This window comes from Protomyctophum parallelum, assembly GCF_964188405.1.
Source record: "Protomyctophum parallelum genome assembly, chromosome: 6".
Lineage (NCBI taxonomy): Eukaryota > Metazoa > Chordata > Actinopteri > Myctophiformes > Myctophidae > Protomyctophum > Protomyctophum parallelum.
The window spans coordinates 20,540,576-20,609,443 of record NC_139701.1 but is presented as its reverse complement, the minus strand read 5'-3'; the positions used below and the strand labels follow the sequence as shown (position 1 = coordinate 20,609,443).

The window sequence follows — 68,868 nt, the reverse complement described above, 5'->3', positions numbered from 1 at the left end:
GGAAAAAGGTTTACTAAGTATTGACGTTTAAGTGGTTACAGGTCTGAAAATACAAATTAACATGTTACAAATTACATTTATAGAATATATAGTGGAGGCCCCTGCTTGATCTCAACAAGGGGAACAAACGTTGAAGACGCCTGGATTAGATTAGACAGGTGAACTGACTTATTCCATGTGAAGGGGCAGGGACAAGGCCGACAGGTCCTCCGAGCCGCATTGCCATGGTGTCCTTCTTTACATCGCTCACATCGATCTCCTGCAGTATTATACTGACACTTCTGGAAGCCAACCAGACCACACACTTCAGTTAAACATTAGCCATTACATTTTGGGCTATTTTCCACTACAAAGAACCTTACATTACTTGAAACCGTGAAGTTCTGTTCTGTGACGTGTGTGTGCGTGCGTGTGATGACTGATGAGGACTCACCATACAGTTCCCTGTATGTTCATCACATTCCGTGGACAGGCCATTACAGCTACAAGGCACACACTGACCCTTATGAGGACCACTCCACTGTCTGTAGAACCCAGCACCACACCTCTGTATGGACGCACACACAACGTTTATCAGACTCAGTGGTGGACAAAGTACTCAACCCCAGTACGTGAGTCAAATAGATACACCTTGTGTGCAGTTTGGATTGTGTCTGCTCATTTGTCATCACTTGCCAATTTCACTGGTTTAATTATCCTGTATCCTGTGTGAGTTCTCTCTAGGATTGGATGACATAGTAATATACTGTACTGTAATATAGTAAATGACAATAGTCTAAAGGTATATTTTTATGCTCTTTAGTTTAAACTCAACTCAAGTTAAACTCAGCAGAGGTGCAGAAACGCCTGGGGGAGCTATACATTCTGAAGAGCTGCATTACCTGAGTGATGTCGCCTGCTGTGTGATTGTTGACTGAAGGATCGCAGTATGTTTTATGGATGTGTGGTTTCTGGTGCCAGGGACCGCCGCCTCTCTCATGGTTCCGTGGAAGATGATAACCGTGCCAAGATCTGGATGGTTTCTGTGGCGAGCTTTGCCCAGTAACGCTATAGCAAAACAAAGCCCAGTAGAGCAGAAACCACCACTGCACTCCCCAGAACCAGGTCATAATATTCCTCTGCACTGTCAGCCTCTTAATGAGCTTGCAGCTCAATTCACCCCTCATCTCCCTGTAAGCTGGTGTGAGGGTGTGTTCTTTTTCCTATTGACTGACAGACATCCAGACCGACCGACTGGGCGGTGAGAAGTGAAAGGTATGCACAAAGGTCACTAATGCTTAACTTATACTACTGGAAATAGCAGAAAGCAGATCTACAAGCTCACAACGTGACACAGTGCAACGCTTTGTGAGCTTGTAGCTCGGCTATTTGCGGCACACCTGAAGTAAGCTATAAATGAAGGTGCGGTTGTACATGCAGCATTGATAGCGTGAACTGTGTGTACCACAATGAAGTGAGAGGCTGTAAACCTCGATTTGTTATGACACATACTGTAGGCCGAGTGTATGACAAAAACAATACCTTTATTAGTTTTATTGTCCCCTTCAGAGTCTGGAACGGCAGACTCTCTTATCTACAGTGACTTACAAAGTGCAAGATCAGAGTAAATGGCATTAACCCTCGGCAACATATGACCTTGTATGAAGTAAATGGTCACGTAAAAAAGTGTAAAGAATCAATTAGTTCAAGCAGTATCTTTTTTTAATGGAATGTGCATAGAATGTGCATTGCAATAATGTCTCCCAGACAAAACTTTGAAAGAAACTTCCCAAATATTAACCTGCATCCACTCCTTATACAAATGTTTCATGTTTCCATCATTATTCAATAGTGATAGGCTACTTTGCTTTAATATAAAAAAATTATAAAATGTTAAGATTTTACCCATGCCATGTACGTTCATAAACAGTCACATGCCGCTTTTGGGAACTCCTGGCATTTCATTGTCACTGTTGAAACAACTTTAAAAAGTGATAGGCTACATAATCTATGACAATAATCTAATAATCTATAATACATTCCAGATAAGTATTACTGTAATAAAACAAGACAGTATCTTTCACAGCCTTGACATATTTTAGATACTGTATCATGAAGATATGATAAGCAACTATCTTTCATTGACAATGATGAATTTGTTAAACTTTCAAATCAACAGAGGGGAAACACTGAATGCCATGTTTGGCATTTACTCATAAATCAAAGGTGCATGGTTTCATTTGATTATTTCCGCATACAGTGAAAAGAAACAAATCTCTGAAAGTGCTTTGCAGTTTTACATTTTTGGGGCAAAGAATGGCATAACATAGTTGTTATTCTTCAAATCCTGGAGAGTGGATTTTGTTCCTGCAGAACACAATTTTTCAAATTCACAAAAAATAAAACTAGTGAACTAGTATGATATCCTTTCTGGTGACCTATTAACCACTTTCAAATTGCTCCCCTACTTTGGGCATGTCATATAAAACATTTCATACATTATAGCTGTACTATGTAACTTTCCTCTTACCATTGAGCTAATAGAGACCACCTGCTTGCTCAGGGTATATTTATTTGAAATTTTGTTGGATGATGAGCTTGATGAGCTTGAGATGCATCATCTCGTTTTCCACAGGGTCCTATACTATTGTGTCTAGGTGGGACCTTTGACATGATCTAAATGTCTCAATGGAAAAGCAGATACAAAATACAACCAAACTAAATGTAAAAGTTGTATCAACATTCTCTACCATACAGATTGGACAAAATTAAAATGTATTCATTTAAAAAATACGTTATATAGTGCTGCTTTAAACAAAATAGCGAGAAATGCTGATTTGCAAATTCACAACACGATACAATGCGATGCAGTGTGAACTTGTAGATCATCTATTTTAGATTTCTTTTTAAAAATAGGGCTAAAAGTGGTTAAAGAAAATCACGACTAGCCAGTGTTGTTTTCGTTGACTAAAACTAAGACGAAAAATGTTCGTCGACTACCTTTTTTCACGGACAAAAACTAAATAGAAACTAAATGAAAACTAAGCTATGATGACTAAAACTAAGACTAAATATACTGACAATTTCGTCAAGAAATAAAAACTAGACTAAAATGGACTAGTAGACAAGAGATCCAGTATAAGTGAATTTACACTTGGTTTCATGCTGAAAATAGTCGATCTACAAGCCCACAACGTGTCGCGCTGCGACGCGTTGTGAGCTTGTAGATCGGCTATTTTCAGCAAGTGTAAAAACAGTCATTACGCCGGCATCAAGGCCCCGCCAAAATACATTTTAGTCGACTAAATCACCTGTAGATTTAGTCGACTAAAAAACTATTCAAAAGACAAAGACTAAAACTAAAATAGAAATTTGATGCCAAAAACAACACTGCGACTAGCCGAAGCCCAACTTGATTGTAATGTATGTGGTCAGGCTCACAGAATAGGGTATAACGCGTAGCTTGCGATGCCACAGTGGTTGCTTCCATCCCGGATCATTCGCATGTAGCCACCCTCACCCCAGCCAGAACCCCAACTATGAAGAGGGAAAATACACATTCATGGGAAAATGGTAATAATGAAAATAATTAATAAAATACAAAAAACATACATGCAATTCCATAATTTAGAATATTGTTATGTTCCCTAGGAGCTAACTCATACTTTGTAAGAAATACATTCTGTGAAATCATAAAGTATCCCAGCCACAAGTAATGTGGTTGTCCTGAATGACTCCTACCTGTTCTTAATTATCCAGTAGTCCTGGCCTCCCTCGGAGCCGTAGCCAACCAACAGGACTGCATGACTTAAATTGTTGGGGTTACAGGTGGGTTCCTCAAATATTCCTGTTAGAGAATGGTACAATATCTTAAAAACTCATTGTTCTGTGTTCAAAACAGAAAGAATGTTTGCATGTTTTAAGCGTCCTGGTGACAGATGCGGGGTGGCTGCCTAATGTGCTCAAGTGCATGTTGTCTGCACTAGTACTATAGTAGGCTGTGGCTGTGCTACCTTTGTGAAAGATATTTTGGGGGCTGGACGGAAATCAAACCCGGAACACGCTTTAACCATTCGGCCATCAGTGACCCCAAATGTAGGTGAAACATTTCGGTCACAGACCTTCATCATGCAATATCTGTTCCTTGAAGGTCTTGCGACCAAAACTGTACAAGTGAAGATGTATGTGTGCGTGCGTGCGTGTGTGCGTGCGTGCGTGCGACGTGCGTGTGTGTCGGAAAACAAACCTGAGCTGTAGAACAGGAAGCTTGAATGATCTGCGTCTACGGCCACTGTGATTGGACCGATTGTGGCCACGGCGTCGGCCAGGGCCTGCTCGTCCCCTTTGGGGATGAACCTGTAGTCTGAGACATGAGCCACTGACATCCTGTTGTCATAGAAACATGGCTGGGTGTCCTGTGTAGAGACAAATACAGAGGAACTTTAACCATTGAACCCAAAGTATGCCTATATTCTAGGGGGAACATACCTCCCCAAAAATGTTGAGCGGTGCCTAACTGCTCCAATAATGACTGGCCGCATGTGTATGTCTGAGTCTAAGGGCTCCAATTTCGTCTCATCTTTCTAAATATACTGTTTTGGGATTTAGCAGTGGGGAAGGGGTGTTCCCCCACTAAAGTTGGTATTTTGGTTACCTGTCTAAATCCCTAAAACATGCACCTCCGTTACCCGTTATATTATGCATAGGTGTGGTTTGGGCGTTACAATAATTAAACCAAATTTAACCAATCACCAGTCCACGTGCCATTGCCTTTAAGAGATCCCTCATCCGTTGCCCGTTAGTGCAGTCTATAGCCCATGGAAGTGTTGCGTTGCCCCCCCTCTTTTTTTTCTCCACCCCGCACAGAGCCAAGAACACTCGTCTTTTCATTGAGTCACAACTCGCTCAAATCTTGCTCATTTAAAAAGAATTGTATGCCTTCTCTACGAAACGGTATCAAGCGGAAAGGAAAGATTGGTCAATTGGATTAAACGCCATTTGCTGCGCTATGGAATGATGAAACTGAATGAACAAATGTGTGGAATCGCGCATAGTCTTTGACTATACAATTATAAACACAATGGACACAAAGAAGGCACTCACTTCTGCTGATTATAGGAAAATTACAAAGAGATGCGTATAGGAGAATAAGGAGAGACGCCTTACTCCAAGGACATCTCCATGAAGGCGCGCAGCCCGCACCGCTCTACCAAACTAATTTGGCAATGCTTACGGGTATAAGTGACGGGTGTTTTTAAACTGTCGCTTTCCCAAATGTGTGTGTGACCAAAATAGCAATTTAGGGGAAAGCGTGCCAACACGCCCATGACGACACCGGTGTCGGCAGAAAAGATAGCGGGTGATGCTGGACGAAAATATCACTAAGGGACAGAGAAAGCTCCAATATTCGTAATTTTCGGGCAGCGGCTGAATTGCGGGCCGCGTTGCGGGTGGTTAAAGTCGGAGACGAAATTGGAGCCCTAAGTGTCTGTCTGTCTGTCTGTCTGTCTGAGTACGAGGCCTCAACAGTGCAATACCGCTGGGTGACCCAAAGTGACACTGTTGAGCAGCCTAAAGGGCCATTCACACTGAGCAACTACTGCAGCCAGCCAGCGGTGTTGTTGAGCGGCCTGCACCGCTCAGTGCACACTTCACACAGGTGTGATTTTTCTTACCACAGATGTGTAGGGGTAGGTGAGCGTGGACTGCAGGCCGTTACTGATCACATAGTCGTAGGCATTGGCCATCCAGGCGCCACTGCAGCCGTAGGTACCGTATGATCTGGAACAGTCCACCAGGTTCTGCTCGCTCAAAGACACCAGCTCTCCCGTCATCTTGTACATCTGGGCCTCGATGGCTCCCGTAGTGCTGAAGGCCCAACACGAGCCACAATAGCCCTTTGAGAGAAGACAATCAATCGATCAATCAAACATTCAAACAACCAATCAATCAATCAGTCAGCGAATAAATAATTAAATTAATTAATTAATATACAATGCATGCTTGGGGAATTGGGACGCCAAATACAATGCTGACTGTTTTACTAAGTATATACAGTGTATATGGTTTGGTTGAATATGTCCTTACCTGGTCTTTGACCTCAGTGACGTAACCCATAGCCCTGTAGTCCACCGTCATGCCTCCCATGCCGAGCCTCTCTGCGTTGTAGCGCAGTTTACGCGCTGACACTTTCTTCCCTCTCTTTACAAATTGAGCGTCTATTGCAGCTCCTTGTAAAACCTGGTACTCTTGTCTTGTCTGAATATTGAGAAAAGAAAGAGAGTATGTCAGACATTGGTATCTGTTATGTTATTGGCTGTACTGTTTAAATGGAATTGGAGAAACCTGCATTGTGCCCAACATTGTTGATCAAAACAACTTGTTTAATTTATTTCAGACAACTAATAGAAAGTAGAAACGCTCCCTATGCATGACATTAAAACATTTATTTTTTATTTTTGGTAGAATAACTCATTGAAATTTACACACATAAACAAAACACAGTTTAAGCAACTTTAGACCGTGAAAGACACAATTATTTAGATCAGTGTTTCTGGGGTGGGGTCCAGGGACTCTCAGTTTTCCTTGAGGGGGTTCCAAATGGACCCTTAAAGGTCTGTAATTTGTAACTAGCACTAGCAGCATAGTAGCAAATTTGCTTCCATTAGTAGTAGTACACTCTCAAAGTTATGGGTGTGTCTTAATTTGAAATTAAAAGGTTTGAGAACCACTGATTTAGATTATTTAATATTTAGATTTAGATTTAGATTAAGCTTAACTCAATAAGCGTACAATTGTAATAATTCTTACCAAGTCTCCGTATTTATTCATGGCCATGGTGAACATCTTTGTTCCAGTGTAAAGGCCTGCATTGTGCTCTTCGATCTCCCGCTTGTTCTGCTGCCAGACGACTCTCCTGTGCATTTCGCTGCGCTGTGTGAGCCAACACACCAAACAGGCTGCTTGGTTATCAATGTAAAAGTGGCATAATAATGATAACATTACAAAGTGGCAAATAGTAATGCAACTTCTAAGTGCCGTATATCATATCATACACATAGTCATATAATTGATATATTAAACAAAACAACAGTATATCATTTATTAATTAACATAAGTTTAGGCCTAATAATAGTAGTTATTGAGTTAAAACTTTACTCTACCACGGATTTGAACATGGTTTCCTATGCAAGTGCCAACTTAGATACATTCAATCTTGACCATCAGGTCAAACTTTGTCAGATCCTGCGTCTAGAGGTGAGACATGACCTTTGACACAATCTAAAGCTCTCTGCAATGTAGGCATAGAACTGTGTTTGTATCGACGCTCTGCCAAGCCGGACGCACTGTGGCGGTGGATACAAACACCTAGAAGCAGGAGAAGGTCAATCTAACCGTGTCATCGTAGCTGACGCCATTGGAGAGCTTCCACATGTCCCAGTCTGACAGCACTCCTCCGCGTCCTGCCGCCGCCGCCACCTCCTCTTCCTCCTCGGTCTCTGTGGCTTGCAGCGGTCCCCACAGCAGAGCACAGAGGAGCGCCGCTCGCAACATGCAGCTGCTCCACTGGACTGGAGGCACAGTGCGGACACACAGTGGTGGAAACAAACACTTGAGTATCCTCACATTTTAGTATGAATACAGCAATGTATGAATACTGCAATGAAGAAAATAATAAGTAAAAGTCTGGAATTCAAAGTTTACTTGAGTAACAGTACAATGGTTTTGGTATTAAATATACTTAAAAGTACCAAAAGTAGAAAGAACTCATTAGGTAGAATGTCTCCATTTCACTTTTGAAAATAGCAGATCTGCAAAGTCACAATGCACATTGTCCACACTGTATCCAAGCTGTATTAAACTTTAATAGAAAACATGGGATGCAAAACACAAAGGTTGCTGCTTCTGGGTGGGTTCCATGTAGTCCAATTTAAAGCAGAAGAAGACGAAGAAAAATACTGTACATTATGTGATGCTATTACTGAAATGACCCTGCAGTAAGTGGTGGGAGAGGAAAGGTTTGGGGTTGTGGCTTGGTTATTGAATATTAAATAAGTTATGTAGCCCCAAGCCCACACAGAAGCAATGTGTTGCAATTACACTCTTTACAAATTAAATCTCATAAAGCCTAGTGAAATAACAGAGGGAATAACAGCTATTTTGATAGCTATAGCTACAGTCTAGTCTACTCTAGACTATAGGATATAGTTTTGTTAATTTCCCCAAAACTTCTTGAGCACAAGGTGCATTAATTCATAAACAATAGCTGATTCTGCAAAGAAAAGAAAATCAGATTTCCCATGCAGACTCTAATTAACTAATCTAACTGTAGTTTAAATGTAAACATGTAGTTGTAGTTACAATCAACTTACCCGCCTGGCTGTGAAGCAGATTCGTTCCCATGTTGTCCTGAGTGACTCTGTACTGTGATGCAGCCATGCCACTGTACATTTTCTTATATAGATTTGCTAGAAGTGCATGTTTCCACTATACTTGTCCTAATCCCTGCACCAACAGTTATGACACAACACCTGAGAGGAACATTTAGTCAACAAAAACAAGACACTTTCCTCTGCTCCTCCCAGGTAATACCTCTATGATTATTGACAGTGTGCCCAAAGAACTGCTATATGTCAAATCCCTCAATTACCATAACTGTGCATAATGATACCTGACACCAACTCAGTTCCCATCCACAAGGTTCCCGACATGTAGTAGGCCTATACATACTGTATGATGTCATCTAACCTCAGTGGTGACTCGTGAGTGACTCAACCCTGCAGGTCGGCCGGGACCCCCAACGTCTTTTTCAGTTTGCTGAAAAGCCTATCAAAGTCAATACAAATAACATAATAACAAATAACTTTAAGGACACTTGGCGGATGCTTTTAAAATGCATGCAGGATTTAGGATGAATTCAAGGCCAGAAGAAATAGACTGAACAGCGCCGCCCAGTGGTCAGTGATTTGCGTTGCATGCGGTGCTGCAGAGTGACCGTGTGTTGTGTTGTCATTATGTCGGCGGGCAGACGCCGCCAACACCCAAACACAGTGCGGCAAAATAGACGTGTGGCGCTCATCAGCTGCGTGTGGCCCCTATCATCTTCATCTTTAATGAATGACTACGCAAGAAGAAGCATGAGTCACGAATGAAGTCTGCACAATGTCTTTCAAGGTAAATTACCATATTGCTTTTTCCCTGCAAACAACATCGCAGGGCTAAATAAAATCAGATCACCCTCTCTGTCTGTATAGGCTAAGTGTACACTATACTTTCCAAAAATATGTCTGTTGTTTTCATAACCTGGTGGATCTATATTTAAATCTCTCTGAGGATACGAGTATAAACTGGAATTAGATGGTTGCATGATGTGATCTTCACTTCATTGACTATCATCATAGTTATGCATGCAGACAGTAGCAAGTCCTTTGAGTAGTTGTGATGCGTCTGTGTCGTGTCACTCGTGTGTGTGTGTGTGTGTGTGTGTGTGTGTGTGTGTGTGTGTGTGTGTGTGTGTGTGTGTTTGTGCGCGCGTGTGCGTGCGTGTGTGTGTGTGTTTTACTAATATATTTGTATATTATATTATTTTTATGTTTAAGCCAACGAGTAGGCTATATAAGTCAATAAATCCAAGAAATTGAACGAAAAGTATTTTTTTTTCCCTGGTTAAGAGAGATTTTGTCAGGATTGGAAACATAACAGGCTGTGATGGTTTATGGAGCGTAGGGATTAGATTTATATGTTCAGGGTTGAGGTGAGAGGTTAGGGCTAATTTAGGGGTAGGGGGGCTGTGCCAGCAGATCATGTAAAAGATGTATGTTTTACATGAAAAAAAAACACCCCCACAACAATGATAAGACAAATATAAGACAAATATGTTTGTGCATACATGTGTGCGTACAGCCGTCCACTGCGTGCCATGCGCGCGTGCATTTGGGAGGATGTAGGCTATTGATGATTATTTGGCTACTGAAGTTTCCTGCAACCTCCGGTTATTTAGCTGACAATGTCATTTATGCCATAATTCCAAAATGACGTTGAGGTGAGGCCTTGCTGTTGTTTGCGCACACTGGTGTAAATGCTGCCTGTAATGCTTTATAATAGCGGTGCGCCGGTGCCCGTGGGCCCATGGCTGTTGTTGCTGTGTATTTATTTACCCCAACAGAAGGAAACGCCTCTGGCTAACGCTGTGTTCTGGGCCGCTGGGAAGGGGAACCTGGCTCTGCTTCAGCTGCTCCTCAACAGTGGCCGCGTGGACGCAGACTGCAGAGACAGTGTACGGACACTGCATGCCTCCCCCCGGCTCCTCCGCTGCACGCTCTAAGCACTAAGTCTTAAAAACACTCTATACTTAGTAAAACGGACCTGAGTTGCAACTGTACTTGGTACGCTCTTCTTTTTTGCACTCTACACCAAAGCTCTCGTCACCAACAATTGCTGATCTATAAGCACACAAAGCATCACATTCACAATGTGACACTTTGTGTGATTGTAGATCAGCAATGTTTCATTGGCTAATATTCCCCCCAGAATATGGATGCTGGGTTGCCGGGTTTCAAGTGTGTTTCATAAAACACCTGGTAGGCCTACTGGTAGGAGAGGATGACAGCTTGTCAGCTTCAACCCCTTTACTTGTCTTTGCATGTGTGTGTGACTGTGTGTGTGTGTGTGTGTGTGTGTGTGTGTGTGTGTGTGTGTGTGTGTGTGTGTGTGTGTGTGTGTGTGTGTGTGTGTGTGTGTGTGTGTGTGTGTGTTCAAGACGTTTCAACAACATAAAAAAGTATATTAGCAGCAGCAAGTTACAGTGTAAAGTACCGGTAATGTACAACATTAAAAGCACATATACAAAACATGCAATATGTTATGGAAGCAGTTGCAATTTCCAATAGTCGTGTGCACCCTCAAACCCACAATGGATGTGCTTTTTTGTTTCTCTCATAAAGTATGAGAGCATATTCATCTCTGTGTCATTTAAGTGTTGGTTGAACTGAAGTCATCATCATTTCATGAGAGATTTGCTAAATACTGAGGCGTCTCTTCATCGCGGTAATGTGCAGTAAAGCTGTCATTATCAAGGATCCGGCTGGACAAAGCATAGTTTGTCAGTGAGTCAACCTTCAAATGAAAAATGTGATTCAGTGCGTCTCATTTTTTAAAATTTGAAGATGTGTGTGTTTATTTTTGGTTGAGTGATAAGTATATATTAAGCTTTACTGTTTATGCTGTTTATTGTTTTTCTTTCCAGTCTGGAACCACGGCATTGATGGTGGCTTCGTACAATGGCCATAGCGACTGTGTTAAGGATCTGATCATGCAAGGAGCAGACATCAACTACCAGAGAGAGGTAGGAATGTTACCAAACAATTCACAGCAGCAATACAGGGCATTGCATATTTCTGTCTTTACTGGATAACAAACGGAAGGTTCACAGCAGACACTGCACTGTGTCTTTAAAAAGTGAACGAGATAGAGCCACTTTCTCTAAATAGATATTTGACACACCATGGCTTGTGGCCAGGTATAGGTATACGTTGACAAAGATCTTGAAAATGTGTGTGTGGAGGTGTGTGTATGTGTACCCTATATATAATATGCAGTATATTTGTTTTCTCAGACAGGCTCTACTGCCCTGTTCTTTGCCTCCCAGGCAGGTCATAGGGACATTGTGAAGCTCCTTTTCGAATTTGGTGCCTCGACTGAATTCCAGACAAAGGTACTAATGGGAAACAGGACAAGGAGCTCTAGTATTTAGACTGTGGATCTGAATAACAATATTTCTGTATGTTCTGCTGATATTAGTTCCCTATATTTCTTATCATATACCAGTGGTTCTCAAACCTTTTTATCATAACTTATTAATATACTCTAGAAGTCTGAGAGTGTCCAAATGTTTAAACAGAATCGTGAGCTCTTCCCTGTAATGCTACTATTAGTTACACTGTCACCTAAAACCTTAACGTGTTTTTGGCAGGACGGCGGCACGGCTCTCACCGTTGCTTGCCAGCACGGCCACTCCAAAGTGGTGGAAACTCTGTTGAAGAACGGGGCCAATGTACATGACCAGCTGCATGTGAGCCCCTTATGCATCTACACACCCTTCACACGTAACGTTATAGAGTCACATTTGTCTTTATGTGTATGTCTCTGCAAACCTGACAGTTGGGAATATGGCGGTCAGTTGTACATGCAGTCCCAATTGCTAGAATTCAACCACTCAGGTTTCTGTTTCTTTCACCTGCTGAATCAGACAATGATGACATTTTGACACAGACATGTCCCGAGTACACAGGACAGTGATAGGCAGTTTGTGTCAGAGACAAAAGTCTATCTTGTTTGTGTTCCCTTAGCTTTTACTTTTCTGTTAAGCATAGGGAGGCTATGATTGACTTAAATACAATCTGAAGCTGGGCTCCGCTGACAATTGTATTGAGCCATCTGCTCAACATTACCTGCGTCAAATGCCAGCACTGCTTTGCAGGAGTGAGATTCTCGTGTTCTGTTTCAGGATGGTGCCACCCCTCTTTTTCTTGCGGCCCAGGAGGGCCATGTGAATGTCATACGTCAATTGTTGTCATCTGGTGCCAAAGTGAATCAACAAAGGGAGGTGAGGTAACTTATAGTCTGTATAACGTATACGTTAATGTATACGTTTGTCATCATCCATAAATCCACACTGAATCATATGGGGCATCAGCTGTCTGAGTGCATTGGGGCTTCCGACCCAGGCAGGCATTGATGTACCAGCTGGGCAGAGTTTGCACTTTATTTAAAATGGGACCCTGCCTGCTCTGAATCCATGGCCTTCGCAATCAAAGACAAAAGCATCTATCAGATGGGTAGTCATGTGTGTGGACTGTGGAGGTGGGTTTGAATTTCCACGGCTAAAGACTGTTTATACACTTATTGCATTGCACTCGTGAAATTCCCCACCGGCATGAATACATGTTTATCTACGAGTGAGTGTGTCATAAAATACATAGATCGTACATAATTGTGTCATATGTCGTTGTACCTTATATTATGTAATACTAGGAAGATAAATGTTTTGGTATGAAAACACATTTTTTATTTAACACAATATATGGCTAGGGTCATAACTACATATTCGGCATTACCGCTTGAAAGTTCCGCAAATTATGAACAAATTTCATTGTGGAGAGACCTGCTTCAATAGAGCATGTCAGCTTGTCCTGACCAATGTGGTCGCTGTGTTGGCCATCACTCCAATGAACAGATATATTTCTCTTCTCCTTCTCTTTACTGTCCAGGATGGCACTGCCCCCCTGTGGATGGCAGCCCAGATGGGCCAGAGTGAGGTAGTCAAGGTCCTGCTTTTACGCGGTGCTGATCGGGATGCTGACAGACAAGTAATTTGTAATTACTTGGCCGTATACTTGCTACGAATAGTGAAAATTGTTGATCTACAAGCTCACAACACGCCAAAGCGTGACGCAATGTGAGATTGTACTGTAGATCTGTTATTTGCATTATTAAAAAAATTATAATAAAGAAATATACAACTTTCTCCTATTATGAGTAATGACATGCCCAAAATAGGGAAGCTGAAAGGGGTTAATGAAGCTTTGCAGTGTCAGAGTCAGTCAGTTGTGAAGAGCACTAATGACATCAAATCAGAGAGCCACCATCGTTGCTTATCTGGTCAATCCTTAGTCATAAATTACAATCTCTGTGTTCCCAGATTACATTAAGAGTAATGTCTGAGGAACAAGTTAGATTGGAAGCATATCGACAGGCAAAGCACATTAACAGCATTCTGGGCAGCTTCTTGTCTCCGGTTGTGCTCTTGTTATCAGGGATCAGGAACTTATGTGATAATTTGAAAGGTTTGTAAACTACAGTACCGGTATGTGTTAACAGTTTGACTGTTTTTTACGATTAACCCGCATTTTAATCAACCCCCCTTCACTGCCGAGATTGTTGTATTACCTTTAGAGCACACGCTGAATTATTTGGGCTTTTAATCCGCGAAAATCGAGCGAAAATAGCTCCCCCGTTTGTTATGAACGATCGAACCACCCGCCATCTTGCTACACCGAGAAGAGGCAGCACAGGACCCGCCTCCATGAGGCGTTGAACCCAATGCGTTTGCATTGGCCTCAATTTCCCAGAAGCCCTAGCAGCTCACAGCATGTGACGATTTCCGGTTCATTGTCAACACGAAATGCACCTCCTCTCTTCCTAAGCGGCGAAAAAGAATTTTCTTTTTTTTGTTTACATTACGGCGGATTAAACACATAAGCTGCTGTCTCTTCGTAGGATGGATCAACAGCATTATTCAAGGCAGCCTTCAAGGGCCATAATGACGTCATTGAGGAACTCCTAAAGTTTTCTCCCACATTGGGCCTTCTCAAGGTAGGAGATGCTACCATGTGTGTTGACTTTCTTCCTAATACAATTCCTTCAAATATTGTCTACTGTAAAGGTTCATATTGTTGCTTCGTATTTCAAAATGTTTAGCTTTTTCGTTAATGAATGCCCTACTCCATCATACAAGAGTGTCACACAAAACTAGTGAAAATAGCAGATATACAAGCTCCCAGCGCCTCGCAATGCAAGGTGTTGTGAGCTTGTAGATCAGCTATTTTCAGTATTACATTGTTTTAAAAATAATAATAACCAAATATTTTTGGGGGGTTTCTACCCGAAAGTGACAATATGGTTTTGTTTTTTATGGTCATTTTTGCTGTTTCCAGAATGGCTCTACTGTACTCCATGCTGCTGTTATGGGTGGAAATCTTAAAACTGTTTCATTGCTGCTTGGGGCCAATGCAGACCCCACACTTCCCAACAAGGTACTGTAGACTGCAGAGCAGTGGTTCTCAACTTTCTCAGGCCGTGACCTCCAAAAATAATAACTTTTCTGGGGACGCCCTCTAAGAGGGCGCCCTACTCTGACAAGTACCTGATGTAGGAGTTGAAGCAAATTGTACTTAAATACAGTACGCTACAATTTGGCGATTGGTTTTTATCAAATCTGAAGACTCTGAACAGCAAAACTCCACATGGAAATTCATTTTTGCTATCTAGATTTGAACCACATTCCTATGTGCTCTGAAAAGCGATTCAAATTTTCTATAGATCAATCTGGTCTGGACACTCACAAAATAGCCATTACATAAAACTACATTTTGATCATTCTTGTGGAAATTGTAAAAATAAAATGCAAAGTCTTGTTGTAAGCTTGTAGATTGACAATTTTCAAATTTCTTGTCTGACATAAATCCGACCTGGTCACTTGCAAATAACGTATTTCAGAAACAAATCAGATTTGACTGCAGTCTGAACAAAGCCTTAGATTTGAAGTAGGGCATGATACATAGCGCAGATATATTGCAACACTCAGGTGTGTGATGCCTTAAGTTAACTGGTGTTGTTGTATCTTTTTTACAGAGCAATGAACTGCCTGCCGATCTTACACAGAGTGGTCGCATCCTACAGGCTCTACATCCAAAACTCTGGAATGCAAATAGTTTATGACAACCCCAGACTTCCGCTGTTTGGCTGCACTTTTGCTGTGGAGAAACACACTGACAGCGCTGATTACAGACAGCAACTAAACATTACAAACCTGTTAAAAGATCTATATGTGGTGCCTGCTTTTGATTGCAGCTGAGATGCAGTTGGACATACACTGTAGATGTGAATGTGAACATGAGAGAAAGGCATTTGTTTGTTAGATTTCGATAGATGTAAATTTGCAAAGTACATCATTTTCTGTGTCCTTTGATATGCATTTATTTTTATTTTAATATTTTCCCCCTGGTGTTGTAACATTCTAAATATTTTGCAATGTTTTATTTGCTTTTTTAATGGGTGTAATAAAACTGTACATTTTGTTAATTCATGTGGAAATTGTAAAAAGAATTGTCTGGTCCCCTGAGAATTTATTTACTCTGAAATAGGTAAAACACTGACTAGTAGAGGTCACTAGAACCCCAAAACGGTCACCTTATGCATTGAAAAGAATTTTGCATACCTAAAATATAATGCATATTAATTTTTATTATGCCAATGTGCCCAATGTGAGCTTGTAGATCTTCTATTTTCAATAGCCTGTATATATAGAACTGAAGTGGTTAATGTATATTTTGTAATAAATCAAAATCTACAAAGTGACTGTGATTGTAGTGGAGTAGAAGTATAAAGTAGACCTAGTCTACTGGGAGCCTCCATAGGTCCCATGTTAGACCCAGAAATGTTGGTTAGTATACATTTTTATGATTCAAATGTCATCTATAGACTAAGCAGATGACATTAAGCTTTGTTGCTAAAAGCACGTTGAGCAATTTGAGTAATTAGCATATGTGACCATACCATTAACAATCTATATAAGGCAAAAAAAAACCTTCATTCTTTAAGTAGCATGTGACGACGTGTCAAGGGGGTTTTCATGATTCTGAATCCATTCCAAGCTTTAGTTTTGCACAAAGAATACCATCATCACAATTAAATGTGATGAGGTCAGCACATTTGAGCAAGTACGTGGCTATGTGGGCAAGTGGCACATGATGACATTTTGAATATTTTGCCTGGGAATATTGGGAATTAGCAAATATGTAAATAGTATGACTTTGTACTTCTGTTATAACATGCATGTTCTGGGTGGGTTTGTTGAAAACATAAATTACAGGACACATTTGTGACTTTGGGAACATAATTTAGTAGTTAAAATACATGTCATTTTTATGTCATTCATAATTGTATTATTACATATGAGCAGATACATATAATGGCTTTTAAATTCACTCAATATATTAATATTTACACTTAAGACATGGGAAATGTTTTTTTTAATGAAAACCTTGTGCAATAAGTGGAGCTGAAAACCTTAACATCTTGTCATTAATGGAAATTTGCTTAAAAAGCACACTTTGTCCTCTGTCTTTTCTACAGAGCAGAACATTACCAAATTGGTGAACATTTAAGCACAATAAATTCTAATATTTAATCTCAGAATGAGAAAATATAAATATTCAAGTGTAAATATAAGTGTTCAAGGGAGTGTGGAAGTCATCACTAGTGTTTGTGCATGCCCTTCTGTCAACCATAAACCCTTATCTATCCATGTGTAAGTGAAATGATTCAAGAGGAATGATTCAACAGCTGCCAGAAAATGAAAAGGGCAAAGAAATACAGTATGACATAAATATTATGGTTTACAAATTATGGCAAGTCCCTTTTTGATGTCCAGACGTTCTTAACTGTACATAGCGTTTCCCCATTCAGATTTAGTTGTTGTGACAATATGACACAAGGCCCAAAAGATGCTGACATAAAATGTAATATTAAATTGATCCTTGTGGTCCTTGTGCACAATTCCATTCACTGCACTGCATGTCTCTGGTCCCATCACCACCTCACATAAACCAGGAGCATGGGGAAACGTTATTTACTGGATGGTCACAGTAGAGCCACAAGCAATTTGGGACGTGTTGAGTTTATAATCTTGTTCAGAAATAGGCTTTCTATTAGCTCACAATATGTTTGCGGCACATTGTACGTTTGTAGATCATCGATTTTCATTGCGTGACCCAGACAAAGTATAAAATAGGGCATAAGTGGTTAAAAAGAACAAAAAGGCAGAACATGTGGTGAAAGAATTGTGCAAAACAAATGAGACAAACAAACAATGAAGGATGAATTTGCTGGAAACAACATACTCAGTCTTGACAAAGTAAATAATAAATAATCAATGGGACAGACCTGAAATGTGCTTAACCTGAAACAAATAACACTTTCCCCACTTCATAAGTACATTCATATTCATACAAAACAATGGGAGAGGAAAACTGCAGCAACCAGGAGGGGGCTATTACAAAGTGCTAACAGTTAATAGAAGCCTTTGGTAAAGACACAAGGATTAACTCACTGGTACAACACAGCCGTGATTCATATGTGACAATAGCCTGACCTACTGTATCTATCCTCGCACTCACATCTCCGTTGAGATAAAGCTACAATGCTGTGAACGTGAAATATGGTGTTCTGCTAGATATGCATTTTAAAGCAAGTTATGGCTCCTACAGAGACACTAGAAGACAGAAAAGAGAGAGCCCAGAGCCAATCCTGTCGCAGCTCCAGCGAGCATGCCCAGAGCCACGTCTCCGCCATCCTCACGCTGGCGCTCTCGGACGATGACATGGTTCACGCCCGGAGCAGGGTACGCTCCTGAAACTGATGTCACACAGTCAGTTTCAATTCCAGTTTGTTATATTGACACATAAACCTGAAATGAATCAAGTGAGACAACAGCTTTAACTTAAACTTGACTGCGTTTCAACGATGAGCTCTGGATAAGAGTGTCTGCTAAATCAGTGGTTCCCAAACTTTTTCATGTCAAGGACCCCCAAATTGACACAAATTAACCTGTGGAACCCCATAAGATTTTTACGGCTCTAGCAGTGATTCTCAACCCGTTTAATTTCAAGGACCCCCAGTTTGACATGCATAAAGTCTACTGGCCCCCATTTAATGGCATTTCTATCTCTGGGAGCCCAATTTATTTTGCAAATTTTTAGTTAAGTTAATTTAACTCTTCAGAGTTACAGTCCCATAAGGGTCCATTTGCTTCCAAACTATCATTTAGCTGGGGATCACCTGGAACTCCCTCAAGGACCCCTGGGGTCTCCGGACCCCACTTTGGGAACCACTCTGCTAAATGACTAAATTGCCATTGGCCCATCGTTTTCCCCCGTAGGAGACTCCGGTCAACAAAGTATATAGGGTGCAAGTGGTCAAATTATTTTACATACAGCCTATTGTCACAAACCATCTGGACTACTGCAATTCTCTTTTTTCTGGACTCCCAAAAAAAATCCATCAATCGCCTTCAACTAGTTCTAAACACAGCAGCCAGAGAGATATGACCATATTAGTCCTGTTCTCGCCTCATTGCATTGGTTACCAGTCATGTACAGAATTGATTAAAAAATTAACTTGTTTGTTTTTAAATCACTAAATGGACTAGCACCTACATACATTTCCGACCTCTTGTCCCCGCACATACCTTCCCGTAACCTCAGATCAGCAGACAAAGTTTTACTCAACCCCCCCAACACAAAGCTGGTGAGGCAAGGTGGCAGAGCCTTTGCTGCTAGGGCTCCACTGCTGTGGAACCAACTACCTCTGGAACTCAGACAGACCACTTCAGTGTCCACTTTTAAAAACCCACTATTATTTAAAGGCTTTTAATGAGTTTGAATGAACAGTTCCAGTTTCTGCTTTTTTTCTTGCTAGTCCATACCTTGGTACTGATATGGGTAAGCTACGGCATAGGGCTGCCCGTCAGCTGCATACACAATCTGGGTTCCATGTGGCTGTTGGGGAACATAGTTTCCATATTGGTCGTGTGCATAAACCTAATGAAAAATAAATCAAAGATCAAACAAAACAACAGGTAAAAACATGCAGTTGAAGTTCTGTTTCAGCAAGTAGCTGAAGTTACAGTACTACGCTTTAATCGAGATGTTTTGAATGTCTTCAGAACATAATGCCTTGCATGTATGAAAGTAAAAGTTGTATGTGTGCTTTACCTGAGGTTGGGGGGCATATTCATATTCTGTGTAGGGAGGAGGAGCGGATGCAATCACCTCCTGTGCAAATCCAATCTGATGAGTGACCATCTGCAAGAAGATAATTAAAAGAGGGTAACATTTTTATACAATATTAATATTTAGAATTTTGTAAGGATACATACATGTATTTGTACATACAGTATGTATGTTGTTCTGGCCATACAATACTTTCCTCAAGATATCGCAAAAACTATAATGTACAGTATAATAAACATTAATAAATGCGTGTCCTGGACCTGGTTCAAAGAAATCAATATCAGACTCATACAAATAGAGAAACACTTTAAGTGTAATAATTAATAATTAACAATACAATACAATTATCTTGCCCCACAGCATAAAACAACAACTCACTGTGTTAAGTCTAGCATCTTGAAGAGCCATGGTCCATGCCCTGAAATAAAGGGTGCAAAATAAGCTATTTTACTATGAATTGCATAGACGTCAAAGAAAATATACAAATGATGGTACCAGTATCCTTGATCAACCTAACTGACAATATGGGTGAATAAGAACATTAAAGACAACTGGTAAGGTCTCTTACAAAGAATCATCTGCACCGTCAGCACAGAGGCTGATGACCCGTCCGTCACGGCAAACGATCTGAAGCAAGGCATCACGACCCTTTCCCTCTGGTGGGTTCAGCTCTGGGGAGGAGCACAGCACAGGTGATAAAGCACTAGCACAGCACAGGACCCATTCCCAAGCCCACGGTGAGTAGAGCACAAAAGTAGTTTTGTTCACCGGGGTTCCCCAGGGGTCTATACTTAGCCCGTACGTTTTCCCCTCTAGTCTACACCATCTCCTTGCCACAAAATAGCAGCTCTACAATCTCACAACACGTCTCGTTGCTATGTGTTGTGAGCTTGTAGATCTCACTGGATGTTTGCCTATTGTTACACACCCAGAATAGGGACACCAGGGTTCACGTGGTTAACATATGAGAAGTAGAGGTCACCATGACAAAGTACCTTGACATGCAGCAGAACTGCGGATGTTAATGCAGTCCACCTTCATGTGGATGTCGTCCTCCATGTCTCGCCGCTGTTGGTCATCATAGAACACCAGTCGTCCATCAGCCGACAAGTCAAACCAGTTTTTCTTCCAACGACGTAATATTGTGCCTTAGACAGTCAAATTGAATTACACCAGAAGTTATTAAATGTATATTCCCCACATATACTATGCAGTAGTATGCCCAAAGATGATAATACACCATCATACATTGAACACATCATACATTGGAAACGGCTGGGGCCCAAATGTTGGAATTACTCACTCTGTCGGTGAAGCCAACCGCTTTTCACAATGGACATTCTGGAGGAAACACCTGCAAGAATTTTGACCACAACACTGTACTTTAAAACATTCAACAGTGTGAAGACCAGAATGAGATTAGTTTACTAGAATCATGAATGTTGAAACATTTTATACGAAGTAGCTTATAGTTAGCACTAGCACATGCCTTCGGCTCAATTTACTTTTGAGAATTTCAATAAAGGCGAAAACCTAAAATATCAAAAAAATTATATATGCATTGCTCACTCAAGCCTAGAAGGAGAAGGTTTACAAAACCTACCGATACATGGCATTGGTTATAAGAATGAACACATGAATACAGAGTTATAAAGCCCATTTAAAAGTAAAATTGTCTACTAGATGGCACATGTTCACTGTGCAGCTAGGACTTATAGGTTGGGAATTTCACCTCTGCTATTTTACTATCTGACTGACAATATTTACTATCTCATATTTGTAAGAGACACTATGACCACGTCAAACTATGTTTACCCACTATGTTGACACTGCAGGGTGTGTAGGCCTTTCTTTAGTTATGGCCATATGTCATCTTTTCATACAGATATTCTGTCTGGGTTTGAGTTAAACCTTTGATGAACATATGTTTCTAATAACGGATAATAATCAACAACCTTTGATGAATTGAACAGTGTGTTGACTGTTGAACTTTTGAATTATGTCAACCCAGTCCCAGATAGCTGCTGCCTGCTGGGCCTTTAGTTTACACACTTGTTCAACTCGAAAGATCAAAAATGTCAGCAGCTACAGTAAAGTAACTTAATGCCAAAACGTTACCACAAACCAACCTTTCTAATCTAAACAATAAGAACAACCTCGGTAGACATGATATTGACAAACGCCTTTACTTACTTTATTTAATGGAGTCGTTTTTATTATTTTTAAGAAGCGGTCCTCTGTGGTGTGGGATGATGGTGTAGGTCGCTGTAAACAAGAAGAGATGAGATGAGAGAGAGAGAAGCGAGATCAAGATGCCACTGGCCCACACTGGCCCCAAACAGAACAAATCAACAAGCTTGTGTAGATCTGTTCTTTTTTTGACAAGGTTGACGATCTTCGCGAACCTCAATATCTTTGGCGAGAGCGAGGAGTCGGCTGACTGACTGTCAATGACGTCACGAGGCATCAGCTGACTGTGGAAAGTGCTGTCAAGTCGATGTCACGTGGTCTGTGTTAATTAAATGTTTTACAAATACGAGGGAATGTAAATATATAACTAATCATCTCGAAAATAAAATACTTCAAAAATAAAATAAAAGTGTATGAAAACATGTATTTCAGTGTATGCATTACAAGTGCAACTAAAAAACGATGCTATTGGTTTCAAAAACACCAAGCTACCCTTAATATAGTCTACATGTATGTTTATTCTAACAGCAAATGAACATGTTAGTGTCGGTACATATTTTTCTTCTTGACTTCCAACTGTTTATATGATGTTTTGCATAGTATTGTATATATTTGTCTGTCGTAATTGTTTCAATGAATACAATTAATTTAGTAGCTTACAATGAAAACAAGCCATAGTGTTTTCTTGGGTTTAATTCCTCTTAACAGACCTATATTGATCCCTGTGTTTTTTTCCCTGCACAGCTGCTAATAAGTATTCATTCAATTGACACTTGACATACAGTGTGTGTGTGTGTGTGTGTGTGTGTGTGTGTGTGTGTGTGTGTGTGTGTTTGCGTTTGAAATTAAATTCATAACTGGACCGCCCCGGGTCATAAAACGAGCGCTCCCACTACACTACGGTATCCTGCCAGCCAACTTGTGGAAAATAACGCATTAGCAACACAGCTAACCTGAAATGGCGACGGCGATATACTTGGAACATTACCTTGACAGTAAGTCTGTGCTCAGACAGTAAATGTATTATTTAATCGTTTGAGTAACTTATACGCACACTATAGCCTTTATGAAGACGCCAATAACCCCAGCAAAGTAACAATTGTATGTGGTATTAAATAATGATTAATCGCCACAGCCTTTAACGCTAGCTGTGTTTAAAACCTTATAACGGGACTTGCATTGATTCGCTTATAAAGGTCATAATGGAGTGAGTTTTGTAACAGACACGCTTATCATTAAAACATGAGTGTAGTACGGTACTCCACTTGACTAAAGTACACAACACAACACACACAAACTGCAAACGTTGCTATAACGTTACATTACCCTATTAGTCTTAACAGATGAACTATAAACTACTGATGCGGGCGGCGATTTATTGCATTTGTATGGTTGTTGAGTCGCACTAGCTTTGTTGTTTTTTTAATGTGTTAAGTCGGCATAACATTATTAAAACATTTACAACTTGTTGGAGTGGCCATCATTTCCCGTCACTCGCTGCGCTGGGCGGGATGTTTTGATTGCTCAAAGTGCGTCATGTTTAGCACGATAAGAACTGACACAAATGTACGTTAGTTTAGATGAAGGGGGTGCCCCATTGGGCGGAGAATTTGACAATGCCGTTATTTCAACCAAATACTACTATTGTTTGTGTTGATTCTGATTATGGTGCTGTTGAACTTGTTAGTGTTGTAGTAAAACAGTTATTCTCTTACTCAGGTATTGAGAATCTACCATGTGAGCTGCAGAGGAACTTTACTTTAATGCGGGACCTGGACAATCGAACAGAAGGTGATACATCTATTTAGAGCTTTTGACTACAATATTGAAATTGTTTTAAACGGGTCTATGTGCACTGCACATTTAAAGTCACTGTTATGGAGAATACAAATGTCAAAAAATTTCTAGCATTGTGCATTTTCTTTTTACTTCCTGTAGAGAAAAAAAGTGAGATTGACAAACTGGCTCAGGAATACATAGCCAATGTGAAAAACCTGGCTTCAGAACAGAGGGTGGAACACCTACAGAAGATCCAGAATGCTTACAGCAAATGTAAAGAGTTCAGTGACGACAAAGTGCAGCTTGCCATGCAGACCTATGAAATGGTTAGTGCATTTGCACCCTATTTAATACTAGTCTGTGGCAGAAATAGCCTTAACATACTTGCAACATGTCTTCTTTGTCTATAAGTTCATACATAAATAGGGGATGCCTGTTTGAAAGTGGTTACAATTAAAAACAAGTTCACACATAATCTGTGTGCTGCAGGTGGACAAGCACATCCGTAGGCTGGATGCTGACCTAGCGCGGTTTGAGAATGAACTGAAAGAGAAGCTGGAGGTGAGCGGCTATGAAAGTCCAGATGGAAGATCGCTGAAAAGTAAGTCTGCGGTCACTGAAAGGCTAGCCTCGTTTTTTGTTCGCATTACCGAAAGGCTAATTCAGAGAGCACTTTCTCAAAATAATAACATTTGTGTGCTCATGCATATCCATGACTTGTTTTTGCTCAGAGGCTGAATCCAGAAGCCTGAGAGAGAAGCGTGGGTCTAAGGCAAGAGGAAGGAAAGGCTCTGATGAAGACTCTCCCAGGAAGAAGCTTAAAAGCAGGTACTCTTTCTGAGGGACCACTGGTTTTCTCTGTAGCTGGATGAATATTGAGATGTGGCGATGCCTTCTTTACAGGATAAATCTCAGTGTAAACCCAATGTCATATTGACTTGGACTCAGAAAAACAATTTTTATACAGATCAGGAGAGATCTCAGATCATTTATTAGCTTCCAATATAATTGTTCCAGATCCAATATGTCTAATTTGTTTTTGTTTCATCACTTCTAATTGCACTTGTTTACCCTCAATACTGAGGGTTATGTATGAACTCTTTCATGATGAGATCTAATTGGTACAGTATACTGTAATGAAAATGTACAGTATTTTCTGTTTACTAAAGAGCTATAGAGACCGCTCTTTCTGAACTAAACAAACACTAGCAATGATCGGAATATAGAGCTAACAAGGAAAAATGTTTTATGTGATGCTCCAGATGCTAACCCCCAAACATCATGCCACCTCTGCTAAAGCTTAATCTGTTTGTGTTCAGCTATGAAATCAAGTTATGCTGTGTTGTGTGCTGTGTACAGTATGTCTTGGATGTGACACACAGTTTCCTAACAGTTGAAAATAAATCAATATAATGGCATATGAATATCTGACTAATTGAATGCATTTCCCCTTCATTTCAACGCTTCAAATTTAAAGAAGCTGTTTTAACTGTTGCCCATTCATCTGCCTGACAGTGGCAGTGGCTGTATACTGTATAGTCTCATTTAATTCTGTCCATGTGTTCTGTTGTAACCCTAGTCCAGACCTGAGTGATACTCTCCTGCAAATGCAGCCGTCAGATGTTTTGGACATGCCAGTTGATCCCAATGAGCCCACATACTGCCTGTGCCATCAGGTGTCATATGGAGAGATGATTGGTTGTGATAACCCTGACGTAAGTTTTAACAACCGCAACCCTGGTGTCATTACCGTATTTTGCGCAAACTTTAAAAATGGCAAGAGTAACGGTAAAATGTTTTTTCATGACAATTTTCAGTGTCCAATTGAGTGGTTTCACTTCGCTTGTGTTGATCTCGCTACAAAGCCCAAGGGAAAATGGTAAGTTTTTAAACATACATTTTTAGTGGGCTGCATTTCTGCCTGTGCAGTGGACATCTTTGTATAGAGTATCTTATTTCTTGGTGTGTTCATTGCCTGCCATCTCATCTTTCAGGTTTTGCCCTAGATGTACCCAAGATAAGAAGAAGAAATGAGATTTCATATATTACTTTTCTAATGTATTTCGTTGATGTAGTTGAATTGTGTAATATATATATATTTCCTTTTTTATAACTTCTTTTCCATATAAATGGAGTGTCAGAAACAAAGCTTTTATTTAAAGGCCCAATCCAGATTTGGAGTATAGCTGCTCTGACACCATTCCCCATTTTTAGCCTAGCTGTTTGTTCTTGGATTTCTTTAATACACAAATTGGTTTGTAAAGATCTTGATTCAAGTTCAAAATTATAACAGCCGGTAGTAAACAAATGTAATTTGGGGAAATGGGCCTGTATTTGTTGGTGGACAAGATAGTTAAAGAGATTACTTTGTCATCAGCAAGTCCTGTCCTACTGTATTAGAGTCTGTGTATATACTCGTCATTGATATACTCAAAAATCCTGGATTGCGGCTTAAACATACTTGAAATTATAATTTTATAAAGAACTATTTTTTCAGATTAATAGCCTGCTGATATTTTTAATCTAAAACCCCTAAATCCTACTAAAATCGTGTTGATAAAAGGAATTCTATGTGAAATTCAGTTCACTTTCCTACCTCCTTGGAATGCACAAGCACTGCATACATGACTGCAACTGATACCTGTGTAAAATGTGTCATGATTAGCTTAAACCAAACAACAAACTCATTCTGTCCCGTTTTGATTTGCAGAAACAAAACAAAAAATGACATTTTGAATGTATTGTGGTACTAACGATCAGTGTCTGTCAGTTGAAAGAGGCATTGAAGCACTTTGAATGAAAATACCCCCTAAAGAGGTTTTAATACTGCAGGCTTGTTTTATGTAACTTAGCCATAGTACATCACATCATGAAAAATATATTTTATATACGATACAATATTTTATGGACACATTTATTTTCCAAAGATATATTTGTTGTATTGTACTCCTTATTGAGTTTTCATTTTAAATTGTTTATTCAATAGGATTCTCAGCATCCATTTGCCTATTCAGCTGTGAATATCAATCATGTTAGTCTAAGCTTGGTGTAAAGGAGCCAAAGTCTTTGTATTTTGTAAATTTCAGTATTTTATATTAAATAAATATTCAAAACAAACTCATGCATTCATTCATTGTACATTGAGCTAGCTAAAAGTATTTAACATGGGGACAAGGAATTTAGTCGGATAACGTATCTTGCAAATGTACTGACAAATGGCATGCATCCGTCTATTTCTGTCTGGTCCCAGTGACTAAGCACTAACCTTTGCATCTTTAAAAAAAAAATAGAACATTGATTTGATATGTACTTTTGGATTATATGAATGATATTCTGCTGAGCCTGCAGAAAGTAATAGTTGAAGTCGTACAATTTGTCTCACACGTTACTGCAGTGAAATGTGTTCTCCGCATTTGACCCATCTCTTGGAGCACTACTCAGTTCACACAGGTGTGATTTTAGTAATCTGGTTTGTGGTTCACTACTGAGTCCAACTGGAAGGTAACAGCCAACATCGGGGATGGTAATAGCTGAATGGTCAGAGGCTGTGTGGGAAACAGAAGGTCCCAGGCCCTGGCTATGTTTAAGTGTCAATGTGCAAGACACGTGACCCGCTTTCCCCCGCAGGACTAACACAGGTTTCCGTTTCACATCATGTTTTAAAATTCATTATCAGAGTCTTCATCCCAGCTGCACCTTTCTTTAGATGCTGGAGTAAATTCCACTTCCAAGTCGTACACAAATTCTGGGTCATCCTTGCGCCTGCGATTGCGCTCAAAGAGCTCATCCATTTTTCCCTTCTTGCGAGCCAGTTCCTCGTCATCTAGCTTGTTGAGGTCTTCATCAGGGTTCACGTGAAAAGAGTCGATACTCTGCTGTAGACTGTGGCCATGCATGTGATCTCGTAGCAGTATGTGAAGCCTTTCCAACTGGCTGTGTGACACTCCCTCCAAGTATGCCTTATGCCGAGAGTTGTTCTTCAGTCTTTCAGCAGCCATGCCACAATCTAGTAGGGGGTGGTAAAATGGACATTGTGGCATGATTTCTTTATAGGTACTTCAAACTAGTCAGTAGGAACATCTAAAACTAAACTTCCTCCACTGGCATTGTTGCATAAACGGATTAAACACACTTCCAACAAGAATACAGTAGAGATAAAGGTTTGAGATTTCAAATGGACAGTTCTAACCAGAGGGTGATCTTAGGTGTAAAGAAGGCAGTGTGAACACAATGCCTATTCATGTCTCATTGAATATAGCAATAAGTGGCCAATGATAAATGTGATTCATATTGAAGCATTTGAAGGTATAATAACTTATTTTTAATTAATAACTTATACATCCCTTTTTTATTTTATAAGGAAACGTATCAAACCACAATATTTTATATCCTTATTGGCTCTGGTCCATAGCTCTAATGTGCATCTAATGCAAAGGTATTAGAGCTGTGGACCAGAGCTAAAGTACAATAAAGTGACACTGAATGTTGAAACAAACCAGTTATTAGGTTAGCCCCATATGTGCCCTCTCCCTACGCTCATTCTGTAGCTCCGAGATGAGGTCACACACTGGGCCCCTCCCACCGCGTTTCAGAAACGGCGCAAGTTTCCACAATAAGTGTTTCTTATCCTTACCACACCATTAATCCAAAACGTGTAGGGCCCATGCAGGTTTACACTAATTCAAATTTAGGATCGGCCCAGAAAATCCAACTAGAGATTTGAACTGAGCCTTTACGTCCCGTATTTTGTCAGTCGCTTCCATGTTTATCAAGGAAGTGTGCGTGTGCGCGTGCATGTCGAGTGAACTGAAGTCAGTTGGACATTTTCGACCAGGGGAGGCGCTAAAGCTTTTCAACTTCCTTGATAAACATGGAAGCGACTGACAAAATACGGGACGTAAAGGCTCAGTTCAAATCTCTAGTTGGATTTTCTGGGCCGATCCTAAATTTGAATTAGTGTAAACCTGCATGGGCCCTACACGTTTTGGATTAATGGTGTGGTAAGGATAAGAAACACTTATTGTGGAAACTTGCGCCGTTTCTGAAACGCGGTGGGGAGTGTGACCTCATCTCGGAGCTACAGAATGAGCGTAGGGAGAGGGCACATATGGGGCTAAATTTATTAGGTATGTAATAAGCTGTAGTAGGGGTGACGTGTGTGTGTGTGTGTGTGAGATGCCCACCTGAACATTTGGAGAAGTTCCTCACAGGTATGATTCTTTTGCGTATGTTGTGAGTTTCTTTGTGTTCATAAATCACGATGATAGAAGGGGGGCTGAAATGCACTCCACACCGTTTGGCTTCAAAAGACATCTTTGTGTGATGGAGATTCTTCTCTTGGCGTTCTCTCAGCTATGTGATCATCAGCTAGCTAGCCTCGATACCCAGGCTTTCATTTCAGCGAGCTAACTTTTGATTCAAATAAAAACAGTTACATTAGCGAAAATAATACTAGTTTTCATAGTTCGAAACGTTGGCTAGACCAGACCTGTTTCCAAGGTTTCTAGTCTACTCTAATGCTTCTTGACTGACTCTTGTTAGGAGTGCGGACCTTAGCTGCGGACGCGATGACAAATCTCGGGCTGGCTAAAGTGAGGGCGACTGTATATTGTTTATATTATGCCTTGCCTATCGTTTAATATAAATAATTGTACAATATATTACAATCTTCAACACTGCGGATATTAGTTCTCATTTGCATGTGTTAGTAGTTACATTCCCATATATATTTGACTGCTAAAATGTGCCATTTTGATACTTTCAACCAGGCACCGTTGTAGACAGCTTCCGCCTTACTAGTAAAAAGGGTCCTTCTAATTTCACTTCCGTAAACAAATCGAAGGAAGACCACTGTCAGTTTGTTATTCATTTGTGAACTATTTAATATCTATTAAAAGGATCATATCAAGATCAAGGATGTATGTTGTTGTTCTCTTAACTACATTGACTTATTTAGTGACGTGTTCGGTTGGAAAGGGTAAGTTATATGCTAATTATTATGATATTATGATCATAACTAAAATCTTGTTTTTTATTACTCACGTCCGTTCTATGACATGTATACATTAAACACCTTTCAGATGACATCTGTGGTATTCTTAAGCCGTGGCTTTTGTCAACATCGATTTCAATGGAGTTGAATAAAAAGGGCTTTCACAGGTAATGTCAGTGATTTATTTTTCAATCAAACAAACAAAATAAAAACAATTAAGTCTGTTTGTACAGTACATCTATGATAATGTCATGTGTTTAGGGAGCTGGTAAACACTGTTAAATTTGGTCCCGATGTTCCAAATGGCCTCAAAGTTATGCTGATCCATAGATGGCCTAGAGGCGTTTATGTTGATCCATATGAACTGGCATCACTGAGGGATCGTAGTCACTTGGAGGTACATTTATCAATTTGAATTGACCCCAATGTTGTGCACATACATTTTCCATTTGTTGATCCAAATGTCAAAACTATAATAATTCTTCTTTATCCGACTCTAAAAGGTACTCCTAGATTCAACCATTGACCTGGAGGCACCTGCACACAAGTCTGTGGGGTTTGTTGCATTTGTGTATCCCTCCCTGGATGAACAGAATCCCACACTTGTTGAAGCAGTCATTCCAATCCATGGCCGCTATCATGAGCCCTCTTATGACGGTGAACAATTTGTTCTAGTCCATTTAGATCTCCCAGAGCTACTTCTGCGTACAGACACATGTGAGTTGTTTCTGGGTTATTTAACCATATTAACCCTGGTATCCCCACATTTTCAAATTCCGTCACATTATTTCCTTTTTTTAAACTATTAAAAAATATCAGATCTAAAACATGTTGCAATGTGAAATCTGAAAGTCCCCTCCATAACATTAAAAAAATAAGCATTTCAGTGCAGAATTTATCTATTCTCATTGATACTGTGTTGTTTATGAAATAGTTTGATTTATTATTTACTGTTTTATGTTGTTAAGCACTTTGTTTAAAAAGGTCCTATATAAATAAAGTGTATTATTATTATTACAGGTTCACAGCTTAGCCACTTCTCATCACCCCATGCTGTTGTGGAAGCCCCGTGCACTGCTGAAAACTCCAGCATATGTCAGTGGGTTAAAATCCAACATCAGGTGATTGTTTACCAATTCAGCTTTACAAATGATGATTTCTGTCAATGAAAACCATGGTATACTCTCCCATTTGTAATGTCTGCTTTAACTCCAAAATGTTTGTCGTGTAGGAGCAGGACCATGCAAGCTTCCAGATCCCGGTTGGTGATGGGTCTTTGATGACCGCTGTGTGTGCTGGAACCCTTGTAGTTACACTGATGTGCTGTGTGGCACTCTCAAAATCCATCTGGAAGCATGGCATTATTTAAACGAGAATATGTATGGTATGCATCTAACAGCTGTATGTTGGGTACTGTAAATGCATATATTGTATATTTTTGCAAGCTGTTGAATTCTTGAGATTTTGCACTGCACTTTATGAAGAATTTTCAAGCTGCCTGTCCTTCAAATCCAGTCTTATATTCCACTGATCAGATTCATCAGAACGGTTATGGCCATTTGAAATGGCGAGAGCTGGCGAGAACTTCTGTGAACTGAGCTGTAGTGCCCAATATGTGTAGAATTTAGGTTTAGGGAGAACAGTGTGCCTGTGATCGTTGGGGTCCTAATGTGGCCTCTGGTGTGACTATTGTCATGACAGACCCATGTACAGTGTGCCGTGTTTGATGCAGATTAAGGAATGGTGCACCTGTGGCACCCAGGGGCCCTTGATGTGGCCCTTGGGGGCACAGGTGGTCCTTGGTGTGGTGTGTCTATTCTGATGGTAGGCCCCTGGCCTAAACAGTGTTTGTGCTAGCTAAGTTTAGTGAGGACTGGAGCAATGGTGCATGGGGATGTGGCTCCTGGGGGCCACACATGGCCCCTGGTGTGGCTATTCTAATGGCAGACCCCTGCGGATCGAAGCAACTACAGATGCACCTTGCAAGTTTGCATGTTGCGTTCATGACGTCACTGTTGGTCCCCCCGTTAAGTGAAGTTCATTATGTCACTACATGGGATTTTACAATCATCATGGGGCCCCTACGATGACCCAGGATACTCTTACAGTCCACTCCTAAAGGGTCATTACTTTTTCATGACTGATTCTGTTCATAGACAAGTCATCCACAAGCAGCTCTGTCAAGCCAGCTGGTACACATGCTGTCTAATGTTTAGAATGATTCACAGATTGTGAATTATGAATTGCCCCTGCTGTCATCTTTTGGTACCACATATTTGAGAATAGCTGAAAGAGTGGCTTTTCACAAAAATACTTCCTAACAAGGTCATTGAGGAAACTGCCAAACTGAAGATAAAACGCTATTTAAAATCTGGGCTGACCTAGAGACACTAGAGAATCATCTCCTAAGTGGTGAAAACATGCATTGCCGGTGTGATGATTTTATATTACCTGATGTATCCACTATCCTGCTACTGTTTGTTTATTCTGCCTGTAGTTTGTTTTCTTGATATTGTATTGTCAAGCCACATTTAGTTATTTACTATTGTGCAAGAAAGCCTTTGACTGTGTTTGGCACAAAGGGCTGTGGCAGGTTCTCAGAAACTACAACTCTGACAATAACCTCATACAGGTCATTCAATCGTATGTTCGTACAAATACCTAGGAGTAGTAATAGACCATCTGTTGTCATGGAACGATCAGATTGATGTGTGTAAGAAAACAAAGCAAATAATCTACTTCCTTTGCCAAGTGTTTTTCACTTGTTTTTCCACTACTGAGTGTTCTTTAGTACTGTAGTACCACCTGGTATGGATGTTTGTCTGCAGCCCTGAAGTCACAACTGCTGCAACAACTGAACATACATTTTGTTCAAAGATTGTTGGACAACCACTTCAGAAACTTTATACATCCATGTATGATAACGGCATCCTAAGGTTAGCAAGGAATGTCACCTCTAATACTAAGCATGTGTTGTATGGAGAATATAGGTTGCTACCTTCAGGAAGGAGATATGGTGTACTGTACCAGCATACAATAAGGTCAGACTAAAGAGGTCCTTTGTCCACCAGTCGACCTTTAGGCTTAATCAGGAGTTGTAGTAGTAGTAGTAGTAGTCTTTATGTATGTAAATTGTCTTGTTCTTTGTTTTATGTCAAATGTGTGTATATGTGTTCTGCATACTTGGCTCGCAAGACAAATGTCAGTGTGAACTGACAATGAAGTACTATATATCTATATCAATCACTCTACAGTCTACACAAAGTCAATATGATGTAAATTCTCCATTCATTGTCAATGGGAATTTAATGTTTGTGTAAGACGAAAATCTACACTAATAGTGTAGATTCTCTTATAGCTGTAAGCAGCTATAAGTTAAAAAGTTAAAAAAGAAACATGGTAGGTAGACTGGAGATGACGTCAGTGTTTTTGGTTACGCTGATTGGCTGAAAAGGTTATTTGTCAACGCTGTAGTCCCGTAGCCAGAGTCGGACTCCATTCGCATGTAAAAAGGCTGAAAAGTATAACAATTTAACATTTACTCAGAGAGATCTAAAGGTCAAGGGTCTTTTGACGAATGAATGAGTGGGAGCTTCAATTCCTCATGGCCCTCTAAAACTGCTAAGATTTTCACATAAACAAAACTAACTAACTAGGCCATACCCGTTTAGGTACCCGTTCCTTTTTAGCGCCCCTCCTATGCCCAATTTGCCCATGTGTTTGTGTGTACCAAATTTTAGATATGATTGGCTAGCTTTGTGTGTACCAGATTTGAGATATATGATTGGCTAGCGTTGTGTGTACCAAATTTGAGATTACTTAATTGGCTGAGCACGGAATGTGATGTATGATGATGTATGACGATAAGAGCGCCCCTCACTTCAAACGAGTGATTTATTGTTTTTGTACAGATTCCACAATTCTTTGCCGTTTTGGCAGTTTTCCCCGAAATTGGTAGACTGTCGTGAGAATCGCATCGTTCACAGTCATTTGTCAAAGGACCTCTGACCTTTAGATCTAACAATGAATGAATTCTATGATCTGCTCTATCCATTTGTTTTTCTCAAAAAAGCGACGTCAAAGGTTTTCGCAGCCTTTCGTACCACTTAGCCCTTGAAATCGCATTTCCATTCATTTGTGTGGAGTCTCGACCCTGCTAATGCATGGTTGGTTGCGAGAGTACAGTATTGTCACTAGACAACCCTTTCAACCAACAAAAAAAGTGACATCATCTCTAGTCTCCAACCAGCTATTTAAAGAGGAGACACTGTGAAGAGAGGGGCTTTTATGGCTTGACCCAGTCTTATTTATGCTTGCAGCTATATTATATCCTTGTGTGTATTTGTGTGTCTGTCCGTTTGAGCACGGAATGTGCTCAGCTGATTGGCCGAGCACGGAATGTGATGATGTATCATGATAAGAGCACCCTCCACTTCACACAACTGTGATTTATAATATTATCTAATGACACAGATCTCAGGTTATTAGACTGTTTTTGCCCAGCTTTGTGTGTCAACCAAACCGACCAAACTTGAAATGATTCGATTGGCTGAGCACAGAATGTGATGTATGAAGTTGAACATGTATGACGACTTCCTAACAAACATTAAATGCCGTTGACAATGAATGGAGAATTTACGTCATATGTGTCTGAGCAAATGATGTACAACTAGAAAAAGTGCCCTTCCGGGCACAGGTCTCCACCAGGTTATCCACAGATCCGTGCAGTTAGAGGTAAAAACACTTTTCGGCCAGTTATAGCGCCACCTTGAGGCTGAGTTGAAATTGTTCATGTGGCATTTCGTCCTCGGCCTAGTGGGAATGTGGGTGCACAATTTCACGGAAATCACGCGATGTGTTCATGATTTGCAGCATTTTGTTTGAAACTGAGCACTCCTGTGAACTTTGGAAGCCAATCTTAACCAATCAGGATGGAGTCTGATAAATCTGAAAGACCCGTTTAGTTGAATGGCTCTAGAGAGACTGTGTACCAATTTGCGTGATGTTTGGACAAAATCTGTAGGTGTACTGTGCAAAAACTTGTTTTGCACAAAGCGGCCTCCTGGTGGCGCTATAACAGGCCGTTCTGGAAAGTTTGGGGCAGAGGTTCATGGTTGGCATCCAGGGAGTGTGTGTGCAAAATATGGCATGGAAAAACTTGTTTTGCACAAAGCGGCCTCCTGGTGGCGCTATAACAGGCCGTTCTGGAAAGTTTGGGGCAGAGGTTCATGGTTGGCATCCAGGGAGTGTGTGTGCAAAATATGGCATCGACCGGGTTAACGGTGGCCGAGATTAGCTGTTCACGGACACACGGACGGACGGAGTGCAAAACATACTCTCCCCACATGCCTTCGGCCTGGTGGAGACAATGATAAGAGCGCCCTAGGTAGTTAGGAGAACCTTACCGTGACCTTACGAGGTCGAAACGTTGGTTTCCTCTTTTTAAATATTTTGCATCGTGGCTATGAGTGTGGCCTTTTCTTTATCTTCTAATTATTTTCCAAGGCCAGTATAGCACCACCAACACTGGTGTGCGCCCACCTGCTTGTTAGGAGGCATACCTAGGAGAATAACATCAGTTGGAAATCAAGATGCTACCATGAAATCATTTAAACAACTCCAGGAACTTAGGAAGAGTTGCCTAAGAAACATTTTGAGGGGTGCTAGCCCCTCCTATGCCCAGCTTTGAGTGTTTGTGTGAACACAAACATTGGCTTGTGATTGGCTGATCACCCCATAGCGATGATTTGATTGGCTGAGCAAAGTGCATTATATTGAAGATAAAAATGAGGGCAGACAAGTGAAGATTGACGCCAAAAGTGATTTGCCAGAATTACTTTTGTGATGATTTGAATAGGCTGAGCACGTAATGTGATGTATGATAAGAGCGCCCCTCACTTCACACAAGTGTTTTTTTTTTCTCCAAAAAAGTTATCTATATCTATACCCCAAAATAAAGAAGGAAAAGAACCAGAGCAGATTGAGAAGCTAGGTTGTCAGGTCTGCCTGCTGAAGAAGGGTTCTATTAATACAGCTTCGCAAGGCTGCTCACTTTTTAGAACCTAGGTTACATACGTAACCCCTAGTTATGTTGGTACTTAGTCCCATCAGCAGCAGGCAGTCGGGGGAACGGGACCTTCTAATCTATACTATCAGTCCATCAATCAGACAATCACTGATCATCACATCAGTGGAATAAAATCATGTTAAATAGGAAAATAATATGTTGCAATTGAGAGAGAGAGAGAGAGAGAAACAAAAAAACATAGGCATCCATATAATGTGGCTTTGTCTGGAGTGGAAATAGCTGGGTTGAACTTGAAATGAATAATCATTAAACAAATGATCAATAGGCTATCTTAGGTTTGCAAAAACAATAAGTTTTCACGGTTGCCTTCCCAACCACAAAACACTGAATTAAATTAAATGTGGTGTACTGTGTACACTAGTAGAGCATGCCCCCCCCCCCCCCCCTCCCACACACACACACACACACACACACACACACACACACACAGGACAGTCTCCAAACTCTCCATCCATTGGATCCAGTTGTCGGTATTCTCACTCTAGGGCTGGGTCGGTAGTTCCGTTTCCCCTGCCTCTGCCTGCCTTATTGCTTCGCCATAGCGGAATATTATCCCAGCCAGTCAGCCTGGGCCGGACGGGACGGACAACACAGAAGAAAAGTTCCACTGTGTAAATAGTTCTGAGAACACTTTTCTTTCCCCCACTGAGATAATCCGGATCATCCTCCCCGCGGCCCCCCGTGAAATACACTTGGGCTTGGAGGAGTTTGACAAACGCCTGTGTTTTTCCGTCGAGAAGGAGTTGGAAGTCAAAGTTGTGATCAAGTTGCGCTGGTGTGGTGGAGTGTCTCTCCGGTGAGTTTTTAGACAAATAAAGCTCTGCTCCGGTGAATACAATTAGTTAGCAAGTTGGGTGTAAATGTCCGCCTCCCTCCTCCGCCTCCTCCCGCGGGGGTAAACTAAACCTGATATCAGTAGTGATTTTCGATCACACTGTTATCGGAACTCGATAACGGTGATCTTGATCTGATCGCATCCCATATAGATTTAACACGCTAACGGTATCGTAGGCTGCCATGCTAATGTTAGCATAGTAGCTAGTACACTTGTTGGCTAATATGGAGTAATGCTAACGTCAGCTTGCTAAAGAAAACTGACCCCCGATGGATGGGTTCTTCTGCCGTTCACCACCGCTAGTCACTGGAATGGCTTTCCGTATGATGTATAATATAGAAACAAACTAAACACGTGCCCTGTAATTATGGATTTGGTTATTGATTAACTGAAAGGGAATGTGGTGGCTGTCTCATCTGACTACTGCAGTGGTTCTCAAACTTTTTCAAGTCAAAGTCCCTCGATCAGTTTGATAATCACCCCCATTTGAAACTATTATGTCTCAGGGATCTGACATAATGGTTGATTTGATTCAGTACAGATTTCCATGAACTGCCTAGTATCTACTGTAGGTGGTGAAATAACAGTGGAAATTGTGAAGAATATGGCCAAAATCTTCATTCTTATATGGGAAAATGATATAATTATCTTATTGTGAATCAAATATCTCTCTATATATATATAATAAACCTAGCCTACTCTCCCTCAAGGACCCCACTTTGAGAATCCCTTTTGCAAGTTGAGTAGAAATGTTTGACATGGATTATAGGACACAGCAAAATAAACTGGTTTGCCCCTAAGATTTCCCTGTCTCTCTGTGACAATATGTATATTCCAGAATCTCCTTTTTAAGCTTTCAGCGTTTCATGCCTTTGATATTTTATTTGCAATTCACCACAAACTGCCATGGTTGTAAACTTGTGTATTCAGTGTTTGTATTTTTTGCTTCATAATGTTTTAAAAAAACACTTAACCTGATTTCCCAATCTGGGCATGTCACTAAAATAGCAGATCTACAAGCTGAAAAGCTCACTACCAAATGTGAGAATGTAGATCAGGTATTTGTCATACAATTATAACGGTTGCAACATTGCAACAATAACAATTGAAGAACCAATTATAGCCAAATGAGGAAGGTGTGTCAGTTTAGAATAAAAACCACTAAAATAATCAGTAATACGTTTTAACTGCAAAAGCTAAATAAAGTTTAATAACAATGTTCACTTAAATCAGATCAAAATAAAATAAAACTGCCTCAAAAGGGTTTACTGTAAATCCCAAGTGTCCTGGCACTGTCCAAAAACTAAACTCAAATGTTCCAAAATAAATCAAATCCAACAGTCAATGCTGTGAGTAGTGGTAGGCCTCCTCTTACCATCCTTTAAACTCACAACACAAAGTCCGTCCTATGGAAATCCAACACTCCAAGAAATAATCCACAAAAGGAAATAAAGGTCTCTATATCCAATGGTAGATATCCAATACGATTCAAATAAGAGTATGGCAAGACTTGGGAAATATTCCTCTTGCTTAGTCTCTCTGTTCACCTCCACTCTGGACTGACAGAATCACACTCTCCAGGTGGCCCAAACATTGTGATTGCCCATCACTCAATCAGCCAGGTGAGCTGTGGGCGGGGTTTCTCAATCAGTGCTTGTTGCCATAGCAACACATGCATCTCACTGGCTTCTTGTAGCATAATAATGCTACTTATAGTCCAGAGGATAAATACCAAAATCTCATAGACCAGAAGATTGGTAGAAAATAAAGTACATAATAATTTAAACAAAAATACATAGAAACAATGTGACTCTGGGCACAGAGGTTACACAATGAAGTATAAGGCTTATGTGGTTAATAGGTGAGTAACAGTGGTCATCTCATGTAAAAAATGTGATGTCTACTATTGGTGACATTTGGTCTTCTTCCAGATATCACTGGTGCTTCCTTTCTCATCATGTTTTCTGTCCTCGTCCTCTGCCACAGCCCCTCCCTCCCCCCCCATCCCCCCCGCCCTGTAAACTCGTATCTCTTGTAGATGTGAGTGCCAGCCCACTGCTCTGTTAACTATCCCAACCTTGCCCGCTGTGCGCCCCCTCCTGTTCCCGATCAAGCCCTCCTCGCATCATCCCGGAGCCATGTGTGACAACGGAGATGCCGAGGACAAACCCCCTGCTCCTCCGGTCCGCATGAGCAGCACCATTTTCAGCACGGGTTCTGGCAAAGACTCCTTGTCAGCCAATCATAGCTCTAAGCCCCTGCCCTCTGTCCCAGAGGAGAGGAAACCTCGCAACAAGATCATCTCAATCTTTTCTGGGGCTGAGAAAGGTGAGTGAGGGGCCCACGAGAAGACTTAATAATAATAATGCATCAAACTTTTAGAGCGGTTAATTCAAAGACACTTGGACCTTACTTCAAATCGAACACCAAAATGTATTTTCGGTTTCTTAAATGTTGCTTTATTACTTTCTTTGCTTTTCATCTTCCAGGCGGTCGTAAGAAAGATCGGGACAAAGAAAGGCCAGAGATCTCGCCACCTTCCGATTTTGAGCACACAATCCACGTTGGTTTCGATGCTGTCACTGGCGAGTTCACTGTGAGTTATCTTAATAATAAAACTGCTTATATTAAAGCATGATGGTGTTGTGCAAAAGTGTATAATACATATATACTTAGCACTCTGTATTATGCTTAAAATTTGTGTTACTGTCAGGAGAGATACTTTTTAGAAGAAAAGGAAGGCCGCAGCAAGTAATAGTTTCGCCCGGCTCGTATGCACCGTCCCAGCCAACCCGCCACTTTTGATGCATATGCACCGTCCCAGCAAATTGTGCCTGATTTGCTGGGACCAGATTACATGGTGTGTATATGTATAACTAGCTCTCAATGATGACGTAAGAAATATGTGGATTAAAGGACCCAATGCCAGAGTGTAATTGGTTTTCGATGGTGACGTAATGACGATATGTTTTAGTGTTGGGAGGATTAAAGGTACAGTAATGCTCCTGTGTATACATGTGTGTAATCTGGCACCACTGCCGTATCAGGCACAATTTGTTGGGACGGTGCATACGCATCAAAAGTGGCGGGTTGGCTGGGACGGAAAGTGGCGCAAAGTAACCACAGTATACCGCTAATCAACTTACAAATTACATATACATAGTATATGTTTAACTAGCTCACAATGATGACGTAAGAAATATGTGGATTAAAGGACCCAATGCCAGAGTGTAATTGGTTTTCGATGGTGACGTAATGACGATATGTTTTAGTGTTGGGAGGATTAAACAGTTTGACTGGTTTAAACTCGTACCCCGCATTTTAATCAACTACCCTACGCTGCCGAGATTGTTGTATTACCTTTAGAGCATACGCTGAAGTATTTGGGCTTTTAATCCGTGAAAATCCAGCGAAAAAAGGTTCCTCGGTTTGTTATGATCCGATCGCACCATCCACCATCTTGGTGCACCCGGAAGACGCACACAAGACCTGTCTCCATGAGGCGTTGTACCCTGTTCATTTGCATTGGCCTCAATTTCCCAGAAGCCCTAGCAGCCCACAGCATGTGACGATTTCCGGTTTCGTCATCAAAACGAAACCATCTAGTCTCTATCTCCGCGGCAAAGGCAGAGTTTCTTTTTATTTATTACAATAAGGCGGATTAAACACATAAAACAAAAGGCGGGAATGTCGTTTATAGCAACGACAGTAACCTGGATTAAACTATTCCTGGCAGCTAAACTTAAAGGTAATGCTCCTGTGTATACATGTATGTAATCTGGCACCACTGCCATATCAGGCACAATTTGCTGGGACGGTGCATACGCATCAAAAGTGGCGGGTTGGCTGGGACGGAAAGTGGCACAAAGTAACCACAGTATACCGCCAATCAATTTACAAATTACATATACATAGTATATGTATAACTAGCTCTCAATGATGACGTAAGAAATATGTGGATTAAAGGACCCAATGCCAGAGTGTAATTGGTTTTCGATGTTGACGTACATATACAGATCACCTAAAACAGACCTTTCGAAATTAAACACATTTCTCGAAAACATGGTAAAGTATCTATCATCTCCGACTTCTGCAATTATGATAATGATTTCAATGAAGACCAATATAGTGAGAAAGGTAGAAGTATTGTATAAATACCTTCATGTCGATTAGGCTTTAAACAATTAATCACAAATCCAACTACAGATTACGGTAGTATTTTAGATCATGTATATTTTAACAAATGTGAAAGTATTATTACAGAAATTGAAGTTAGAGACACCTATTACTCTGATCATGATTTAGTATTAATATCACTATAGTCCAAGATGAAATACATTTAAAACAATTGACAATTTACAATAAATAATAAAATAATTATACTGTATACGTGATAACATATTTTTATTCAGTTTATATACCTTTTTTTCATCACATATCAATGATTTATTTTTCTTTGAGAAACTAAAAAGGGATCCAGAATATTTCTAAATCGATAAAACTGTATTTCTTTTATAGATAGAAACTTGAACCATACTTAATAATACTAGTTTTTTACATGCATAAAGTAGGTAGGTAGCAAATAGTTACACCTAATAATTAGACATTTCAAACGTTCCTTCACAGAGATACTGAGATTTGACAGTTTATAGCGGTCGAAAGTACTAGTTGGCCATTCATGGCCTACTAGTGTGCAACAAGCAAGTATGCACTCGACAGAGTGCAGTTCTTGTTATTGTCATATATTTAGTTCATTGTCACTCACATCTGTAACAGAAGGCTTCATTTAATATCTATCTCCGCAGCCACTGCCTGTATCTATTTTATTTTGCACAACTCTTTTTGTGTATTTAAAGTGTATCGGAAAAATAAATGTGGATAAATATGTATGTACTGTTACAAAATAAAATAAATCAAAACAAATACCTCTTCTATGCACAGGGTATGCCAGAGCAGTGGGCCCGGCTCCTCCAAACCTCAAACATCACCAAGTCAGAGCAGAAGAAAAACCCACAGGCTGTTCTTGACGTTCTCAAGTTCTATGACTCTACGGGCAACGGCCGTCAAAAGTACCTCAGCTTCTCATCTTCTGGTGAGGTCCTACAATGTAAAAAAATACCACACTGGGCGCTTTTGCATGTCTACAACACGTTATGTGGCCTCATTGACCTGGTGTGTCAGTAATATTCCATTTTGAATAAAACTGACAAATAAATATTTACATCCTATTTCCTCTTTATTTGGAGAACCACATAAACCAATGAGAATGTAGATGCCATTGTTATTGTGTTGCTTGCTCCTTTTCATTAGTAAACTTACAAACCCATCAATTGCGCTGCCAATGAACATTAACCAGTTACTACCTTCAAACTAGAGGCCTATGTGTGAGTAGTAGTTTGTTAAAGTCAACCACCGGGGGGGGACTGCCAAGAGCTATGATGAATGATTTTGGTTTTGCTTCAAAGAAAAACCTGTTCTCTTTCATTTACTAGCCTTACTGTATAATGAGCACAGTGCACACAGGTCACTGTAGCTCTGAAGAGAGCATGTGTATATATTTATGTGCCTGTTATTACATATTATTCAAACATTTTCTTCTTTCTCTCTCCCTCCCTCCCCTTCCTTTAATTTATTAACAGAAAAAGATGCATTCACTCCAGGACCTCAGTCGGTAAGTATGACGAGGTATTTTAACCGTCATGTACAGTAAGTGTGCTGTGAGTTCAGCTGTATGGTTGGACAACTGAGATTTCCAATACGTGATCCTACTTTCGATGCCCAGCTTTGTGTGTGCATGTGTACCCCATAGCGATAATTTGATTGGCAGAGGGCTTAAAAAGTGATTGGCATGATCTATGTCATGATGATAAGAGTGCCCCTCACTTCACACAAGTGTGATTTTTGATAGTAGTGTGATTTTTGATAGTAGGACTAGACATGCGAATGAACCATACAGTTAATGTGCTAATGATTTTGTCTCAGAGACTCTTAATGCACAATGTCATCGTCATACAACCATGGCACAACTGTATTTGCCTACTATTATCTTCATTCTTCTCTCCCTTACTCTCTCTCTCTCTTCCATTCTGAATCAGCCTGTCAAAAAGGGCGCTGAACCTTCGTCACCCAATATCAAGGACATTGATGATGACGATGAAGATGAAGCCCCCCCTCCCATCGTGGCACCGCGACCGGAACACACAAAGAGTGTAAGTAACGTGTTGGCTCATTGTCATGTTTGCTATTTACACATTTTTAGGCATTTCATATTTATACTATAGTGAAAATAAGAGTCTCCTATTGACCCGGTCATCAAATTATTGGCTTAGAAAAGCGACAAAAACAAAATCTCCACAAATTCAAGGCTTCACAGGTTTGTAATTGATAGAAAATAAGTCATTTTGGGTGAACTACTCTTTGAAGGGATATTTACTCACAACCCATTAAAATGGGTCCACAACTCAATCAGTAGTTTATCATTATCCCCCCCCCCCCCCACGTCATTTACTTGAATTTTGTTACTCTAATTGGCATGCCACAATTCTATTATGACAATTATGTACAAACATTTTCCAAAGAATAGCAGTGCTACATCGTGATGTGACACATAGTGAGCTTGTAGATTGCGTGTTTCCGCAATTTTTTTAAACTTGAAAGTATAGTTATTAATTAATTGTCAATACTTTCTTTGTATATTCAAGTTATTTGTCATGTCTGCGCTGTGCAACGTTTTTATATGAAGCCTAAAAGCCAAACTGATTTTTATTTATTTATGTTCAGCGCAAATAATGCATAATAATAATATACAATTCAGAGTTGTGACAGTTAATCATGAAGTAAATTGTAATGACCATGACAGCCCTAATTGACTTTGACTTTGTTACTCTGTGTATCCTGTAGGTATATACTCGCTCTGTTATCGACCCCATACCTGCTCCAGCTACATTTCCAGACGGAGACACTGCCTCCAAGGGAGGTGTGGACCGGCAGAAGAAGAAGGGCAAGATGACTGATGAAGAGATCATGGACAAACTGAGTAAAGATCGTCCCATATCTGTTGGGGCATTTTTTATCATCTTGTCAGCATATGGGTCAACATTTCTCTGACACGTGCGATTGCATTTTGCCTTACAGGAACTATAGTCAGCATTGGAGACCCCAAAAAGAAGTACACAAGATATGAGAAAATTGGCCAGGGGTAAGTGCAGAGTAATCCATGGTTGACGTAAGGGTCGTGTGAGAATGTGTACATACCAACATGCTTGTTTTCTTTTCTGTAAATGTGCGTAAGAGACTAAGAGTAATTATTAACCTATAGCATGACTTCCTCACACAGGGCCTCAGGAACAGTATTTACAGCCATTGATGTTGCCACAGGATCAGAGGTAAAGGTTTATTAAATGTACATTTAGTCGCATGCCAGACTGCCAGTGTCCGGCTGCAACTAAAGTACAGGCGTAATGTGACAGCAGATGTACGGCCAACCATGGAGATAATGAGTGGTATAGAAATGATCGTTGTAATTAATTGTAGTCATACAGCATTTCCACTAGCCAGAAGCTTATAGTGTGAAGAGCTTTCACGCGCATGCATAGTACTCGTGCAGCGTGCGTGCACATGTTTGTGTTGGTTTTTTTTGTGCAGTCTTTTTGGCCTCTTCACAGCTGCCCACTAAAAATCATACTGTGGTGGCTGGTCATGGTATAATAATAATGCATATAGGGGAAATCGTATTAATAGTAGGTCGCATTTACTATGAAAACCTGCATCTCCCGTCCGTCCGCCACGCCTCCATATATGGCCAGTACAGAATTCATTCCATATGTTGATCTGACACCCCCCATGCCAAAGTGCCAGCGCTCGTCCAGCCGTCTACAGTCACCCAGACAGATATGTGCCTGGGTGAATGCTTCTCTTACTGGTATATTTAACATAATGTCCTAAATGAGGTGTAATAACTGATATGATTATTCTTATCGCAGGTGGCCATTAAACAGATCAACCTCCAGAAGCAGCCAAAAAAGGAACTGATCATTAATGAGATTCTAGTCATGAAGGAGCTGAAGAATCCTAACATTGTCAACTTTTTAGACAGGTAACAGTAATAACTTGTGTGGTCACACACACGTCTTAACCACGTACACCCTCTATTCTCAGTGAAACAGACCTGATTTGCAACTGTACTTGGACTGCTTTTTCCATCTACAAAAAAACTCTGCGCCCGAAATAGCATATCTACAATCTCAAAGCACAGGTGTCTGCATGTTGAGTTCATCCACAATGAAATGAACAGTTATTGTAAATTGTAACAGAAAACCTGTTGACAGAAAACTTGTTGGCAGAAAACCTGTTGAAAATGGTAAGCAGTAATGTCAGTGTTTTTCCTGCTTGCTTTTGCGGTATGGTAGCATTAATATGCACCAGTCACGTTATTCTACTGCCTCATTTGAACTCGGTGCAGTTTTTAAGCTTGTTTATTTTCTGACAGAAAGCCTTGAAGGGAGACTTAATTTGTATTGAAGGAAGAACAGACAAGAAAACACAACTGACAAGACTATACGGAAAGAAAAAGAAAAGAAAAAGACAAAAAGTAAAAGAAAAGAAGGCTGCATTTTTCATATTACAAAAAAACATTCAATGAAATCCTATTGCAATATCGCTAGGCTGAGAGAAGAGATTCCACTTTTCCCACTTTTTATAGAATTTATCCTCTTGTAGTCTTAAGTATGAATGTTAGTTTTACATACAGTTTTAGCATACAGTTCCTCAATAATGTCCATCCATTGATCTTTGAAGGGAGACTTTTGATCAACTGCACTTGTTGTTTGTCCCCAGCTTCCTGCTGGGGGAGGAGCTGTTTGTGGTGATGGAGTTCCTGGCTGGTGGCTCCCTAACAGACGTGGTGACAGAGACCTGTATGGACGAGGCCCAGATCGCTGCAGTCTGCAGAGAGGTGCAACAGCTCAAAACCTAATTAGTCACTGATCCAAATTTTGGCACGTCACAATTTAGATGTGTATATATATATATAAATAAATAAAACATTTTAAAAAATGGTAAATATCTGATCTACAAGATCACAACATGGTGAATTGATTTGTTGATATTTATATATATATATATATATATATATATATATATTTTTTTTTTTTTAAGAATCATGGATAAAAACATGCTTCTTGGCTAAGCTAATCATCAAAAGATTATTCGACAGAACAATCGCCAGAGAAAATAATCAATAGTTACAGCCCTACACTGCATGTTGAAGTGTGTACTGTATAGTACCTTCCCCATGTGTCTCATATAGTCTCTATTTACCCCTGTGTCTGCAGTGTTTACAAGCCCTGGAGTTCCTGCATGCAAACCAGGTCATCCATAGAGACATCAAAAGTGACAACGTCTTATTGGGGATGGATGGCTCTGTCAAGCTCAGTAAGTCATTGTTTTTGGCCTCAATGTGGATCATATTTAATTATGTCCTCGTTCTAACTGTGTAATTTCTTATTTATGCTCCATCGTATGACGTGCAGAACGTAGCATAAATCCAGGCTTAACCCTCAACACGTTTTTCTTCGTCCTGTAGCGGATTTTGGCTTCTGCGCCCAGATCACCCCGGAGCAGAGCAAGCGCAGCACCATGGTGGGCACTCCTTACTGGATGGCTCCTGAAGTTGTGACCAGGAAGGCCTATGGGCCTAAAGTGGATATCTGGTCCCTGGGTATCATGGCCATCGAGATGGTTGAAGGAGAGCCTCCATATCTGAATGAGAACCCTCTAAGAGTAAGTAAAGAGCTTCTACTAGTACTTCTGCATACACTACACTATATCTACCCACTGTTGCCGAGGTTTTAAGAACATAGTGTACTGTGGGAAGTTTGCAACTTCACTCATGTGAAGAAGACAGTGTTATATTAGGTGCAATGAGCAGTGGAGATCTGTGTATCAATGCTAGCCAAAAGGTTCAAGCTAGATACCATACCATCTTGATAACATGGTATTCAAAGAGCTGTGGTAAAACATGGAAAATATATAAATTGGTAAATCTCTGGTTACCTATTGGTAAATAAATTGTGACCGGTGGTACCTGTTCAGCAGGGAGTAGAACTGGGAGGGATAGCATGTTCCCCACAAGCAGTAGCTCAAATTGCGTTGCACTGCAACGTGTTGTGAGCTGTTGGTACATCACTTTGAAGTGTTTCAAAGTGAGGTACCACCAACATAGTTGTCTGAACAGATTTGTCCATCCTTTTGATTCCACTGTCCTCTTTCACCAGGCTCTCTACCTGATCGCTACCAACGGCACCCCTGAGCTTCAGAATCCAGAGAAGCTTTCTCCTATTTTCAGAGACTTCCTGAACCGTTGCCTTGAAATGGATGTGGAGAAGAGAGGTGGAGGCAAGGAGCTGCTGCAGGTGAGCATATTTCCATCTATTAATGGCTTTCTTTCTTATTTTCCTTTTTTTTAAACTTCTTTCAGCATGGCATCCCAAATTTAAAGAAAATCTCCCCGAATTTTGAACTTAAAAAAATTTGCAGAAAAAGCAGATCTACAAGCTCGCAACGCACGGCAGTACGACACATTGTGAGCTTATAGATCATTTACATTCACTTTGCATCGCACATTTCTGTCATGGTGTGGTATACGCTTCGATTACCAAAATTCTGGAGAATCAAAGGAATGTATAATTCATAGGTTATTGAATACTACATTTGTATGAAATGTACTGTAAATCCCCTTTTTTAGGGACATTTTGGGGGGGAGAAACATTATTGACAATGTACATTTGTCAATAATAGACTTAAATGCCTAATTCATGCACTATCGTATGAAAGCTGATCTATAAACTCACACGTGAGATAATGCATTGGCAATTTTCCGGCAACGTATGATGAAGTATAAATCTCACGGTTGTGGTTAAATTGTGATGACTCTGTTTGCCACGGTGTCAACTCTGTTAGGATATAGTATCTAACACCAGATTCCTGCCTCTTGTCCAGCATCCCTTCCTGAAGCTGGCCAAGCCTCTTTCCAGCCTCACACCACTCATCCTGGCGGCCAAGGAGGCCATGAAGGGCAATCGTTAGTCGAACCAGCAGCCTATACCCTGCCTTCCCCATGCTGTGCACACATATGTGCCAACTTGTTTAGGTTTTGTGCCAGACAATAGGCTGAGAGTGACCCTCCACTCTTCAAGCACCAGCCTTATAAGCCCCGACAAGCCTCACTGTGAACAAGACCAAAAAAACAAAAAAAACAAATCCTTGAGCACAACCACAACGCTGTCCACACGAACTGTTGTTCTCTCTCAGATGTCAGAAGACAAGTCAAACAAAAGAAAAGTGCTTAGTTTCAGAGTCAGGTGTAGTTATTTTGTACAACAAACCTTTTTTGTGTTAGGGCTAGGCTTGTATTTAACTTGGAATGAAGATGATGCCTAGTTCTATTTAGTTTATTTGTTGTTTTTTAATCGACTGCCTTAAACAAATGCAAATTGTTGCCTAATGTATTGTTGATTGTGTGTCAATGTTTCTTTTCCATGAATTTTGTGTATGGTAATGTATGGTGATCGTGTATAGTGTATGTTGTGGTATTCTACATGTACCACACCATACACATGTATGGTGATCGTGTATAGTGTATGTTGTGGTATTCTACATGTACCACACCATACACATGTATGGTGATCGTGATGTTCTTGACAAACCTACTGTACCAGTGTTGTTCCCTGTATCATTAGCCTCTTATTGGCAGAGGTGCACCTTACAGGCAAATTAAATGTTAGATTGACAGGGTTTATACATTCACCTTTATTGTTCTTATTAAAAATGACTGGTATGTTGAATACTGTCCTTTTGTGTTCTTCAGAATTGTAGCTAAACAAATGCGCTTTTCCCATGTGTATATTGTGTTCTTTAAAAGTAGTTGGCTTAAAATGATGGCTGTACCATTGATTAGCCATCAAAGGCTGTAGGTAAAGGCGATGTATATTGACTGTTTCTTTATGTTTTTGAATAACTAACAACTATGTCTGCAAACTCAAATAAATGCAGCTGTCTTTGACGTGTGACTTGATTATCAAAATGATTGTTTTGGGGACGTTCTGTAGTTGAATATTGCAGAGATATTCTAGTATGGTATCTACTATTCTACTTAACCTGGTCTAGCCACACTTCCAGTGGATGTAAATATCTACAACAGCAAACTACTCCCAACCAACGCCGCTTACAATTTAGCAGACACTCTTAAGAAACATAATCGCTGGTTTAATTGTGTGTGTGCATGCGTACTGTCATTATTAATGACAGTAAGAGCAGCTATCTGTACATAGCTTGTAGTAATGTCATTGCTGTACTTTGATATCTGGAATATGATGATATTGCTGCAGGTTGAACTAGTAGCATTATAGTATAATGGATGTCTTATAGACCCCCCACCCAAGTGGTGTGTGGTGTGTGTGTGAGACGCAACTTGGCCTGTTGTAGGGCCACCATGAGGCTGATTTGAAAACTGTCAAGTGGCATTTCTTCCTCAGCCTATAGTGGGAATAGGCATGCCGTGGATATACACGGCTTGGGAAGCTGTGGATATGCACGGCTTGCTTTGATTGTTCTTAATATTTCTCAAACGAGCCTTCACTTTCCTGCAGGTAATTCTCTGGGGGGTGTTTTGGAACCAAACACATACATATTCAACGTTTCTTTACCTATAACTGGCAGGTTAAGTGCTCTGGAAATATCCTCTTTAATGAAACTGCGGGTGCTACCCCCATCTAATAGGCACCTGGCTACTTGGCTTTGCGTTGGTGCAATATCCAAATGGTAGCTGTCTGCAGTAATACTGTACTATTCTATTGAGTTGCTTGCTACACTACTAACTGCATCTGCAACACTGTGGTCAGCCTGTCTGTCGTTGCCGTGGTCGACGCGTCTATCATGCGCTGTAATAGCATATAATATAATAATATCCACCCAAAATCACTGCCATCTTAGTTTTTACTTTTCTTCCCTCACCCAGAAAAAGGATTGTTCTTGGGGCTCCAGGTTGAAATGAAAAAGGTTGTCAAGTGATTCCATGAACGTCTAATACAGTGAGGGGTTGTTTCAAGTTTGCATGTCACCCAACACGTGAACAAGATCTCGTTCTATAGCCTTCGTTCAGAACAAGACCTGGTCACTGCTGGACAGTGCCGGTCTCTGTAATCTCAGGAGTTGAACATTTGTGATTATTCTCGATTCATGATTTCTATTGTGTGAATTGTACTACATAGGAGTACTATTCTGATTTTGTTACATATATTTACTCATTTGAGCTGACGGTACCCACATTTTCATGCTAAAACTAATTTTATCATAGCATAATTGTATTGGAGACAGAAACCATTCTTATTAGTGTGGTTGCCCGAATGGGCAACCAGACTCTTGTAACTGTGACACTTTATTAGTGTGGTTGCCTGAAGGCAACCATACTATTGTTTTTGTGACCTTTTATTAGTGTGGTTGCCCGAATGGGCAACCAGACTCTAGTAATTGTAACACTTTATACTTATTATTAGTGTGGTTGCCCGAATATTGATATGAATTTATTAGTGAATTAAATTTCCCCATTGACATGAATGGGAAAAGGCAAAAATTCACATTCAAGTATTTGTTCCTCGGAGACTGTAATCACTATAGTTACAAAACTTTTAGGGATAATTCCACATTATCCCTAAAATTATTTAACCTTAAAATTTTATCGGTCGGCCTCATGGTGGCGCTATAACAGCCCACTTTACCTTTTGGCTTATAACTCTTGAACCATAGGTCGTAAAATAAAAAATATTTTTTCCCTGGATTCCTTGGGTCATGACGCATCTCCCCATATAGGCCACGCCCATTTCCGCCATGATAGATTTTCCGCCATTTTGAATTTTGTCCAAAACACACTTTTTGCTTTTCCTCCTACAGATTTTGTCCAAATCTCACAGAAATCGGCACACGTGATCTCTGGACCCATCCAATTAAAACTGAACTGCAGAATTTTGAAAGTGCGTATTGTTCGGCCGTAATCGTCTTCCGAAGTTAGTAGGAGGGGCCTATATCACAAAAAATGCCATAAATCACGAACGGAATGTCCAATCCATCCCACATTTCAATCACATGTCAAAGCAATTCCATTTTCATCCATAGGGGGCGCCGCAAATGCGAGAAATGTAACCGTTTGTCGCAAAAACATGAATTTCGGGGGTTAAATCCCCTCCGAATTACTTACGCATGATCTAAGGCGTGACTTGAAATTGTAATTGGCTGGCAATACTAGTGGGAGGGGCATATGTAAGCCACTGCGGCAACCACACTCTGCAATTTTTTTAAATTTGTGATGCCTTTGACAGATGTTTGTAGAAGTCGTTCAGTTATTGTTACATCATTTTGTAATTAACCTCTTAAGTCCTACATAATATATACACTTAGTCGCACAACAATGTTCAATTGTAAAAATGGCTGATCTACAAACTCACAACACAGCATTGTGAGGCTGTTTTTGAACATTTGTAAAGGATAATTTCACATGTTTCAAGTGATTAAAGGATGGATGGCTTTGCTGGCATTTAATGTGAATCACCACCAGCCCAGGTGAAATGTATGCATAGTTCTTGTGAGGCTGGAATCTATTTTACAGTATGGCTCTAGATGCGGAACATAGAAATGTTATGTCAGATTTTCACATTCAGAACCGTGTTAATCAGACCAGTGTGTGTCCATGTGGAAACCTCGTATGAATCTGATCTCAGGTCAGAATGGGTTAAATACTACTGAAGTTTCACTTGTAAGTTTGGGTAAGAAACTGTTTTTTTTTTTGCAGAGACTTTTTGTCTAATCACGTGGTCTGGTTCTTTATTTTCTTTACTTTATACGATAAAGCGTCCAGTACAGGAGTTATGTACAATTTGTCAATTTGCAGGTATTTAGAACAAAATTATAGACTCAAAATCTATACATGCTGCAAGTGCTCCGTCTTCCAATAAATAAGGTTTATCAAGTAGAAATACATGTTTGGTTATGGTGACATACATTTTGTGCGTTGTACATTTACATGACATTGGCAGTTATAAATAAAATTGATATAAATTAACATGTTTTGAGTACTGAGTTATTTCACCGAGCTGGTCAGTTCAGGTGAAGAAGTTTAAATGGTTTAATGTTTGAAATTATGTTAATTAATTTATTATTAGCCAAATTTGTTTGATACATATCAAGTAGTGTCTAATGGGGGTCTAATGGGGGCTCAACAAATGTGGATTTGGGAACAACTGCAGACTGCAGTACAGTATTACGTTATTAACAGATCCCTGATTGATCTAAAACGAATCCACAAATCACCAACAACACAGCAATAAGGCATTAAAACGTTTCCTTTGGAAAGTCAGAAAGTGACGTGCAAAATAAAAAATAAAATCTGCCAATTTATACACACTATGTTACACGTATACCGACGGTAGGATACCGTGTCTTTTAGGGGCGTTTCTGTGGTCAAGATAGGGCTTTTTTTTGGTACTGTAGCCTACCTGTCAGTTCTGCTGCTGGAGTCGGGTCTTCATGTAGGCTATAGCCTATGTGGTCTTCAATGTATAGCCTATGTGGCGTGAACACTAAATCCAGGCTAAAATCGCGAGATAGTCAGCAAGTCATTAATTACAGAAGTATTTCACACACCTTTGATTCGCTGTAATAAAGGAACTAAAAGGTGATCATGAAGCAGAGGGAAACACAAAAGTCAGTTGGCAGCGCCACAGCCCAGCGACACCCACGTTGTGGCCAGAAATGTCACTCCGTTTGTAAGCTAAAGGATCCCACATAATGTAGGCTAGGTTTGTAATAATGTTGTTTTTTGATGAATTGAACAATGTGGACTTTTGATGAATTGAACAATGTGGACCCTCTAAAACAAGTGTAATGCTTAATTGGGTCGTCCACTCACAGTTAACAGTCTTTGTATTGAGTTTGTGCTTGAAATGTACTGTAATTCTACAAACTATTAATAAAATATTTAAATCAATCAATCAAACCAGAGCTAGCTCTACACCATGATATATTATTAGGAGTACAATAACTTTGCATTGTGAATAAAAAGGTATAGCCACAGTGGGGTTGCAGTGTAATGTAATGCTGAAGGTTTAATCACAGGGCTGTCTGCTTTATGTACTATGATTAAACGTGCATTCTGGTATTGTGAATCAATGATTGAGAAAAACATCAGAGGGGTTTGAACCCGTGAAGTTATATAAAGTTTAATTCAAAGTCGGGTGTCTAAACCGCTAGACCACTGAGGACGCTGCCAGGAAGGGGACTCATGTCTGTATTGACTATTTATAAGCCGTGACGTAACCCGCTTCCGGGTCTTACTCAAGAAAGCTCCACGTCCTCGCGGGCGTGGCCTCACGTCATACCCGGAAGGAAGTGCCGCCCCCCCTCAAATCAAGAAAGCTCCACGTCCTCGCGGGCGTGGCCTCACGTCATACCCGGAAGGAAGTGCCGCCCCCCCTCAAATCAAGAAAGCTCCACGTCCTCGCGGGCGTGGCCTCACGTCATACCCGGAAGGAAGTGCCGCCCCCCTTCAAATCAAGAAAGCTCCACGTCCTCGCGGGCGTGGCCTCACGTCATACCCGGAAGGAAGTGCCGCCCCCCCTCAAATACGGAAGAGACGCGTGGAGGGGGTTTTGCTCAGTGTTGTTTTGCCACGTCACCATGTCGGTCGTCGTCGTGTCCGCAGCAAGCAGGTACGTTCAATGTTATTTAATACTTAACGTTGTTGTTGTTCAAACATCTGTGATCACTTTATATGTTAACTTGTTGTGATGTTTATATATTATGTTCGTGCCACTCTGTAAAACCGTGTTCCAGTAGCCCAATGGTTACTCTCGGCGCCTAGTAGACAACAGGGCCCGGGTTCGAGTCCCCATCGAGGACTGAGAGTTAGCTTCATTCTTACCAAACTAGCACAATTGTTTTAGCTTTTCTCGTCGAGGTCCATTATTCATTCAGTATTTGAGCCTAAAAATGGTGGTCCCGTGGCTCAGATACGGAATGAATAAAGGACCTCGACTTGATGCAAACAGTGTTGTGTTTGTTAAGAAGAAAATAAACTCGGTCATCGACTGGGAAGTGAACCCGGGCCCGGATGTTCACATACCATCGGCTTAACCATTCGGCTACTGGATCATGGTTTTATAAAGTAGTAGTAGTAACATATATGAACATAACACAGTAGGAACAAAGCATTCTGGGATGCACGCTAGTTCGTTAGCTAGCTAGCGTGCTGCCGTCGTGAACGTGCACAATGATAGTCAACGGACCAGCGCGTTCATGTGTTTGGGGCCAGGCTGCAATACCTTCATTCGGCCACTATGTCCATTTCGCCTCAGGGTTTCCTCTGGGTGCCTTCTCTATTCATAATATACTCTATGCTCACAATGGTGGTCCGTGGCTGAATAAATAATCGACTAGAGGTGAACAGAGTAGTGTTTAGATGGTTCTGTTATGACTGCATGCTGTAGTGTTTAGATGGTTCTGTTATGACTGAATGTTGTAGTATTTAGATGGTTCTGTTATGACTTCCCCTCTGCATGTTGTAGTGTTTAGATGGTTCTGTTATGACTTCTCCTCTGCATGCTGTAGTGTTTAGATGGTTCTGTTATGACTGCATGTCGTAGTATTACTATTTAGATGGTTCTGTTATGACTTCTCCTCTGCATGCTGTAGTATTTAGATGGTTCTGTTATGACTTCTCCTCTGCATGCTGTAGTATTTAGATGGTTCTGTTATGACTGCATGCTGTAGTATTTAGATGGTTCTGTTATGACTTCCCCTCTGCATGTTGTAGTGTTTAGATGGTTCTGTTATGACTTCTCCTCTGCATGCTGTAGTGTTTAGATGGTTCTGTTATGACTGCATGTCGTAGTATTTAGATGGTTCTGTTATGACTTCCCCTCTGCATGTTGTAGTGTTTAGATGGTTCTGTTATGACTTCTCCTCTGCATGCTGTAGTATTTAGATGGTTCTGTTATGACTTCTCCTCTGCATGCTGTAGTATTTAGATGGTTCTGTTATGACTTCCCCTCTGCATGCTGTAGTGTTTAGATGGTTCTGTTATGACTTCTCCTCTGCATGCTGTAGTATTTAGATGGTTCTGTTATGACTTCTCTGCATGTTGTAGTATTTAGATGGTTCTGTTATGACTTCTCCTCTGCATGCTGTAGTGTTTAGATGGTTCTGTTATGACTTCTCCTCTGCATGCTGTAGTGTTTAGATGGTTCTGCTATGACTTCTCCTCTGCATGTTGTAGTGTTTAGATGGTTCTGTTATGACTTCTCCTCTGCATGCTGTAGTGTTTAGATGGTTCTGTTATGACTTCTCCTCTGCATGCTGTAGTGTTTAGATGGTTCTGTTATGACTTCTCCTCTGCATGTTGTAGTGTTTAGATGGTTCTGTTATGACTTCTCCTCTGCATGTTGTAGTGTTTAGATGGTTCTGTTATGACTTCTCCTCTGCATGCTGTAGTGTTTAGATGGTTCTGTTATGACTTCTCCTCTGCATGTTGTAGTGTTTAGAATGGGGGTGGGCAACTTTGACGATAGAGACTATATTTCCACAGTCCACTATATTTCCACTCTCACTCCAGAGGGCCACGTTGCATATTACTGTTGTAGCAAAAATAGCCGATGTACAAGCTCAAAACGCGTCGCAGTGCAACGCGTTTGGGGCTTATTGATCAGCTATTTTTTCCCCAAGACGGTGGATTGTGGCCCATGCCTTCCTGCTGTTATTTGTCATGTTGGTGTTCTCTATATCTTTTCGTCCTGGGCATGACGTTAAACTGTTCCGTTCGAGAGGACCGGCGACCCTCGAATGTAAACAGCCACGAAAGGAAACTATGTGTGTGTGAGGTGTTCTCTATCATTTCATTCCAGTACTACTACTTTGGGTAGTGGCTGGACGTTTGTGTAGATATTGAAAAGGAGGGGGCGAGCAGGCTACCTTGTGGTAGGCCGTTCTTTTGGGCTTTCCATTTACTCCTCTGGTCATTTAACTGGACATAGAAGCGCCTGTTGTTGAGGAGGCTTTTCCTGACCATTGTGCGGTGTTGGACAGTGTCGTAGGCAGCAGAGAGATCTCTGAATGCTGCTCCAGTTATTTGTTTTCCCTCAAACCCATCCTCAATGTGTTGGTTGAGGTTGAGCTCTGTCCAGCACAGGAGCGGCCAGGACGGAAACCACCTTGGTCTTTAGTCAGCTTGGTGTCTATGAGTGGCAAGAGGCGTTGGAGTAGCAGCCTCTCTTCTAGGTGATGCAGAGGAGGGAAATGGGTCGGTAGCTCTTTGTGGATAATGGGTCTTTGCCAGGTTTAAGGATTGCAACCACTTCGGCCTTTTCCCAGACAGAAGGGATGGTTTTCTGTGCTATGCATGTGTTCAGCATCCCCACAAGCCAGGTCTTTGCGTTGGGTCCCAGGTGCTGTAACATTTCTGCCAGTAGGTCATCAATCCCTGCTGCTTTTCCGGGTTTCAACTTTCCCATTGCAGTTTCAAGTTCTTCTAGGTCGAAGGGTTTGGTTTGAGGGCTGGCTGATTGTGCTTGGTCTGATACCACTGCGCAATGGTATTCTCCTGTGGGTCGGTGGCGGTCTTGGTCACAACTGGTGGCCAACAGTTGTAACCAACACCGCCACCGACTCACATAGAATACCATCGCACAGTGGTATCAGACCAACCACAATCAGCCAGCCCTCAAACCAAACCCTTCGACTTAGAAGAACGTGAAACTGCAATGGGAAAGTTGAAACCCGGAAAAGCAGCAGGGATTGATGGCATACTGGCAGAAATGATACAGCACCTGGGACCTAACGCAAGGACCTGGCTTGTGGGGATGCTGAACACATGCATAGCACAGACAACCATCCCTTCTGTTTGGAAAAAGGCCGAAGTGGTTGCAATCCCTAAACCTGGCAAAGACCCATTATCCCCGAAGAGCTACCGACCCATTTCCCTCCTGCATCACCTACAAGCTCTATGAGAGGCACTAACATTTCTGAACAGACTATATTTACATCAATATGTCTGGGTCCCCACCTACTCACTCAGGGTTGACGTGTCACACCTGCAGTGATGGGAGGGGTACCAAAATGTGGTGTTTTGATTGGTTGATGGGGGCACTCCCTTAGTATAAAAGTGTATGTTTTGTGTACACATGACCTGATGAAGATCAAATAGATCGAAACGTTGTCAGTATTTCAATACAGAACGTTTTTTTTATACCTGTGAAGTGCGGGCTCCATCCAATACCTACACCAGTTGTGATGCAACAGAGTTTGCTGTGACCGTTGTGAATTATGGGTGGTGTGGTTTTTGCCAAGACGGTGGATTGTGGCTCATGCCTTCCTGCTGTTATTTGTCATGTTGGTGTTCTCTATATCTTTTCGTCCTGGGCATGACGTTAAACTGTTCCGTTCGAGAGTACCAGCGACCCTCGAATGTAAACGGCCACGAAAGGAAATTATGTGTGTGTGAGGTGTTCTCTATGGGTTGGGTTTCAGGTGGTTGTATTGTAGTAGCTTGACATTTCTTGGAGGGCACTTTCAAGGACAGACTCAATCTTCTGGAAGTCTGCTTGTTGGGTCGTAATGCAGAGGTTGTCGGCGTAGATGAAATGCTGGCATTAGGCATTGGGTAGTGGCTGGTCGTTTGTGTAGATATTGAAAAGGAGGGGGGCGAGCACACTACCTTGTGGGAGGCCGTTCTTTTGGGCTTTCCATTTACTCCTCTGGTCATTTAACTGGACATAGAAGCGCCTGTTGTTGAGGAGGCTTTTCCTGACCATTGTGCGGTGTTGGACAGTGTCGTAGGCAGCAGAGAGATCTCTGAATGCTGCTCCAGTTATTTGTTTCCCCTCAAACCCATCCTCAATGTGTTGGGTGAGGTTGAGCTCTGTCCAGCACAGGAGCGGCTGGGACGGAAACCAGCTTGGTCTTTAGTCAGCTTGGTATCTATGAGTGGCAACGAGGCGTTGGAGTAGCAGCTTCTCATATAGCCTTGTAGGTGATGCAGAGGGAAATGGGTCGGTAGCTCTTTGTGGATAATGGGTCTTTGCCAGGTTTAAGGATTGCAACCACTTTGGCCTTTTCCCAGACAGAAGGGATGGTTTTCTGTGCTATGCATGTGTTCAGCATCCCCACAAGCCAGGTCTTTGTGTTGGGTCCCAGGTGCTGTAACATTTCTGCCAGTAGGTCATCAATCTCTGCTGCTTTTCCGGGTTTCAACTTTCCCATTGCAGTTTCAAGTTCTTCTAGGTCGAAGGGTTTGGTTTGAGGGCTGGCTGATTGTGCTTGGTCTGATACCACTGTGCAATGGTATTCTCCTGTGGGTCGGTGGCGGTCTTGGTCACAACTGGTGGCCAACAGTTGTAACCAACACCGCCACCGACTCACATAGAATACCATCGCACAGTGGTATCAGACCAACCACAATCGGCCAGCCCTCAAACCAAACCCTTCGACTTAGAAGAACGTGAAACTGCAATGGGAAAGTTGAAACCCGGAAAAGCAGCAGGGATTGATGGCATACTGGCAGAAATGATACAGCACCTGGGACCTAACGCAAGGACCTGGCTTGTGGGGATGCTGAACACATGCATAGCACAGAAAACCATCCCTTCTGTTTGGAAAAAGGCCGAAGTGGTTGCAATCCCTAAACCTGGCAAAGACCCATTATCCCCGAAGAGCTACCGACCCATTTCCCTCCTGCATCACCTACAAGCTCTATGAGAGGCACTAACATTTCTGAACAGACTATATTTACATCAATATGTCTGGGTCCCCACCTACTCACTCAGGGTTGACGTGTCACACCTGCAGTGATGGGAGGGGCACCAAAATGTGGTGTTTTGATTGGTTGATGGGGGCACTCCCTTAGTATAAAAGTGTATGTTTTGTGTACACATGACCTGATGAAGATCAAATAGATCGAAACGTTGTCAGTATTTCAATACAGAACGTTTTTTTTTATACCTGTGATGTGCGGGCTCCATCCAATACCTACACCAGTTGTGATGCAACAGAGTTTGCTGTGACCGTTGTGAATTATGGGTGGTGTGGTCTTTGCCAAGACGGTGGATTGTGGCTCATGCCTTCCTGCTGTTATTTGTCATGTTGGTGTTCTCTATATCTTTTCGTCCTGGACATGACGTTAAACTGTTCCGTTCGAGAGGACCGGCGACCCTCGAATGTAAACAGGAGTAGCAGCCTCTCTTGTAGGTGATGCAGAGGAGGGAAATGGGTCGGTAGCTCTTTGAGGATGATGGGTCTTTGCCAGGTTTGGGGATTGCAACCACTTTGGCCTTTCTCCAGACAGAAGGGATGGTTTTCTGTGCCATGCATGTATTCAGCATCCTCACGAGCCAGGTCTTTGCGTTAGGTTCCAGGTGCTGTATAATTTCTGCCAGTATGTCATCAATCTCTGCTGCTTTTCCGGGTTTCAACTTTCCCATTGCAGTTTCGAGTTATTCTAGGTCGAAGGGTTTGGTTTGAGGGCTGGCTGATTGTGGTTGGTCTGATACCACTGTGCGATGGTATTCTCCTGTGGGTTGGCGGCGGTGTTGGTTACGACTGTTGGCCACCAGTTGTGATGCAACAGAGTTCGCTGTGACCGTTGTGAATTATGGGTGGCTCCCTGAGGTCCTTGATCGCCATTGGGTCCAACAGTGGTCATTGAAGCGTGCGCACACATGCACCTACACACGCACAGGCGCACATGCGTATGCACACCTGGACCTTTAAATGAACAACAACACAAAAACTAAGGCACTGGTGTCGGACTTCTGGTTTACCGGAACGGGGTTCAACTCCCTGCAGTGCCCTGCTCAATGTGTTGTATTTCATTCATTGGTCCATGGTCTCAGAGGTCATTGAGCGGCGCGCTATAGTGCGCGATTCTTCATCATTGTTGAGGATTTAAAAAAAAGGTGAAAATCAAGGAAAAGCAAAAGGCTATAGTCCATGGTCACAGACCACATACTGGTCAAGGTCATTTATACTGGTGAAGATCATTTACTAGTCTTATGAAGGTCATTTATACTGGTCAAGGTCATTTACTAGTCTCATGAAGGTAATTTATAATGCCTTCCTGCTGTTATTTGTCATGTTGGTGTTCTCTATATCTTTTCGTCCTGGGCATGACGTTAAACTGTTCCGTTCGAGAGGACCGGCGACCCTCGAATGTAAACAGCCACGAAAGGAAACTATGTGTGTGTGAGGTGTTCTCTATCATTTCATTCCAGTACTACTACTTTGGGTAGTGGCTGGACGTTTGTGTAGATATTGAAAAGGAGGGGGCGAGCAGGCTACCTTGTGGTAGGCCGTTCTTTTGGGCTTTCCATTTACTCCTCTGGTCATTTAACTGGACATAGAAGCGCCTGTTGTTGAGGAGGCTTTTCCTGACCATTGTGCGGTGTTGGACAGTGTCGTAGGCAGCAGAGAGATCTCTGAATGCTGCTCCAGTTATTTGTTTTCCCTCAAACCCATCCTCAATGTGTTGGGTGAGGTTGAGCTCTGTCCAGCACAGGAGCGGCCAGGACGGAAACCAGCTTGGTCTTTAGTCAGCTTGGTGTCTATGAGTGGCAACGAGGCGTTGGAGTAGCAGCTTCTCATATAGCCTTGTAGGTGATGCAGAGGGAAATGGGTTGGTAGCTCTTTGTGGATAATGGGTCTTTGCCAGGTTTAAGGATTGCAACCACTTTGGCCTTTTCCCAGACAGAAGGGATGGTTTTCTGTGCTATGCATGTGTTCAGCATCCCCACAAGCCAGGTCTTTGCGTTGGGTCCCAGGTGCTGTAACATTTCTGCCAGTAGGTCATCAATCCCTGCTGCTTTTCCGGGTTTCAACTTTCCCATTGCAGTTTCAAGTTCTTCTAGGTCGAAGGGTTTGGTTTGAGGGCTGGCTGATTGTGGTTGGTCTGATACCACTGTGCGATGGTATTCTCCTGTGGGTCGGTGGCGGTCTTGGTCACAACTGGTGGCCAACAGTTGTAACCAACACCGCCACCGACTCACATAGAATACCATCGCACAGTGGTATCAGACCAACCACAATCAGCCAGCCCTCAAACCAAACCCTTCGACTTAGAAGAACGTGAAACTGCAATGGGAAAGTTGAAACCCGGAAAAGCAGCAGGGATTGATGGCATACTGGCAGAAATGATACAGCACCTGGGACCTAACGCAAGGACCTGGCTTGTGGGGATGCTGAACACATGCATAGCACAGAAAACCATCCCTTCTGTTTGGAAAAAGGCCGAAGTGGTTGCAATCCCTAAACCTGGCAAAGACCCATTATCCCTGAAGAGCTACCGACCCATTTCCCTCCTGCATCACCTACAAGCTCTATGAGAGGCACTAACATTTCTGAACAGACTATATTTACATCAATATGTCTGGGTCCCCACCTACTCACTCAGGGTTGACGTGTCACACCTGCAGTGATGGGAGGGGCACCAAAATGTGGTGTTTTGATTGGTTGATGGGGGCACTCCCTTAGTATAAAAGTGTATGTTTTGTGTACACATGACATGATGAAGATCAAATAGATCGAAACGTTGTCAGTATTTCAATACAGAACGTTTTTTTTTTATACCTGTGATGTGCGGGCTCCATCCAATACCTACACCAGTTGTGATGCAACAGAGTTTGCTGTGACTGTTGTGAATTATGGGTGGTGTGGTCTTTGCCAAGACGGTGGATTGTGGCTCATGCCTTCCTGCTGTTATTTGTCATGTTGGTGTTCTCTATATCTTTTCGTCCTGGGCATGACGTTAAACTGTTCCGTTCGAGAGGACCGGCGACCCTCGAATGTAAACAGCCACGAAAGGAAACTATGTGTGTGTGTGAGGTGTTCTCTATCATTTCATTCCAGTACTACTACTTTGGGTAGTGGCTGGACATTTGTGTAGATATTGAAAAGGAGGGGGCGAGCAGGCTACCTTGTGGTAGGCCGTTCTTTTGGGCTTTCCATTTACTCCTCTGGTCATTTAACTGGACATAGAAGCGCCTGTTGTTGAGGAGGCTTTTCCTGACCATTGTGCGGTGTTGGACAGTGTCGTAGGCAGCAGAGAGATCTCTGAATGCTGCTCCAGTTATTTGTTTTCCCTCAAACCCATCCTCAATGTGTTGGGTGAGGTTGAGCTCTGTCCAGCACAGGAGCGGCCTGGACGGAAACCAGCTTGGTCTTTAGTCAGCTTGGTGTCTATGAGTGGTATGAGGCGTTGGAGTAGCAGCCTCTCTTGTAGGTGATGCAGAGGAGGGAAATGTGTCGGTAGCTCTTTGAGGATGATGGGTCTTTGCCAGGTTTGGGGATTGCAACCACTTTGGCCTTTCTCCAGACAGAAGGGATGGTTTTCTGTGCCATGCATTTATTCAGTATCCCCACGAGCCAGGTCTTTGTGCTAGGTCCCAGGTGCTGTATCATTTCTGCCAGTATGTCATCAATCCCTGCTGCTTTTCCGGGTTTCAACTTTCCCATTGCAGTTTCGAGTTCTTCTAGGTCAAAGGGTTTGGTTTGAGGGCTGGCTGATTGAGGTTGGTCTGATACCACTGTGTGATGGTATTCTCCTGTTGATCGTTGGCGGTCTTGGTCACAACTGGTGGCCAACAGTCGTAACCAACACCGCCACCGACCCACATAGAATACCATCGCACAGTGGTATCAGACCAACCACAATCAGCCAGTCCTCAAACCAAACCCTTCGACCTAGAAGAACTTGAAACTGCAATGGGAAAGTTGAAACCCGGAAAAGCAGCAGGGATTGATGACATGCTGGAAGAAATGATACAGCACCTGGGACCTAGCGCAAAGACCTGGCTTGTGTGGATGCTGAACACGTGCATGGCACAGAAAACCATCCCTTCTGTCTGGAGAAAGGCCAAAGTGGTTGCAATCCCTAAACCTGGCAAAGACCCATTATCCCCGAAGAGCTACCGACCCATTTCCTTCCTCTGCATCACCTACAAGCTCTATGAGAGGCACTAACATTTCTGAACAGACTATATTTACATCAATATGTCTGGGTCCCCACATACTCACTCAGGGTTGACGTGTCACACCTGCAGTGATGGGAGGGGCACCAAAATGTGGTGTTTTGATTGGTTGATGGGGGCACTCCCTTAGTATAAAAGTGTATGTTTTGTGTACACATGACCTGATGAAGATCAAATAGATCGAAACGTTGTCAGTATTTCAATACAGAACGTTTTTTTTACACCTGTGATGTGCGGGCTCCATCCAATACCTACACCAGTTGTGATGCAACAGAGTTTGCTGTGACCGTTGTGAATTATGGGTGGTGTGGTCTTTGCCAAGACGGTGGATTGTGGCTCATGCCTTCCTGCTGTTATTTGTCATGTTGGTGTTCTCTATATCTTTTCGTCCTGGGCATGACGTTAAACTGTTCCGTTCGAGAGGACCGGCAACCCTCGAATGTAAACAGGAGTAGCAGCCTCTCTTGTAGGTGATGCAGAGGAGGGAAATGGGTCGGTAGCTCTTTGGGGATGATGGGTCTTTGCCAGGTTTGGGGATTGCAACCACTTTGGCCTTTCTCCAGACAGAAGGGATGGTTTTCTGTGCCATGCATGTATTCAGTATCCCCACGAGCCAGGTCTTTGCGTTAGGTCCCAGGTGCTGTATCATTTCTGCCAGTATGTCATCAATCCCTGCTGCTTTTCCGGGTTTCAACTTTCCCATTGCAGTTTCGAGTTCTTCTAGGTCGAAGGGTTTGGTTTGAGGGCTGGCTGATTGAGGTTGGTCTGATACCACTGTGCGATGGTATTCTCCTGTGGGTCGGTGGCGGTTTTTCGCGTCTCGGTTCCTCAGGTGCAAGCTGCATAGTTGGGTTTGTGTGTGTCTTTCTTTTTCTGTCTTTCTTTCTTAGGACGGAGATCAAGGTAGACGCCGTTGGAAGGCTCAACACAAGCCGATGCCCCTAGAGATCCATCCCAAAGCTTCCCTCAGGGAGTTCAGCAAGCCAGCTAGCCAGCAAGCCTGCCCAGTCAGCGAACGCAGCCAGTCGGCTCCGCCAGTCAGCCAGTGTAGAAAGTCAGGCTGCCAAGCCAGAGCATATCAGCCGTTGCAGTCAGCCACTGCAGCCATACCAGCCTTGCTCAGTCAGCTCAGCCAGGCCTCTCTCGAGGCCTGGCTCTCTGTCTGCCTGGCCCGGTCTGCCCTGCCCTGCCTTGCAGCAACAGAACCAGCCTTTCTGGCAAGCCAGCCAGCTCAGAATGCGAGCTGAGCAAGCCAGTGCAGCAGCAAGCCCAGACTAGGTTACCGCAGCCTTACTGTGCAGCCACAGCCACTCAGCCAAGACCAGCAGGAGCTGGCCAGGCTCCAACCCTTGCAGCGCAGCCTTAGGCCGGATAGTCCCCCTGCCTGCACTTTGTTGCCTTCCTGGCCTGTCTGCCTGCCTAGGCGCCTCGGTCTTCCTGTCTGTCTGCCTTGGCCTGCCTGTCTGAAACTGGTTTAGACTAACTGCGTGCTTGCCAGCTGCGTTGGCTTGCTGAGCTCGTATTCTGAGCTGGCTGGCTTGCTAGCAAGGCTGGTTCTGTTGCTGCAAGGCAGGGCAGGGCAGACCGGGCCAGGCAGACAGAGAGCCAGGCCTCGAGAGAGGCCTGGCTGAGCTGACTGAGCAAGGCTGGTATGGCTGCAATGGCGGACTGCAAGGGCTGATATGCTCTGGCTTGTCAGCCTGACTTTCTACACTGGCTGACTGGCGGAGCTGGCTGGCTGCGTTGGCTGACTGGACGGGCTTGCTGGCTAGCTGGCTTGCTGGGCTCCCTGAGGGAAGCTTTGGGATGGATCTCTAGGGGCATCGGCTTGTGTTGAGCCTTCCAACGGCGTCTACCTTGATCTTCATCCTAAGAAAGACAGACAGAAAAAGAAAGACACACACAAAGTCAACTATGCAGTTTCCACATGAGGAAGGCAGGCAGGCACGCAGGCAGGCACAAGCTGCCTGCGTGCTTGCTTCGCCCTCCAGTTGCTGCTCCAGTTATTTGTTTTCCCTCAAACCCATCCTCAATGTGTTGGGTGAGGTTGAGCTCTGTCCAGCACAGGACGGGACGGAAACCAGCTTGGTCTTTAGTCAGCTTGGTGTCTGAGTGGTATGAGGCGTTGGAGTAGCAGCCTCTCTTGTAGGTGATGCCGAGGAGGGAAATGGGTCGGTAGCTCTTTGAGGATGATGGGTCTTTGCCAGGTTTGGGGATTGCAACCACTTTGGCCTTTCTCCAGACAGAAGGGATGGTTTTCTGTGCCATGCATGTGTTCAGCATCCCCACGAGCCAGGTCTTTGCGTTAGGTTCCAGGTGCTGTATAATTTCTGCCAGTATGTCATCAATCCCTGCTGCTTTTCCGGGTTTCGAGTTCTTCTAGGTCGAATGGTTTGGTTTGAGGGCTGGCTGATTGTGGTTGGTCTGATACCACTGTGCGATGGTATTCTCCTGTGGGTCGGCGGCGGTGTTGGTTACGACTGTTGGCCACCAGTTGTGATGCAACAGAGTTTGCTGTGACCGTTGTGAATTATGGGTGGCTCCCTGAGGTCCTTGATCGCCATTGGGTCCAACAGTGGTCATTGAAGCGTGCACACACACATGCACACATGCACCTACACACGCACAGGCGCACATGCGTATGCACACCTGGACCTTTAAATGAACAACAACACAAAAACTAAGGCACTGGTGTCGGACTTCTGGTTTACCGGAACGGGGTTCAACTCCCTACAGTGCCCTGCTCAATGTGTTGTATTTCATTCATTGGTCCATGGTCTCAGGTCATTGAGCGGCGCGCTATAGTGCGCGATTCTTCATCATTGTTGAGGATTTTTTAAAGGTGAAAATCAAGGAAAAGCAAAAGGCTATAGTCCATGGTCACGGACCGCATACTGGTCAAGGTCATTTATACTGGTGAAGATCATTTACTAGTCTTATAAAGGTCATTTATACTGGTCAAGGTCATTTACTAGTCTCATGAAGGTCATGTATACTGGTCACAGTCATATACTGGTCACGGTCATTTCTACTGGTGAAGGTCATTTATACTGGTCAAGGTCATTTGTACTTGTCAAGGTCATTTATACTGGTCAAGGTCATTTACTAGTCTTATTGAAGGTAATTTATACTGCTCAAGGTCATTGATATTGGTCAAGGTCATTAAGTGGCACGCTATAGTGCACGATTCTTCATCATTGTTGAGGATTTGAAAAAAGGTTAAATCGCAGAAAAGCGAAAGGCTAAAGTCCATTGTCACGGAGGGCATACTATAGTATGTTGTTTTTCTATTTTTGGTGGTGTGCGGGCTCCATCCAATAACTACACCAGTTGTGATGCAATAGAGTTTGCTGTGACCGTTGTGAATTATGGGTGGTGTGGTCTTTGCCAAGACGGTGGATTGTGGCCCATGCCTTCCTGCTGTTATTTGTCATGTTGGTGTTCTCTATATCTTTTCGTCCTGGGCATGACGTTAAACTGTTCCGTTCGAGAGGACCGGCGACCCTCGAATGTAAACAGCCACGAAAGGAAACTATGTGTGTGTGAGGTGTTCTATCATTTCATTCCAGTACTACTACTTTGGGTAGTGGCTGGACGTTTGTGTAGATATTGAAAAGGATGGGGCGAGCAGGCTACCTTGTGGTAGGCCGTTCTTTTGGGCTTTCCATTTACTCCTCTGGTCATTTAACTGGACATAGAAGCGCCTGTTGTTGAGGAGGCTTTTCCTGACCATTGTGCGGTGTTGGACAGTGTCGTAGGCAGCAGAGAGATCTCTGAATGCTGCTCCAGTTATTTGTTTTCCCTCAAACCCATCCTCAATGTGTTGGGTGAGGTTGAGCTCTGTCCAGCACAGGACGGGACGGAAACCAGCTTGGTCTTTAGTCAGCTTGGTGTCTATGAGTGGTATGAGGCGTTGGAGTAGCAGCCTCTCTTGTAGGTGATGCAGAGGAGGGAAATGGGTCGGTAGCTCTTTGGGGGTGATGGGTCTTTGCCAGGTTTGGGGATTGCAACCACTTTGGCCTTTCTCCAGACAGAAGGGATGGTTTTCTGTGCCATGCATTTATTCAGTATCCCCACGAGCCAGGTCTTTGCGTTAGGTCCCAGGTGCTGTATCATTTCTGCCAGTATGTCATCAATCCCTGCTGCTTTTCCGGGTTTCAAATTTCCCATTGCAGTTTCGAGTTCTTCTAGGTCGAAGGGTTTGGTTTGAGGGCTGGCTGATTGAGGTTGGTCTGATACCACTGTGTGATGGTATTCTCCTGTGGGTCGGTGGCAGTGTTGGTCACAACTGGTGGCCAACAGTCGTAACCAACACCGCCACCGACCCACATAGAATACCATCGCACAGTGGTATCAGACCAACCACAATCAGCCAGTCCTCAAACCAAACCCTTCGACCTAGAAGAACTTGAAACTGCAATGGGAAAGTTGAAACCCGGAAAAGCAGCAGGGATTGATGACATGCTGGAAGAAATGATACAGCACCTGGGACCTAGCGCAAAGACCTGGCTTGTGTGGATGCTGAACACGTGCATGGCACAGAAAACCATCCCTTCTGTCTGGAGAAAGGCCAAAGTGGTTGCAATCCCTAAACCTGGCAAAGACCCATTATCCCCGAAGAGCTACCGACCCATTTCCTTCCTCTGCATCACCTACAAGCTCTATGAGAGGCACTAACATTTCTGAACAGACTATATTTACATCAATATGTCTGGGTCCCCACATACTCACTCAGGGTTGACGTGTCACACCTGCAGTGATGGGAGGGGCACCAAAATGTGGTGTTTTGATTGGTTGATGGGGGCACTCCCTTAGTATAAAAGTGTATGTTTTGTGTACACATGACCTGATGAAGATCAAATAGATCGAAACGTTGTCAGTATTTCAATACAGAACGTTTTTTTTACACCTGTGATGTGCGGGCTCCATCCAATACCTACACCAGTTGTGATGCAACAGAGTTTGCTGTGACCGTTGTGAATTATGGGTGGTGTGGTCTTTGCCAAGACGGTGGATTGTGGCTCATGCCTTCCTGCTGTTATTTGTCATGTTGGTGTTCTCTATATCTTTTCGTCCTGGGCATGACGTTAAACTGTTCCGTTCGAGAGGACCGGCAACCCTCGAATGTAAACAGGAGTAGCAGCCTCTCTTGTAGGTGATGCAGAGGAGGGAAATGGGTCGGTAGCTCTTTGGGGATGATGGGTCTTTGCCAGGTTTGGGGATTGCAACCACTTTGGCCTTTCTCCAGACAGAAGGGATGGTTTTCTGTGCCATGCATGTATTCAGTATCCCCACGAGCCAGGTCTTTGCGTTAGGTCCCAGGTGCTGTATCATTTCTGCCAGTATGTCATCAATCCCTGCTGCTTTTCCGGGTTTCAACTTTCCCATTGCAGTTTCGAGTTCTTCTAGGTCGAAGGGTTTGGTTTGAGGGCTGGCTGATTGAGGTTGGTCTGATACCACTGTGCGATGGTATTCTCCTGTGGGTCGGTGGCGGTTTTTCGCGTCTCGGTTCCTCAGGTGCAAGCTGCATAGTTGGGTTTGTGTGTGTCTTTCTTTTTCTGTCTTTCTTTCTTAGGACGGAGATCAAGGTAGACGCCGTTGGAAGGCTCAACACAAGCCGATGCCCCTAGAGATCCATCCCAAAGCTTCCCTCAGGGAGTTCAGCAAGCCAGCTAGCCAGCAAGCCTGCCCAGTCAGCGAACGCAGCCAGTCGGCTCCGCCAGTCAGCCAGTGTAGAAAGTCAGGCTGCCAAGCCAGAGCATATCAGCCGTTGCAGTCAGCCACTGCAGCCATACCAGCCTTGCTCAGTCAGCTCAGCCAGGCCTCTCTCGAGGCCTGGCTCTCTGTCTGCCTGGCCCGGTCTGCCCTGCCCTGCCTTGCAGCAACAGAACCAGCCTTTCTGGCAAGCCAGCCAGCTCAGAATGCGAGCTGAGCAAGCCAGTGCAGCAGCAAGCCCAGACTAGGTTACCGCAGCCTTACTGTGCAGCCACAGCCACTCAGCCAAGACCAGCAGGAGCTGGCCAGGCTCCAACCCTTGCAGCGCAGCCTTAGGCCGGATAGTCCCCCTGCCTGCACTTTGTTGCCTTCCTGGCCTGTCTGCCTGCCTAGGCGCCTCGGTCTTCCTGTCTGTCTGCCTTGGCCTGCCTGTCTGAAACTGGTTTAGACTAACTGCGTGCTTGCCAGCTGCGTTGGCTTGCTGAGCTCGTATTCTGAGCTGGCTGGCTTGCTAGCAAGGCTGGTTCTGTTGCTGCAAGGCAGGGCAGGGCAGACCGGGCCAGGCAGACAGAGAGCCAGGCCTCGAGAGAGGCCTGGCTGAGCTGACTGAGCAAGGCTGGTATGGCTGCAATGGCGGACTGCAAGGGCTGATATGCTCTGGC

The 68,868-nt window shown here is 42.4% G+C and overlaps 7 protein-coding genes across 12 annotated transcripts; 4 read left to right on the top strand and 3 right to left on the bottom strand.

The window, feature by feature from the left end:
* Positions 1 to 2,556: 2,556 nt before the first annotated feature.
* Positions 2,557 to 8,491, bottom strand: cts12 (cathepsin 12). Its single transcript, XM_083767027.1, has 9 exons — positions 8,352 to 8,491; positions 7,375 to 7,550; positions 6,790 to 6,912; positions 6,067 to 6,237; positions 5,655 to 5,876; positions 4,226 to 4,394; positions 3,721 to 3,826; positions 3,382 to 3,516; positions 2,557 to 2,929 (listed from the first exon to the last, which is right to left on the bottom strand). The coding sequence occupies exons 1-8, from the start codon at positions 8,428 to 8,430 to the stop codon at positions 3,417 to 3,419; spliced, it is 1,146 nt and encodes a 381-aa protein (XP_083623153.1). The 5' UTR covers positions 8,431 to 8,491; the 3' UTR covers positions 2,557 to 2,929; positions 3,382 to 3,416.
* A 520-nt stretch (positions 8,492 to 9,011) lies between these two features.
* ankrd29 (ankyrin repeat domain 29) lies at positions 9,012 to 15,657 on the top strand. Of its 2 annotated transcripts, XM_083767451.1 has the most exons (10): positions 9,012 to 9,153; positions 10,145 to 10,255; positions 11,225 to 11,323; positions 11,594 to 11,692; positions 11,951 to 12,049; positions 12,485 to 12,583; positions 13,248 to 13,346; positions 14,257 to 14,352; positions 14,694 to 14,792; positions 15,391 to 15,657. In XM_083767451.1, exons 1-10 carry the CDS (start codon positions 9,142 to 9,144, stop codon positions 15,475 to 15,477), a joined length of 900 nt encoding a protein of 299 aa, XP_083623577.1. In that variant the 5' UTR covers positions 9,012 to 9,141; the 3' UTR covers positions 15,478 to 15,657. The 2 variants fall into 2 exon arrangements, with proteins under 2 accessions (XP_083623577.1, XP_083623578.1); XM_083767452.1 differs by lacking the exons at positions 9,012 to 9,153; positions 10,145 to 10,255 and adding an exon at positions 11,042 to 11,084.
* Positions 15,658 to 16,642: 985 nt separating this feature from the next.
* plekhb2 (pleckstrin homology domain containing, family B (evectins) member 2) lies at positions 16,643 to 23,261 on the bottom strand. 2 transcript variants are annotated; one of them, XM_083767394.1, is made up of 9 exons: positions 23,203 to 23,261; positions 21,744 to 21,815; positions 20,854 to 20,904; positions 20,546 to 20,698; positions 20,119 to 20,221; positions 19,929 to 19,968; positions 19,533 to 19,622; positions 19,244 to 19,358; positions 16,643 to 18,174 (listed from the first exon to the last, which is right to left on the bottom strand). In XM_083767394.1, the coding sequence occupies exons 3-9, from the start codon at positions 20,888 to 20,890 to the stop codon at positions 18,032 to 18,034; spliced, it is 681 nt and encodes a 226-aa protein (XP_083623520.1). In that variant the 5' UTR covers positions 20,891 to 20,904; positions 21,744 to 21,815; positions 23,203 to 23,261; the 3' UTR covers positions 16,643 to 18,031. The 2 variants fall into 2 exon arrangements, with proteins under 2 accessions (XP_083623520.1, XP_083623521.1); XM_083767395.1 differs by lacking the exon at positions 23,203 to 23,261 and adding an exon at positions 21,956 to 21,973.
* On the top strand, positions 22,625 to 26,636 carry ing5a (inhibitor of growth family, member 5a). The gene is made up of 8 exons (XM_083767393.1): positions 22,625 to 22,735; positions 23,460 to 23,531; positions 23,679 to 23,845; positions 24,009 to 24,120; positions 24,251 to 24,347; positions 25,099 to 25,234; positions 25,337 to 25,398; positions 25,514 to 26,636. Exons 1-8 carry the CDS (start codon positions 22,699 to 22,701, stop codon positions 25,551 to 25,553), a joined length of 723 nt encoding a protein of 240 aa, XP_083623519.1. The 5' UTR covers positions 22,625 to 22,698; the 3' UTR covers positions 25,554 to 26,636.
* Positions 26,637 to 26,751: 115 nt separating this feature from the next.
* On the bottom strand, positions 26,752 to 29,048 carry cep19 (centrosomal protein 19). Its single transcript, XM_083767396.1, has 2 exons — positions 28,703 to 29,048; positions 26,752 to 27,525 (listed from the first exon to the last, which is right to left on the bottom strand). The coding sequence occupies exons 1-2, from the start codon at positions 28,830 to 28,832 to the stop codon at positions 27,179 to 27,181; spliced, it is 477 nt and encodes a 158-aa protein (XP_083623522.1). The 5' UTR covers positions 28,833 to 29,048; the 3' UTR covers positions 26,752 to 27,178.
* A 312-nt stretch (positions 29,049 to 29,360) lies between these two features.
* Positions 29,361 to 30,994, top strand: pigx (phosphatidylinositol glycan anchor biosynthesis, class X). Of its 3 annotated transcripts, none has more exons than XM_083767072.1 (6): positions 29,361 to 29,496; positions 29,600 to 29,678; positions 29,842 to 29,908; positions 30,015 to 30,228; positions 30,532 to 30,632; positions 30,743 to 30,994. In XM_083767072.1, exons 1-6 carry the CDS (start codon positions 29,436 to 29,438, stop codon positions 30,878 to 30,880), a joined length of 660 nt encoding a protein of 219 aa, XP_083623198.1. In that variant the 5' UTR covers positions 29,361 to 29,435; the 3' UTR covers positions 30,881 to 30,994. The 3 variants fall into 3 exon arrangements, with proteins under 3 accessions (XP_083623198.1, XP_083623197.1, XP_083623196.1); XM_083767071.1 differs by having other exon boundaries at positions 29,773 to 29,908; positions 30,749 to 30,994; XM_083767070.1 differs by having other exon boundaries at positions 29,773 to 29,908.
* A 5,070-nt stretch (positions 30,995 to 36,064) lies between these two features.
* Positions 36,065 to 48,495, top strand: pak2b (p21 protein (Cdc42/Rac)-activated kinase 2b). 2 transcript variants are annotated; one of them, XM_083767635.1, is made up of 15 exons: positions 36,065 to 36,395; positions 38,549 to 38,762; positions 38,924 to 39,030; positions 41,376 to 41,526; positions 42,074 to 42,105; positions 42,530 to 42,643; positions 43,335 to 43,470; positions 43,569 to 43,632; positions 43,771 to 43,819; positions 44,417 to 44,529; positions 45,270 to 45,387; positions 45,767 to 45,866; positions 46,018 to 46,214; positions 46,709 to 46,846; positions 47,433 to 48,495. In XM_083767635.1, exons 2-15 carry the CDS (start codon positions 38,573 to 38,575, stop codon positions 47,517 to 47,519), a joined length of 1,596 nt encoding a protein of 531 aa, XP_083623761.1. In that variant the 5' UTR covers positions 36,065 to 36,395; positions 38,549 to 38,572; the 3' UTR covers positions 47,520 to 48,495. The 2 variants fall into 2 exon arrangements, with proteins under 2 accessions (XP_083623761.1, XP_083623762.1); XM_083767636.1 differs by having other exon boundaries at positions 38,421 to 38,762.
* Positions 48,496 to 68,868: the final 20,373 nt, after the last annotated feature.

Excerpts from the sequence above, each read along its gene's own strand:
- cts12 (XM_083767027.1), bottom strand. The coding sequence starts at position 8,430 with ATGTACAGTGGCATGGCTGCATCACAGTACAGAGTCACTCAGGACAAC. Across the intron at positions 7,551-8,351 it reads TCTGCTTCACAGCCAGGCGG|TCCAGTGGAGCAGCTGCATG; the intron begins GTAAGTTGATTG and ends CTGTGCCTCCAG. Across the intron at positions 3,827-4,225 it reads CTTCCTGTTCTACAGCTCAG|GAATATTTGAGGAACCCACC; the intron begins GTTTGTTTTCCG and ends ATTCTCTAACAG.
- cep19 (XM_083767396.1), bottom strand. The coding sequence starts at position 28,832 with ATGTCTTTTGAAGCCAAACGGTGTGGAGTGCATTTCAGCCCCCCTTCT. Across the intron at positions 27,526-28,702 it reads GAACTTCTCCAAATGTTCAG|ATTGTGGCATGGCTGCTGAA; the intron begins GTGGGCATCTCA and ends ACCCCCTACTAG.
- ing5a (XM_083767393.1), top strand. The coding sequence starts at position 22,699 with ATGGCGACGGCGATATACTTGGAACATTACCTTGACA. Across the intron at positions 24,348-25,098 it reads AGGAAGAAGCTTAAAAGCAG|TCCAGACCTGAGTGATACTC; the intron begins GTACTCTTTCTG and ends TTGTAACCCTAG. Across the intron at positions 25,399-25,513 it reads ACAAAGCCCAAGGGAAAATG|GTTTTGCCCTAGATGTACCC; the intron begins GTAAGTTTTTAA and ends CTCATCTTTCAG.
- ankrd29 (XM_083767451.1), top strand. Across the intron at positions 13,347-14,256 it reads ATCGGGATGCTGACAGACAA|GATGGATCAACAGCATTATT; the intron begins GTAATTTGTAAT and ends GTCTCTTCGTAG. Across the intron at positions 14,353-14,693 it reads CCACATTGGGCCTTCTCAAG|AATGGCTCTACTGTACTCCA; the intron begins GTAGGAGATGCT and ends TGCTGTTTCCAG.
- plekhb2 (XM_083767394.1), bottom strand. The coding sequence starts at position 20,890 with ATGTCCATTGTGAAAAGCGGTTGGCTTCACCGACAGA. Across the intron at positions 20,699-20,853 it reads CGGTTGGCTTCACCGACAGA|GCACAATATTACGTCGTTGG; the intron begins GTGAGTAATTCC and ends TGACTGTCTAAG. Across the intron at positions 20,222-20,545 it reads CAGTTCTGCTGCATGTCAAG|AGCTGAACCCACCAGAGGGA; the intron begins GTACTTTGTCAT and ends GCTCCTCCCCAG.
- pigx (XM_083767070.1), top strand. The coding sequence starts at position 29,436 with ATGTATGTTGTTGTTCTCTTAACTACATTGACTTATTTAGTGACGTGT. Across the intron at positions 29,679-29,772 it reads AATAAAAAGGGCTTTCACAG|GGAGCTGGTAAACACTGTTA; the intron begins GTAATGTCAGTG and ends TCATGTGTTTAG. Across the intron at positions 30,633-30,742 it reads GGGTTAAAATCCAACATCAG|GAGCAGGACCATGCAAGCTT; the intron begins GTGATTGTTTAC and ends TTTGTCGTGTAG.
- pak2b (XM_083767635.1), top strand. The coding sequence starts at position 38,573 with ATGTGTGACAACGGAGATGCCGAGGACAAACCCCCTGCTCCTCCGGTC. Across the intron at positions 41,527-42,073 it reads CCTCAGCTTCTCATCTTCTG|AAAAAGATGCATTCACTCCA; the intron begins GTGAGGTCCTAC and ends ATTTATTAACAG. Across the intron at positions 43,820-44,416 it reads ATGTTGCCACAGGATCAGAG|GTGGCCATTAAACAGATCAA; the intron begins GTAAAGGTTTAT and ends TTCTTATCGCAG.